Below are 72,089 nucleotides of genomic sequence, written 5' to 3'. Positions count from 1 at the left end.
AAACCTAGGCTCGGATGCCACTGTTGGGGAACGTGGTAATTTTAAAAAAAATTCCTACACACACGCAAGATCATGGTGATGCATAGCAACGAGAGGGGAGAGTGTTGTCCACGTACCCTCGTAGACCGAAAGCGGAAGCGTTATGACAACGTGGTTGATGTAGTCGTACGTCTTCACGGCCCGACCGATCAAGCACCGAAATTACGGCACCTCCGAGTTCTAGCACACGTTCAGCTCGATGACGTCCCTCGAACTCCGATCCAGCCGAGTGTCGAGGGAGAGTTCCGTCAGCACCACGGCGTGGTGACAATCTTGATGTTCTACCGTCGCAGGGCTTCGCCTAAGCACCGCTACAATATTATCGAGGTGGACAATGGTGGAGGGGGCACCGCACACGGCTAAGAGATCAAGAGATCAATTGTTGTTGTGCCTAGAGGTGCCCCCCTGCCCCCGTATATAAAGGAGCAAGGGGGAAGGGGCGCCCGGCCTAGGAGGAGGCGCGCCAAGGGGAGTCCTACTCCCACCGGGAGTAGGACTCCCTCCTTCCTTATTGGAGTAGGAGAAGGGGAAAGAGGGGGAGAGGAAGAAGGAAAAGGGGGCTGCGCCCCTTGTCCAATTCGGACCAGAGGGGGGGCGCAGGCCTCCTTCCTTTTGGCCTCTCTCCTCTATTCCCGTATGGCCCAATAAGGCCCATATACTTCCCGGCGAATTCCCGTAACTCTCCGGTACTTCGAAAAATACCCGAATCACTCGGAACCTTTCCGAAGTCCGAATATAGTCGTCCAATATATCGATCTTTACGTCTCGGTCATTTCGAGACTCCTCGTCATGTCCCCGATCTCATCCGGGATTCCGAACTCCTTCGGAACATCAAAACTCATAAACTCATAATATAACTGTCATCGAAACCTTAAGCGTGCGAACCCTATGGGTTCGAGAACAATGTAGACATGACCGAGACATGTCTCCGGCCAATAACCAATAGCGGAACCTGGATGCTCATATTGGCTCCCACATATTCTACGAAGATCTTTATCGGTCAAACCGCATAACAACATACGTTGTTCCCTTTGTCGTCGGTATGTTACTTGCCCGAGATTTGATCGTCAGTATCTTAATACCTAGTTCAATCTCATTACCGGCAAGTCTCTTTACTCGTTACGTAATACATCATCCCGCAACTAACTCATTAGTTGCAATGCTTGCAAGGCTTATAGTGATGTGCATTACCGAGTGGGCCCAGAGATACCTCTCCGACAATCGGAGTGACAAATCATAATCTCAAAATACGCCAACCCAACATGTACCTTCGGAGACACCTGTAGAGCTCCTTTATAATCACCCAGTTACGTTGTGACGTTTGGTAGCACACAAAGTGTTCCTCCGGTAAACTGGAGTTGCATAATCTCATAGTCATAGGAACATGTATAAGTCATGAGAAAAGCAGTAGCAACATACTAAACGATCAAGTGCTAAGGCTAACTGAATAGGTCAAGTCAATCACATCATTCTCCTAATGATGTGATCCCGTTAATCAAATGACAACTCTTTTGTCCATGGCTAGGAAACATAACCATTTTTGATAAACGAGCTAGTCAAGTAGAGGCATACTAGTGACACTATGTTTGTCTATGTATTCACACATGTATTATGTTTCCGGTTAATACAATTCTAGCATGAATAATAAACATTTATCATGATATAAGGAAATAAATAATAACTTTATTATTGCCTCTAGGGCATATTTCCTTCAATTGCTTGGTTGGTATGCTTGAAGTATTATTGTTTTTATGTCAAAGGATAGACTATTGCTCTGAATCACTCGTGTCGTAATATTCATGCCATGATTAGACATATGATCAAGATTATGCTAGGTAGCATTCCACATCAAAAATTATCTTTTTTATCATTTATCTACTCGAGGACGAGCAGGAATTAAGCTTGGGGATGCTGATACGTCTCCGTCGTATCTATAATTTTTGATTGTTCCATGCCAATATTATTCACTTTCATATACTTTTTGGCAATTTTTTATATTATTTTTGGGACTAACATATTGATCCAGTGCCCAGTGCCAGTTCCTGTCTGTTGCATGTTTTATGTTTCGCAGAATATCTATATCAAACGGAGTCCAAACGGGATAAAAACGGCCGGAGCTTATTTTTGGAAAATATGGAAAATTCCAGAAGAAAAATCCACGTGAGACGGTGCCCGAGGTGGTCACGAGGCAGGGGGGCGCACCCCTCCCCCCCGGGCGCGCCGCCTACCCTCGTGAGCCCACCGTAAGGCGGTTGATGCTCTTCTTTTGCCGCAAGAAAGATAATATTCGGAAAAAAATCACGGAAAAGGTTTTAGGCCAATCGGAGTTACGGATCTCCATATATACGCGAAACGGTGAAACAGAGCCAGAACAGAACGCAGAAACAGAGAGATAGATCCAATCTCGGAGGGGCTCTCGCCCCTCCCAAGCCATGGGAGCCAAGGACCAGAGGGGAAACCCTTCTCCCATCTAGGGAGAAGGTCAAGGAAGAAGAAGAAGGAGGGGGGCTCTCTCCCCCTCGCTTCCGGTGGCGCCGGAGCGCTGCCGGGGGCCATCATCATCACCGCGATCTTCACCAACACCGCGGTCATCTTCACCAACATCTCCATCACCTTCCCCCTTCTATATTCAGCGGTCCACTCTCCCGCAACCCACTGTACCCTCTACTTGAACATGGTGATTTATGCTTCATATTATTATCCAATGATGTGTTGCCATCTTATGATGTCTGAGTAGATTTTTGTTGTCCTATCGGTGGTTGATGAATTGCTATGATTGATTTAATTTGCTTGTGGTTATGTTGCTGTCCTTTGGTGCCCATCATATGAGCGCGCGCGGATCACACCATAGGGTTAGTTGTATTTTGATAGGACTATGTATTGGAGGGCAAGAGTGACAGAAGCTTCAACCTAGCATAGAAATTGATGCATACGGGATTGAAGGGGGACCAATATATCTTAATGCTATGGTTGGGTTTTACCTTAATGAATGTTAGTAGTTGCGGATGCTTGCTAATAGTTTCAATCATAAGTGTATAGAATTCCAAGTAAGGGATGACATGCTAGCCGTAGCCTCTCCCACATAATACTTGCTATCGGTCTAGTAAAGTAGTCAATTGCTTAAGGAACAATTTCGCCACACCTACCATCACTTTTCCATATTCGCTATATGTACTTTAGTTGTGTCTTTACTTAAACAACCCCTAGTTTTATTTTCGTGCTCTTTACTTTCTTGCTAGCTTACCCAAAAACACCTACAAAGTACTTCTAGTTTCATTCTTGTTCTAGGTAAAGCGAACGTCAAGCGTGCGTAGAGTTGTATCGGTGGTCGATAGAACTTTAGGGAATATTTGTTCTACCTTTAGCTCCTCGTTGGGTTCGACACTCTTACTTATCAAAAACTGTTGCGATCCCCTATATTTGTGGGTTATCAACGACGCGCCGCCAACGCCACCGGTCCGCCAGGGCGATGCCGGGCAGCGGTCCAGCAGGGGCGGCCGCGTCAAGAAGGAGAAGGCCGCCGCCGACGACGACAGCGAGGATGGTGGCAACGGCGGCGACTTCGCCGCGTTCAGCGACTTCTTCGGCCCGTAGTTGTAGTTTCGGCATTTTTTTTAATAAATTTGCTCTGTAAAATGTCGAACATGCCTAATATATACCCAGTTTGCCGAATTTTAGCCGAATTTCAGCCGAACTTTGCCGAATACTCTTTTTTTTAAACATAAACGGCGTCTGGGGGCGGCCCTGGGATCGGCGGCTAGGAACCCACTCGCCCCCAGGCCGATTTTTTGCGCCGGCTCGCCCCCAGACGGCGATTATGCGGGCACCCTGGGGGCCAACGGCTGGAGATGCTCTTAGGAACGGTGCTGAAGGGTAAATCCCATTTGACGCCTGCTGCATCGGTTAGGAACACAACGCGGGAGCTCCTATACAGCGCTGCAGGCGCCCGTTAACGATCCGGCGCCTGCAACGCTACTAGCATGGGCCGGCCCACTAGCGTGCTGCCCTAATTTTTTTTATTTTTTTCTGAAAATAAAAAATATGAAATGAAGAAAGGTTTACAGGTTTAAAGAAAAAAAGTTCATCCATTTGAAAAAATATGTTCATATCTTTAAAAAAGGTTCATAAAATTTGGAAAAGTTCATCAATTTGAAAAAAAGTTCATTCAAACTGAAAAAAAGTTCATCCAATTTCGCAAAAGTTCATCAAATTTGAAAAAAGTTCATAGAAATTGAAAAAACGTTTATGGAACTGAAAAAAAAGTTCATCCATTTTCAGGACAAAATGTTCATTAAATGCGGAAAAAGTTCATCAATCTCAAAAAAGTTCACAGAATTTTTTAAAAAAATGGTCAACCGGCGCCCAGACGGGCCGGCCCATTTACGGACACAACAGGCGCCAGTTAACAAAATGCACCTTAACTGGCGCCTGTGGCGCCAAATAGAAGATGCCACACAACGCGTTACCCCCTACAGATTTAGTTTCTTTAGATGGGCCAGGCTATATGGCTATCTTCTACCGGTTTTATTGGATGTCCACGAAGGGACATCTTCTACCAATTTTGGGGAGCTCGTAGAACCTTTCAGCCGACTTTTTTTTAATGGTTTACCTGGTTTTCTTTTCTTGTATTTTCATCTTTGCTTTTTTTTTCCTTTTATATTTTTCATTTTTCAAATTTCGTGAACATTCTAAAATTAACTAACACCTTTTTTAAAATATATATTTTTTAAAATTCCTAAAAAAATTCGAAATTCATGATTGATTTAAAATTTATGAACATTTTTTAAAATCCTTGAATATTTTTCAAATTCATGACAATTTTGTAAATTCATCAGCATTTTATAAAATTGCGGACATTTTTCAAATGCATGAACATTTTTAAACCCTTGTTTTTCTTCAAATTCGTGTACATTTTTTTAAATCCGTGGATATAATTTGATTTCACCAAAATTTCAGAAATTCACATAAAAAACATTGAACCCCACTCATATAAATGAAAACAGTGCGCATGCTAGTGAAAACAGCATTCAACACTCATAATTTTCGGTCAGCGCGTGGATATCCTGTGACGGCACAAGAAAAATATTATGTGGGCCAGCCCAAAGGCACTCGCTAGGTACGCATAGTTTGGCACGCTGGCATTAAGAGCGCCAAATAGGAGAATCCGTGGTGACTAGAGCTCAAGAGCTGGGAGCAACTAATTGATTGCGCTCATTCGGGAGCCTCCCCAAGGTTCACTTGGGGTGGGCTTAGAGCATGCCACTTGGCAGGCTCTCAACCGCAGTCACGTATCATACTCTGGGCGCTCTCTCCGAACTTTTTTCCGCATCATTTTAAATTGCTTTTAAAATCAACAAACATTTTTCAAATTCATGCACATATTTTTAAATCCATGGACATTTTTTAAATTCATTAATATTTCCCAAATTAATGAATATTTTAAAAATACATGGAAATTTTAAAGAATTGTGAACATTTCTCAAATGCATGAACATTTTTCAAACCCTTCTTTTTATTCAAATTCATGAACATTTTTTAAATCAGGGGATATATTTTGATTTCACCAAAATTTCAAAAATTCACATAAAAAACAATGAACCCCGCTCATAAAAATGAAACTAGTGTGAACGCTAGTGAAAACAGCGTTCAACACTTCTATGTTTTGGTCAGCATGTGAATATCCCATGACAAAACAAACAAAACATTATATGGGCCAAGCCAAAGACGTTCAATGGGTACGGCTAGTTTGCCAAACTAGCGCTAAGACAGGGTTGTACAGATGAACAAGCCAGACATGGCGACCATATTATAGGGAGGTAGCAAACTTGGCAAGGTTGTGAGCTTCAAAATTCAAATGTCTACATTCATCGATAAATCTACAACTTGAAAAAAAAGCACTACGCTCTTGAAGTTCTTGAATTATCGAGCCACTCGTTCCACATGTACCTTCCGTGTTCTTAATTATCGTCACCTTGCAATCTGATGCGATGTGGACATGTCTCAGCTAAAGATCTTCGGAGAGGGCGAACACTTCACAGCAAGCAAGCGGCTCTAGAGTTCGGGGATCCGTAATGCCTTCGGCCACCGCTGAAGCCCCCATACATATTTTATTTTGATCTCTAGAAAATGCATTAATCGCCCCTGTATTTGTTCCTCGCCACAGAGCCATCAACATTGATATTACCTGACCCACTAGGCGGAGGAATCCATTGCATGATCAATGTTATGGCGGTGTCTTTGTCTCACCCTAAGCGAGACAGAAGCACACATCGCCTCGGCACCTCCCCTAAATGGGCCGGGCATAGCCTGTGCATATTGCCACACATCTGCAGGTGTACATAGGTTATGTGTTTTTTTCTCATAATTTTATTATTTTTTCTTTTCTACTTTAGTTTATATTTGGTTGTGGGCGAAGTACTCTTATGCACCTACGTCATTCGGCTCTCGCGCAACCCCGCCCCTTTATGTTATGTTATGGTAGAATTTAGCTTCTTGCTGGGCTGGTTATTCAGAGCCAGCAACTGGCTGCCGGAAAATGCTTCGAAAGGCACCGGCTCCCAGTGGTGAAATTTTTGCTGAAAGCACTGCTACGTGCTGGCACTCAATCAAGTAGTAGCGCTAGCACGCCACCCAGGCTGGGATGGGCAGGCCCACCACTTCACTTTTGCACTTTCACTTAGGCCCGGGCCAAGTCAGTCGGGGGACCATGTCGGGCTCTCCCCCCCCCCCCCCCCCCCCAAACAAACTATTCGTGATTAGTAAGCGGTTCAAGGCATCGAATGAAAAATCCAGTGAACTAATGAACAGTGTATTGATCAGACAAGTACCAAGGAGCAAGAAAACGTATGCACTTTAGCAAGGGATGAGCGTGAAATCCGTTGCTTGTTTTTTCGAAATATTAGAAATAAAAATAAAAACTTCATTCATGTACAAATTTAAAAACACTCCCTGTGATTTTGAAAAATGTGAACACATTGTAGAAAGTTTGTTTGTGATAATGTTTGTACCATTCAAAAACAATGTCCGTGACATTTAGAAAAATACTCATGTGTTTCAATAATATGTTCGGGACATTTTAAAAACTTATGCAATGTAAAACAAATATGTAAGTTAAAATAATCATTTCATAAAATTCTCAAAAATGTCCATGACATTTAAAAAATGTTAGACGACTTTTAGAAAAAAAAACTTTATGCAATGTAATAAATGGTCACGTAATTTTGAAAAACTGTACCCTTCAAACAATGTTCATGACATTAAGAATGCACGGGCTATGTTGATTTTGGTGACGTGAGAACTTTGGAAGCATAGGAACGGGATTGTATTTGATGGTGATGCTCCATCGAGCACATTTGTAATTAAGCGGATTGTGGTTGAGTGTAGGACGTGGAAGGCGGCAGGCCTACTTAGAGTAGACATGGATAGATTCCTAGCGGCCATAGAGGTGGGACATTGCGCAAGTAGTTAGCTTATGTTAGTCTGAATGGAGTTGGGTTATGTAACATTATGTAACACCGACGTGGAGGGGTCTTCCAATCCCCATCCTCTTCTTTAATATATAGTACGCACACTCGTGCGTATTCGAGAAAAAAATGGCATTAAGAATAATTTCAAAATATGTTCATGACATTTTTATAAGATGTTTGTGTCATTTAAAAATATTATACGGTGTAAAGAATTTCACACAATTTTTTTAAAAAATTCATACCATTTAAAATCAACGCCTATTGGGAAAGTGTTTAGCATGTACTCAGTTTTTTTCACATCATGTATTTCAAAAAATGTTCATCATGTATTTGAAAAATCTGCAACGTGTATCATAAAATTGTTCCATGTGTATACAAAAAATGTATATCGTGTATTTTACAAATTAGACATGTATTTGAAAATTTAAAAAGGAAAAGAACAAACAAAACATATAAAGAAATTTAGAAAAACAGAGAATAAAAAAATACATTGAAGGTTCTTAATCGGGTCCATACAGATCTATAGAACCTACCAAAAACCATTTTAATGGGCCGGCCTACTAGAGTGGGTGCCGACCCAGCGCCAGGGGCGAGGCGGAGCTAACTCTCTGAATAAGCAAGAAATAGCTTCCGCGTAAATGTTACAACGATCACATCAGTCCTAAAAGATTCACATGCAAGAACAATGGGCTGGCTACGATCCAGCCCATTAGAACTTTTGTTTTATTTTCTATAAAAATGATCTGAAAGCATATGTCTTCAATAATTTCGAAAATATAGCACAAGAATCATTTTAAATGTAACAAAAATACATACCCAAAAGTAATGAAATTCATATATCTAAAAAAATGTTTGCATATTGGAAATGTGTTTATGTAGTATTTATTATTCACTAGATACGACAAACGGTTAATATATTCGAAAAACAAACCATGCATTTCAGAATATTTAATCATGTGTGTTACATTACTGGTTTATGTGTCTTAAAAAGATGTCCATGCATTCTTCAAAATGTATTTATATAACTCCCCCCCCCCCCCCGCCCCACCCACAAATAAAGAAAGCGAAAACAAGGAAACATATAACAATAAAAATAAAAAACAGAGAAAAAGGAAAAAAAAGGAAAACATAAAAGACCAAGAAAGAGAAAAGGGAAAAGGAAACACGGAAGCCATAAAATCCCAAAAACCATGAAAAAAAGGAAAACCAAAACCGCCTTATTGGTCCCGACCCATCCGCAGGGTGTCGTGGGTGTCATGTCCTTACATGTTGCGATGAGCGTAGGAAGATTAAATAATAAATTGAATCATCAAGATAATTTTATTTTTTATGATGATTTATTCTGAATTGGGAAATGTGGGGAAGACCCTAGGAGTTATGATGAAAAATACATGTATCAATGCCTGCAGAGACATGATATGCTGACCTCTACTTTTTATGCTGGTGTGCAGTATTTAAATATCAGAAAACAACTAGGTGGTCCATTTTGTAGGGGAGACGAAACCCTCGGCCGAAAGATGGTTTGGGAGATGTCTCGTGGGCTTGGTTCTCCTTCTGCGCAACCCATGAGGGGGACCTTCTAGGTCACGCGTGGGCATGGTTGGGGCCCTCCAACGGTCTTCTCTCATGGTTTCATGATCCTTCCAAAAGTAAACTAGAATTTTTCTGGATTTTTTCTTTACGAAAAATACCTACATGTAGCCACATCACACAATTATATTGTTTTCCAAAATGTACTCATACGATAGTCCTAAAAATAATTGATTTTATAAAAAAATTAAAACAAAATTCAAAATGATTAAGTACGGTTTCCAACATATCATCGGGGGTGAACTCATCACAAGTCTACTCATTTAACATTGTTATCGTCAGAGAAAAGATATACCCTTTACAATGTAATACTCTATTGAATTAGCCGCTAATAGGGAGGATCTTGATGTGTATGGGTGGCGGATGACTTACCGGTACCTAACTTCATCTTTTTCAGAAATGCTTTTGGCGAACCGATAGGTTTCGAGTGGCTAGTGAGTGTTCATCATGCTATGTTCCAATGCCTGCACGTAACGGATATCTGGATGAATCTTGGGATTGATGATATAATCCAAAGTGCTTGTGCTATCGGTGATGAGAAATTGTCGATCTTAGAGAGACTTCTTTTGGACAAATCCGCTATAGCACCTCTGTGTACAGAGATATTTCACAATGATATAATTGCTACAATCATTTAGTATATTTTGTGGAAATGCCGCCAAGTAACTCATGGCGAAACAATCCAATCTCTGGCTAGAACTGCCCATACTATTGTGGCTTTGGTCACAAATTACATAAGAGTTTAGACGAAGCTATCTTCGGGGGATTGTACGGCATGGATGGCAAAGTCCTAAGAAAGAGTACACCAACTTAACGTTGATGCATCCTTCTATGCACCAGTAGAAAATGGGCATATTGTCCCGGTTGGTGATGGCCTTTAGTCATGAACCGGGACTAAAGGGTCGGTACTAATGCCCTGGCCCTTTAGTCCCGGTTCAATCCAGAAGCGGGACAAATGGGCCTCCACGTGGCCTGTCCCCTGAGCCCAGGCAGGAGGGCCTTTTGTCCCGGTTGGTGGCACCAACCGGGACCAATAGGCATCCATGTGTCAGCATTTCTGTGGCTGGGGTTTTTGTTTTTTTTATAAGAGGGGGGGTTGGGGAGTTTTGGGGGGTTAATTTAGGTGTTTTATATATTGTGTTAGCTAGCTAATAAATAGAGAGAAGTGACATCTTTTTTGTCCGTGCTTGGTCGACGCTACGTACTATACATACGTATAGCTAGACATGCTAGCTATCTAGTAAGCAAACGAAGGAAACAGAAGATCGTCATGAACATATATGCATACAGAGAGAAGTGATATCGACCACCTCCCCTTCTCCGAGAGATTGGTCGAACAGCAAGTTCTCGTATATCTATCCGACACTACCGGCTACATATATACAATAATTATCTTTTACAAATATAATCTCCTAACATACGGACGCGTGGTCCACATAGTATTCTCTGTCTTCAGCGATCACGTGGTCAAGAAAGAATGCCGCCAATTCCTCTTGAATTGCTCGCATGCGATCTGGTGCTAGGAGTTCATCCCGCATCCGAAACATCTAATTTTAAGAAGGGGGTCAATACATATATATATATATATATATATATATATATATATATATATATATATATATATATATATATATATATATATATATGAATGAATGAAACTCAACACAAATGATGGTAATAAAATAAAATTGTGAATATTGTTATTTACGCACTTCATATTGTTTGTCAGAGTAGCCCCGCTCACAGGTCGTGTGGCGGATCGACTCGCAAATGTAGTATCCACAGTAGTCCTTCCCTTGTTCCTGCCACAACCACTTTACAAGGAATAGAGGTCAATCAAACTGATAATTAGCAAGCATGCTAAATGGTATTGATGAAACTAGCGCTTGAATCACTAGGAGGTGCGTGGAATATGTTACTATAGTACTTACTTTCGGGTGTCTAAATTGCAGCTTCTTCGGCAGTCCCGGAGCTTTCTTGGTGAATTTTTTTCCAAACCCTGCCATACAAAGAAAACAATTACTTGATATCAAAAATGAACAAAGTTGCTGATATGGTGGATAATGATCGATTTAACTTACTTCTCGAGTATTTCAGTCATGTCCGCATACTCCTTGGGATCTTTTCATTTGGAGTCTAAGACAGTTACTACTCCCTGCTCAAGCTTAATCTCTAGGAGAATATAGTGGTACCTGCGCACGCGTGCATAACTCATCAATGTTACATTACTATAACCTGGACTAATAAGGGAAACCGAATATGCCACAAGACAGTAACACTCACTTGAAGTTGTAAGGAAAGAGTATTATCTCTTTGTGTTCATTTATTTCCAACGATCGTAGCAAGTTGGCCTCGGTATTTTCGGCATGAAATTCAACCTCAGTTGCATCTATGAGATATGTGTTAATGAACCCAATATCACCCACTTGTCTTTTCTTCAATTCGGCGATCTTCAATCTGCATAATATAGTGAGGATAATTATAAATACATGCAATGAAAGAGCTGAGTTATATAGAGAGACTTAATGACAGAAGTAGTACTACTTACAGATAGTAGCAGGTGACTGTTGCTTTATCGAGGGTCAATTGATTGAAAAACTGATAGAACTTCTCAAATGGAATAGGCAACAGTTCAATTCCAACGAGGTCATGCTCCTTTTTAACTCTCACATACAAAGTACTCCTCCCCTCAGACTCTCTGCAGGTTTTCATGTACCAATCATGCAATCTTCGCATCATCGTTGATAGAGATCTTTCATCTTTGACGAGAGGCTTCCCGTACTCGTATCTTTGTATCTGCACCTCCAACAAATAATAATGTACATTGTCGGGCAGGTAATCTCCAGGATTGCAATAACCGGCACCATCCTCGGATCGACGATGTCGCTAGCAGGCACCTTGAGCCGGGGGCACGATTGCTTCGCTTGTTCGCCGAGCTGGGCAATTTGTTTCCCAGCTCATCGTTCTTTCATCCTTTGATCACTTTTAGTACTTCCCGACCTCTCCGCTTCGGCAAATGCCTTTCCAATAATGCGCTCATAGTTGCCTTTCGGCGGAGACTTGGGTGCTTTTCTCAGGGCAGCCAGAGTGCGCTTCACTTTCACCGGATCTACCTTCTCCTCCGGAGGTGGATGTCTCTTTGCTTTCAACGCTGCAAACCAGTCATCCACTTCGGTCTGCGCGATCTTCGCGTTTTCCTCCCCGGTCCTCTTGTACGGTAACTTCTCTAGAGTCTTCAGACAAGGACCGAATCTGTATTTCCTCCTGCCTTTGGCTGTACTGCTAGACGCCGGCAGAGCAGACGGAGCGGATGTCTTCTTTGCTTGCTTACGAGACGGAGGAGAAGGACTACGACGCGCCGGAGCAGCCGGAGTGGCGGCGGGTCTCTTCCGCCCTTGTTGACGAGGCGGAGAAGGAGGAGGCTGGCTGCTCGGGCGCGCCGGCGCAGGCGGAGAAGGAGGCGGAGTGCCGCCACGCGCCGGAGAAGGAGCCGGCCGAGTGCCCTGATCGTCACTCGCTGGAGGAGGAGGTGGTGGAGGAGGCGGAGTGCCCTGACTTGCCGGAGGAGGAGGAGGAGGCGGAGGCGTCCAGTTCGGAAGGTTGATGAGCTCCTTCCGCCATAGGCATGGAGTCTTGAGAGCAGACCCCAGCCGAGTCTCCCCTTCACCGGTAGGGTGGTCAAGCCGGAGGTCCTCAAATCCCTCCGTGATTTCATCCACCATCACCCTAGCATATCCTTCTGGAATCGGCCGGCAGTGAAAAGTTGAGTCGGGTTCAGTAGGATAAAGAAAGCCAACAGCCGCCTTGACCTTCAAGTTGCTCCATTCCGCCATAAGGTGGCAATTTTGAGACTCCGTGATAGCATCCACGGGATAGCTGGCAGGAGCCGTCAAGGCATGCTCCGCCTGAAGCAGCTCGGTGGAAGCCACGCTGCTTCTCCACTGAGATGGCGGGGTAGCTTCGGGGGAAGCTTCGGCAGGTCGTTTGCTCCGTTCTGCTTCTCGTTCCTCTAGCCCCATTACCCTTTCGTGCAGCGCCTACAGTTGGCTCTACTCCAGTTTCTTCCTCCTCTCCTGGGTTTTGTAACCCCCTGCGGCTGGAAACCCAGCCTTCCACGAAACGGAGCCTGGCGTGCCTCGTGTCCGTCCAGGGTGCTCAGGATTCCCGAGTGACATTGTGAGCTCGTCCTTCTCCCTGTCTGGAACGAACGTCCCTTGCTGCACTGCTTGGATATATTGCTGAAGCCTCTTGACTGGTATGTCCAATTGCTCGTCCGTCCAAATGCACTTCCCTGATAAAGGGTCCAAGGATCCGCCAGCCCCGAAGAACCAAGTCCGGCAACGGTCTGGCCAGTTCATTGTCTCTGGTTCGATCCCTTTATCAACCAGATCATTCTCAGCCTTGGCCCACTTAGGCCGGGCTATGAGGTAGCCACCTGACCCCGTGCGATGGTGAAGCTTCTTCTTCGCAGCATTTTGCTTGTTTGTCGCCGACATCTTTTTACTCTTTTCCGATGTCTTGTAGGCCACAAATGCGGGCCAGTCATCTCTGATCTTCTCATATATGCCCTTGAATTTTGGTGTCTCTTTTTTTTCGACAAACTTATTCAGGTCTTTCTTCCATTTCCTGAATAGGTCTGGCATCTTCTTAAGAGCAAAAGACTAGATTAATGGCTCTATAACTGGCTTCTCCGGATCATCCTCTGGCGGTAGGGTGAAATTTGACTTCAGCTCAGTCCAAAGATCATTTTTTTGCAGATCATTGACATAAGACACCTCAGGGTCTTTGATCTTAGGCTTATACCATTGCTGGATGCTGATCGGGATCTTGTCCCTAACCAGAACCCCGCACTGAGCAACAAATGCCTTCTTTGTATGGATGGGTTCAATCGGTTGGCCGTCGCGCGCGATTTCTATGATCTCAAACCTTTCATCCGAGCTCAACTTTTTCTTCGGTCCTCGTCTCTTTACCGAAGTTGTGCTCGATCCGGAGGGCTAGAAAAAAGAAACAAAGACGAGAGTTAATCAATATGTGTACAAACCAAAACAATGAATGCATCAATTAGCTAGTCAGCACAGGCTTAACTAATATATATACCTGGCCGGACTCAGTTCGGTGATCACCGGAGCCGTCCTCACGGTCTACTTCTTCACCCTCTCCTTCTTGCACCGGCATTGGGTCATCGGAGCCATCATGATCATAGCCAGCTGCTTCTTCACCCTCTCCTTCCAGACCATCGGTGTCGTTGAGATACATCAACGAGCAGACGGCATCACTTCCTTCTGCGATTATGTCCCTCAACAACGCTTCTTGTGCTTCGTCTCGGGGCGGGGTCTCCATAGTTTCTACAAATATTTACAACATGGCAATTATTATTCAAACATGACAGATATGGATATATTAGTGGCAAACGTAGAACTAGCTAGCCAATCACAATAAGGAATCATATTAATTAGTGGCCTCGACGCTGCTTCTCTAGGGTTTCGGGTGGCCTCGACAACGCTTCACTTGCTATTTAATTAGGGTTTCCTCTACCGCTCGGCGACCCTCGACGACCCTCGTCCCCGATAAAAAAAAGAGGAAGAAGAAGAAAAAAAAGAGGAGAAGAAAGAATAGAGGAAAAAGAGGAGAAGAACTCCTCTATTCTTTCTTCTCCTCTTTTTCCTCTATTCTTTCTTCTCCTCTTTTTTTTCTTCTTCCTCTTCTTTTTTTATCCTCTTCTTCCTCTCATCTTCGACGACCCTCGACCCCGATAACATACATCCATCGATATCATTCCATACATACATAGACATCTACATTATATATGAACAAACATCTATGTCCCACAAGTGACGTGGGCATCGACGCCCGCGGTAGGGTAGAGGGTCGTGGATCGCCGAGCGGTCGAGGATCAAGGGGTCAAGGATCGCCGAGGGGTCGGGAGGTTGCCTAGTGTCAAAGGATTCAACAAAACCATGTCTTCATCATTAGGCAAAAATAACAGATGCATGATCGTACGAAGCTCTCCAAAGTTATTTTGGAACGGAGTCCCAGATAGGATAATTCGCTTTTTGGTACAAAGTTCAGCTAGAACCTTCCAAATATCGTTATTTGGAAGGCCTTTGCTGAAATTCGTACAAAAAGGCAAATTATCCTATCCGGGACTCCATTCCAGAATAACTTTGGAGGACTTCGTACCATCATGCCATGGTTACTTCCGGCTAATGATGAAGCCATGGATTTCTTCAATACTTTGACACTATAGGAACCCTCGACCCTGAAACCCTCGACCCTTGACCCCTTAACGACCCTCGACCCTCTACCCTAGTTCCCGACCCTCGACCCCTCGGCGATCCTCGACACCCTCGTTATATCGACAACGACGCGACATACATATACATGGGAAAATAATATTATCGGGGAGGGGGTATCGGTACCCCCCTCCCCTCGTGTTGAAGTTTTTCTTCTTTCTCCTCTATTCCTTTCTTTCTTCTTCTCCTCTTCTTTTTCTTCTTATCCCTAGAGAAAGGAAAATAAGGAAAAGGAAGAAAAGAGGAAGAAGGAAGAAGGAAGAAGAAGAAGAAAAAGAATGAGAGGAAAAAGAAGAAAAAGAAGAGGAGAAGAAGAAAGGAATAGAGGAGAAGAAGAAAAATATAAAAAAATTCTATTTTTTCTTCTTCTCCTCTATTCTTTTCTTTTTTCTTCTTCTCCTCTTTTTTTTCTTCTTTTTTTTCTTCTTCTTCTTCCTTCTTCCTTCTTCCTCTTTTCTTCCTTTTCCTTATTTTACTTTTTCCTCTACACTAACCTAATTAAAATGCACTAACCTAAAATCGATATCTACTAACAACCTAAATAAAAAATTAATACATATATGAAAAAACATATATAAACAAAAAATGCTATGAACATTATATTCATACATACATATATAGCCACATCCATTCATCATATAGCTATAAACAAAAAAATTAATACATATATGAAAAAACATATATAAAAAAATTGCTATGAGCAGAGGCTCGACGGCGGCGGCTCACAACGGGGGCGGCCGGCGAGGGCGACGGCGGCGGCGACGAGGGCGTCGGCGACGGCGACGACGGGCTCGGGGCGGCGCGGGGATGGCGGGCTCGGGGCGGCGCGGGGCAGGGGTGACGGCGGGGGCGGCGACGACGTCTGGGCGGCGGGGCGACGACGGGGCGGCGCGAGGCAGGGGCGACGGCGAGGGCGTCGGCGTCGCCCGACGGCGACGACGGGCTCGGGGCGGCGACGGGGACGGCGGGATCGGGGCGGCGCGGGGCAGGGCGACGGCGGGGGCGGCGACGATGTCGGGGCAGCGCGGGCGACGACGGGGCGGCGCGAGGCGCGGGCGACGACGGGGGCGGCGACGACGTGCGCGGGCGACGACGACGGGGAGCAAGGCATCGGGGCAGAGGGCGACGTCTGCGGCGGGGATGAGGAACTGAATGAAATTTTCGCAAAGTCCTGTATATATAGAAAGCGCATTGGTCCCGGTTCGTGGCACCAACCGGGACTAATGCACCCCTTTAGTCCCGGTTGGTGCCATCAACCGGGACCAAAGGCCTCTTTTCAGGAAGCGGCGGCCTTTGGTCCCGGTTGGTGGCACCAACCGGGACTAAAGGGGCGCATTAGTCCCGGTTGGTGCCACGAACCGGGACCAATGCCCCCCTTTAGCCCCGGTTGGTGCCACCAACCGGGACCAAAGGCCTGTGCTGCCCCGAACCCAAATGTTTAGTCCCACCTCGCTAGTTGAGAGGGAGGCGCACCTGTTTATAAGGTGCGGTGCGCCTTCCCTCTCGAGCTCCTCTCTAAAGCAGGCTTTCGGGCCTAACACCGCAATCTATGCCTGTGGGCCTACTGGGCCTCCCGCGGGCCTGAATCCTGGCCCATGGTAGGGTTTCTAGTCGTATTCAGGCCGTGGGGCCCCAGTAGGTGGCACTTTTTTTTGTTTTATTTGTTGCTTTATTTTGTTTATTTTGTTTTTTGCTTTATTTTTTAATTCTTTTTTCTTTTAGTTTTAGCAAAATTATAAACTTTCTGTTAGTGCCATTAGTTTTCAAATTTGGAAAAACTTTTTTTGTTTTCTTAGTTGCTTTATTCATTTTATTTTGTTTCTATTTACAACAAAATACTTATTGTTGCTATATTTATTTATTTATTCCAGTTTTTTTGTTTTGTTTTCTGCATTATTTATTTTCTTTTGGTTTTTTGCTTTATTTTTTAATTCTTTTTGCTTTTAGTTTTAGAAAAATTATAAACTTTCTGTTAGTGCCATTAGTTTTCAAATTTGAAAACACTTTTTTGTTTTTTTGTTGCTTTATTCATTTTATTTTGTTTCTATTTACAACAAAATACTTATTGTTGCTATATTTATTTTTTTCAGTTTTTTGTTTTGTTTTCTGCATTATTTATTTTCTTTTGGTTTTTTGCTTTATTTTTTAATTCTTTTTGCTTTTAGGTCAGCAAAATTATAAACTTTTTGTTAGTGCCATTAGTTTTAGACTTTCTGTTTGTGCCATTAGTTTTCAAATTTGAATAGTTAAAATTTAAATTTTTTGAAATTCATAGTTTCGAAATGAACTCTGAAAAAGTTGGCATAGCATGTGCATGTACAAAACGGATAATGGTATCATACTCGTCTGTTACAAAGTTGGGATGGTATCATCATAATAGTTGCGGGAGAAAGTCTTCACTTTTTCTTCGCTTGTGTCATTTGCTTATTGCGCCGTAACCATGGATAATCTTCATCGTTTATCAGGATGCTTGGGTCAGCCTTGACTTTGAGGGGAGGAATTTCATGAAACTTTTCATACTCTTCAGACATGTCTGTCTTGCCCTCCACTCCCAGGATGTCCCTTTTTCCTGAAAGAACTATGTGGCGCTTTGGCTCATCGTATGATGTATTCGCTTCCTTATCTTTTCTTTTCCTCGGTCTGGTAGACATGTCCTTCACATAGATAACTTGTGCCACATCATTGGCTAGGATGAACGGTTCGTCAGTGTACCCAAAATTTTTCAGACCACTGTTGTCATTCCGTACTGTGGGTCTACCTGTACCCCGCCTCCTGACAGATTGACCCACTTGTACTTAAACAAAGGGACCTTAAAATCTACTCCGTAGTCAAGTTCCCATATGTCTACTATGTAACCATAATATGTGTCCTTTCCCCTGTCGGTTGCTGCATCAAAGCGGACACCGCTGTTTTGGTTGGTGCTCTTTTGATCTTGGTCAATTGTGTAAAATGTATTCCCGTTTATCTCGTATCCTTTCCAAATCATTACAGTCGAAGATGGTCCCATGGACAACAAGTACAGCTCATCACAAACAGTGCTGTCACCTCTGAGATGTGTTTTCAACCAACTGCTGAAAGTCCTGATGTGTTCACATGTAATCCAGTCGTCGCACTGCTCCGGGTGTTTGGAGCGCAGACTGTTCTTGTGTTCATCGACATACGAGGTCACCAAGGTAGAGTTCTGTAGAACTGTGTAGTGTGCTTGAGACCAGGAATATCCGTACCTGCATATTAGTGAGTCCCTTCCAAGCGTGCCTTTTCCAGTCAGTCTCCCCTCATACCGTGATTTAGGGAGACCTATCTTCTTAAGGCCAGGAATGAAGTCAACACAAAACCCGATGACATCCTCTGTTTGATGGCCCATGGAGATGCTTCCTTCTGGCCTAGCGCGGTTACGAACATATTTCTTTAGGACTTCCATGAACCTCTCAAAGGGGTACATATTGTGTAGAAATACGGGCCCCAGAATGACAATCTCGTCGAATAGATGAACTAGGACGTGCGTCATGATATTGAAGAAGGATGGTGGGAACACCAGCTCGAAACTGACAAGACATTGCGCCACATCACTCCTTAGCGTTGGTACGATTTCTGGATCGATCACCTTCTGAGATATTGCATTGAGGAATGCACATAGCTTCACAATGGCTAATCGGACGTTTTCTGGTAGAAGCCCCCTCAATGCAACCGGAAGCAGTTGCGTCATAATCACGTGGCAGTCATGAGACTTTAGGTTCTGGAACTTTTTCTCTGGCATATTTATTATTCCCTTTATATTCGACGAGAAGCCAGTCGGGACCTTCATACTGAGCAGGCATTCAAAGAAGATTTCTTTCTCTTCTTTCGTAAGAGTGTAGCTGGTAGGACCTTCATACTGCTTCGGAGGCATGCCCTCTTTTTCATGCAAGCGTTGTAGGTCCACCCGTGCCTCAGGTGTATATTTTGTCTTCCCATACATGCCCAAGAAGCCTAGCAGGTTCACGCAAAGGTTCTACGTCACGTGCATCACGTCGATCGAAGAGCGGACCTCTAGGTCTTTCCAGTAGGGTAGGTCCCAAAATATAGATTTCTTCTTCCACATGGGTGCGTGATTCTCAGTGTCATTCGGAACAGCTAGTCCGCCGGGACCCTTTCCAAAGATTACGTGTAAATCATTGACCATAGCAAGTACGTGATCACCGGTACGCATGGCGGGCTTCTTCCGGTGATCTGCCTCGCCTTTGAAATGCTTGCCTTTCTTTCGACATTGATGGTTGGTCGGAAGAAATTGACGATGGCCCAGGTACACATTCTTCCTGCAGCTTCCCAGGTATATACTATCGGTGTCAAGTAAACAGTGCGTGCATGCGTGGTATCCCTTGTTTGTCTGTCCTGAAAGGTTACTGAGAGCGGGCCAATCGTTGATGGTCACGAACAGCAACGCCTTTAGGTCAAATTCCTCCTTTTTGTGCTCATCCCACATACGTACACCGTTTCCATACCACAGTTGTAAAAGTTCTTCAACTAATGGCCTTAGGTACACATCAATGTCGTTGCCGGGTTGCTTAGGGCCTTGGATGAGAACTGGCATCATAATGAACTTCCGCTTCATGCACATCCAAGGAGGAAGGTTATACATACATAGAGTCACGGGCCAGGTGCTGTGATTGCTGCTCTACTCCCGAAAGGATTAATGCCATCCGCGCTTAAAGAAAACCATACATTCCTTGGGTCCTTTGCAAACTCATCCCAGTACTTTCTCTCGATTTTTCTCCACTGCGACCCGTCAGCGGGTGCTCTCAACTTCCCGTCTTTCTTACGGTCCTCACTGTGCCATCGCATCAACTTGGCATGCTCTCCGTTTCTGAACAGACGTTTCAACCGTGGTATTATAGGAGCATACCACATCACCTTCGCAGGAACCCTCTTCCTGTGAGGCTCGCCGTCAACATCACCAGGGTCATCTCGTCTGATCTTATACCGCAATGCACCGCATACCGGGCATGCGTTCAGATCCTTGTATGCATCGCGGTAGAGGATGCAGTCATTAGAGCATGCATGTATCTTCTCCACCTCCAATCCTAGAGGGCATACGACCTTCTTTGCTGCGTATGTACTGTCGGGCAATTCGTTATCCTTTGGAAGCTTCTTCTTCATTATTTTCAGTAGCTTCTCAAATCCTTTATCAGGCACAGCATTCTCTGCTTTCCATTGCAGCAATTCCAGTATGGTACCGAGCTTTGTGTTGCCATCTTCGCAATTGGGGTACAACCCTTTTTTGTGATCCTCTAACATGCGATCGAACTTCAGCTTCTCCTTTTGACTTTCGCATTGCGTCCTTGCATCGACAATGACCCGGCGGAGATCATCATCATCGGGCGCATTGTCTGGTTCCTCTTGATCTTCAGCAGCTTCGCCCGTTGCAGCACCATCGTGCACATCGTCTGGTTCTTCTTGATGTTCAGTAGCATCACCGTATTCAGGGGGCACATAGTTGTCATCGTACTCTTCTTCTTCGCCGTCTTCCATCATAACCCATATTTCTTCGTGCCTCGTCCAAACATTATAGTGTGGCATAAAACCCTTGTAAAGTAGGTGGGAGTGAAGGATTTTCCGGTCAGGATAAGACTTCGTATTCCCACATATAGGGCATGGACAACACATAAAACCATTCTGCTTGTTTGCCTCAGCCACTCCGAGAAAATCATGCACGCCCTTAGTGTACTCGGAGGTGTGTCTGTCACCGTACATCCATTGCCGGTTCATCTACGTGCATTATATATAATTAAGTGTGTCAAAAATCATTACAGAACATCATGAATAGATAATTAAGACCAAATTAATAGAAGTTCATCATCACATAAAAACCAAAGTACATACATAGTTCTCATCTAACAACATAAAGCTCTGCAGAGCATCTAAATTAATTAAACCATACATTGAAACTATGTAAAACATTTCAACGCGAAAACAAATGCGATCATAATCGCAACCAAGGTAACAACTGATCCAACGACATAATGATACCAAGCCTCGGTATGAATGTCATATTTTCTAATCTTTTTAATCTTCAAGCGCATTGCATCCATGTTCATCTTCTGATCATCGACGACATCCGCAACATGCAACTCCAATATCATCTTCTCCTCCTCAAGTTTTTTTATTTTTTCCTTCAAGAAATTGTTTTCTTCTTCAACTAAATTTAACCTCTCGACAATAGGGTCGGTTGGAATTTCTGGTTCAACAACCTCCTAGATAAATAAAATCTATGTCACGTTGGTCGGCATAATTTTCATAAACAATAAATGAACCAATAGTTATGAAAAGATAATATATACCACATCCGAATCATAGACAGGACGAGGGCCGACGGGGGCGGATACCAAAACCATCGCACTATATAAGATGCAATAATAAAAGTAAGAAAATAATACAAGTATCTATCTAAACATACAAGTAAGAATAGTTTTCCTTTCAGAAAGAAGATAAGAACAAGAGGCTCACCACGGTGGTGCCGGCGATGAGATCGGTGCGGGTGATCGACGACGGTGAAGACGGGGACGGGGCGTGACGGACCGCTAAACCTAGACAAATATTGAGGAAAATGGAGCTTGGCGGTCGAGCTTGGAGTGGAGAAACCTTAAGTAGTGTGGCTCGGGCATTCCATCGAACACCTTGTGTGCATAGGAGGTGAGCTAGAGCACCACCAAGCCCTCTCCCCCTCAGCCAGAAAAAACAGAGCAGTGTGCTCTGCTCTTGCGCGAGGGGGTATATATAGGCACCACCATTGGTCCCGGTTGGTGGCATGAACCGGGACTAAAGGGTTGCCTTTGGTCCCGGTTCATGCCACCAACCGGGACCAATGGTGGTGGGCCAGAAGCGAGGCCCATTTGTCCCGGTTCGTCCCACCAACCGGGATCAATGGCCCACGTGGCCCGGCCGGCCCCCTGGGCTCACGAACCGGGCCAAATAGCCTCATTGGCCCCCTAGGCTAGTGCCGGAGGAACGTGCGCAATTATCATAGATGATCGTAGTCGTTTTGTCATAACGGGAAGTAGCGATATTCCATTTATCAATGATGTCGCGATGGCTGAGGCTTGTGCTCTCCTTAATGGCTTAATTCTTAAACAAAATTGGTTGCACAGAGGTCGTTGAGATCATGCAACAAGATTGTAACTCCATTGGACCGACTGCGGCAATTTACAAAGAGTGCTCTTTTTATGTCACAATTTTGATCAGATGGTCGTTATTCATTTTTAGAGCAGTTCATGTTCTAGCAAGTCCATTTAATTGCGGGTCAAGGTGGATGCCCAAGACTATACCTGGAATATGGATCCATCATGTTTTCTTGTTCATATAATTGCGGGTCAGGGCGGATGCAATAGGGTGTAGGGCAGGGCCCATGGGGGGACCATGGTGGGAGATTTTGGCCAAGTCCATATCTATACCTACTATTATTATAGGGAATAGGTATTTTAGGTCCGGTTTAGTCCTTTTTGTTTGGTTTGAGTGCATGCTAAAATTTTGTACTGTTAGCTCGTGCAGAGGCTAAGGGATTTGGGCCAGGTACTTGTATGTTGATGGGCTTTCATAGAGACCGTGAAAAATAATTGGGTCAAAATAAATCAATATTGTTGGAATTGAACACAGGACCCTTAGGGCCGATTAAATCACAGACGAGGAACTTTTCTTTCTTTTTTTCTTTTTGATTTGAAGGGTATGTTATCAAAAAAGAAAGGCAGAGGTAAATACTTCGAAGAGCTCTTCATTGCACTTTGCACAACGCTTAGCTGTTGTGTGTAGTCGTCTCTATACGATTGTTGGAGGCATGCGATGGCTAGGGATTGCGGCGAGGTAGCCGCTGTCTCGTGCTGCCGCTTCCGATGTGGGTTGCTGGTGGTTGTCCGGCTGCCCGGCAGAGGTAGGCGATGCCTATGTGGACGCACGAAGAGGCTGCGGCTGGGTTGCGCAGGGCAGACGGTCAGTGGAGGAGCAGTACCAGAGATAACTGGACCGGAGGAGAGACAGAGGGAGGAGGAGAGACAGAGGGAGGGAGGAGGAAATTGTGTTTTCTGATGTGTGGGGTCCAACACAAACATCTGTTAGTGTTCACAACTATTATGTCAGTTTTGTTGATGCCTATAGTCGTTTCAAATGGCTTTATCTTCTTAAGCACAAATCTTATGTGTTTGATATATTCATTCAGTTTCAATTGTATGTTGAACGTCTCCTCAAGCATAAAATTATCCATGTCCAGTCAGATTGGGGGGCGAATATCACAACCTCAACACTTTCTTTAATAAGCTTGGGATCTCCCATCGTTTGTCATGCCCACATACACATCAGCAGAATGGCGATGTTGAACGCAAACATCGCCATAGTTGAAACTGGCCTCACACTTCTTGCTCATGCTTCTGTACCTTTTCACTTTTGGAGTGATTCTTTTGCCACCGTGTGTTTTCTCATTAACAGATTACCTACGCATGTTCTTAATATAAAAACTCCAATTGAGCTTCTCTTGGATGAAACTCCTGACTACACCTTTTTTCAAGGTATTAGGGTGTGCTTGCTGGCCTCATCTTCGTTCTTATAATGATCACAAACTTGAGTTTCGCTCCAAAAAGTGTGTGTTCTTGGGGTATAGTTCTCTCCATAAAGGCTACAAGTGTCTCCATGTCCCAACTAATCGAGTCTACATATCTCGAGATGTTGTTTTCAATGAGAATGTATTCCCTTTTTCTCCCATGCCTCAGTCATCCACCACATCACCATCTATGCATTCATCTCTTCTTATGCCTGGCCAATTTGAAGATGTTGCATATTCGCCTGTGTTATTACCTACTCATGGTGCAGGAACTGGACGTGGAGCTCGCCTGGAACTTCTCCCCGACGGACCTACTACGCCGCCCATGGCGCACGTCGATCGGCCGGTACATGTGCATGCACCGCCTCCCGTCCTCGACCCCTCCTCGGGAGCCTCGTCTACCACTGGGTCGGAGCCTGCGTCGGCTACTATGGCTGGGTCGGAGCCCGTGATGGAGCGGCCTACTTCGCCGCTTCCTCACCTGGCCTCCCCTCCATCGTCACCTCCGCCATCTGCGCGGGCGTCACTGCCGCCCACTTCGCCTGGGCTTGCAGTGACTCACACGCCGCCTGGGCCCATGCCGCCCAGTCCGCCGTCTCCCGGGCCGCTGTCACCCGGTCCCTCTTCGCCGGACTTTCCTGGACCGACCTCGCCTGCTCCGGACGCCCCTCCTGCTTCGGTGGTCATTGCTCTGCGGCGTCCACATGTGCAGTCGCAGCGGCATCGTCTGTCCCAAGGAGCGCACCGATGGCACGGTCACATACCTTGCTGCTTGTCTGGCTCATGCTGTGGATGATCCAACCGCCGAACCACGCAATTATCAAGCCGCTATGAGTACCCCACACTGGAGGGCTGCTATGGAACAAGAATATCATGCTCTTATGCAGAATAACACCTGGACACTTGTTCCACCTCCGTCTCGTGTCAACATCTCGATTCGAAGTGGGTTTTCAAGGTGAAGAAACATGCAGATGGTTCCGTTGAGCGCTACAAAGCGCGTCTTGTGGCTAAGGGCTTTAAACAGCGTCAGGGACTGGACTATGAGGATACATTCAACCCCGTTATCAAGCCTACCACTATTCGGTGTGTGTGTGTGTGTGTGTGTGTGTGTGATGGGAGGCGAGAGGACTCAATTGGTTTTGCTCTTTTGAAGGGAGAGAAAAGTCTCCATAGGTTGCTTGGTTTACCGCTCTACCTAGCATTATGCATGTGTGTAGATAAATAAGGAAGTTGGGGTGAACTTCTTAGATATATAGGATTTGTGGAAATGCCGCCAGGTAACTCACGGCGAAGCAATCCAAACTCTGGCTAGAACTGCCCATACTATTGTGGCTTTGGTCACAAATTACATAAGAGTTTGGACGAAGCTTTCTTCAGGGGATTGTCCGGCATGGATGGCAAAGTCCTAAGAAAGACTACACCAACTTAGCGTTGACGCGTCCAGAAAAACGAGACCGCTCGGAACCCCTGGCTCCTCAGCGATTTGGGATTCCTGGCCGTCCGATCTCTTTGCTTGATTGACTTCCGGCCGTCCGATCGAGCGGTGGAGTGGCGTCGGCCGTCGGATCGAATCCCGCCCCTCTGTAGCAATCCTGTAGCACGCTCGAAGCCCGCCCGACCCCGCCCCGTCTGCCTGGCCGCAGCTCGCTGATCTATGGGGTCCCGTCTGGTGGGCCCCGATCGTTAGCGAGCGGGTGTGCGGGTGCGCCTGTGTACGTCCCGTGCCGCGCGCGCCGGCGGATATATCCCGTGCCACCGCTGAGGACCGCCAGCAACAGGCACTCGATGCGGCGCCCCCATCACTCCTCGTTGTACGTCTGGTGCAGGTTCTCCCCCGTCGCTCGGCCCGACCTTGACGCCATGGAGCAAGTAGCAGGTTGCTGCTTTTTTTTGGTAAAAAAACCCATGTTTTTTGTTTACGTTTGTTCTAGCTTGCTATTGATTGGGTCCATGTGCTTAAAGCAGTTGTAGTTTACATATGAAGATGCAATCTTGATTTTCATGTACGAGAAAGAACACTACCTAGAACTGGCATGTCTCTTTCATGAGATGTTTATATGTAATATTCCATTCCACTAACATGAATTTAACTGACTTGCCCTTCTAATTATTGTGTACCAGAAATTGCATCTTGGATATATAAGTCAATTAACCTTGAGGAAAAAATTGTGCGTGTTGCAATTGGATAATATGTGCCGGATGTATCGTCAGGTGACCAACTTGAATTGTTTTTACTGCTGTTGCATATGTGATGAAATTTCTTCTTCTACTATGTGCTAGCCTGCAATACATAATATGCACAAGTATCAGCATTGGTTCGTGTTATACTATGTGATCTACATGCTTTCCCTTTTGTAGGCATGTAACCGATAAATTCTTGTCTTCCACTCCCTTATCTCCTTCTGATTCTTGGTTTGATGTACCCTACTATCATGCTTCTTGGGTCAATTTACTTATATTTTGGAGCTCTTGCTTTGTTTACCTCTTTGTTAAGTTCTACGTCTTCCAGATATATTGGTTAAAACCCTTCTGATTATTGCTCTTACTCTACATCTACAGGTGTTCCTCTCTCTCTCTCGTTGGGATGGAGAAGAAGGGCATGGGGATGTTAGTGACCAGAGATGAGCCTGCCCAGATTGACTTCTCCACAGAGGTACACCACCACGCCCCACTCATTCCTCTTTCCGAGCGTCCGCACACAAGGTGTTCAATGTTTTGATGTGATCTTGGGATGAAGTCGGTTACCTTTTCTCAGTTAATTTCTGATGGTGGGTCGTGCAGGCTTGATGTACATATCCATGGTAGAGGGGAAGATGCTTCCTGAATCCTTCAATTTGTAAGTACCCCCTGCTGCTTCTGTTTGATATGCTTCAAGTTTGGAAGATTGACAAAATGTGGCCAGCTTGCTCCTTGCTCCAAGGCTTTAAGATTGGAAGATGCAAAAAGCTTATCAGTAATTTATTCAGTTGTTTTACTGTTGCATAGTGGTTTATACACAAGGCAGATCATCTTTATCTCAATATTCACACAAACTCTGAAAACCAATCTTATCTGTTGTTTTTTGTGGTATGTATAGTGGTTTGCTTCCTTTGTCAGATCTATTTTGTTTTCATCCTGCCTTGCATAATTATTGTTTCCCTTTTGGTTTGTCTTTTCTATTGTGTACTTGCGGTGCCTATGTCCAGTTTGTTTGTATTGCCTGCTGTATCTTGTGCTAGATCAGCTTGTTATGACCATGCACTCTCAGAGCTGTTAATGAAAAAAAATTGGTATTGCAAGCATCGTTCTGTGCAAGAAAAGAGTCTGTGTGTTGTGATTCAGTTCCTTATCCTGCCAATCTATCATCTCGGGATACTTATTTTCTTTTGTGTTCCAGGTCCTGTTGCTATTACGCCGGCCCGCCGCCTCGTGTGCTGCCTTTCTTCTTGCCAAGGTTCTACCTTTCTCCTTTGACTTTCTGTTGTTTAGCTCATTTCATATACAACATTTTACTTGCTCTAACTGTTTGTTCTGTACGTTGTTTTCTGTTTTCATTATTATTTCTTTTCATGCCTGCCATCCTTCTAACTTATTTTGTGCCTGGATTCTGGAAACGACCAAGGACAAGAAACTCAAGCGAAAGATTTCTTCAGTCAATCCTGCCCTGTTATTCTAATGAAACATGATAAAGGTTGGTACTAATGGGCAAATCCAGCCTTTTTGTTTCATTTGTCTACTGTTCTTGCTTACTGTATAGGGTGTATCCCAGAATTTTAAAAAATATGCCTCTTGAATCAAAATGTTACAAATGGTGTAAAAAATACTCTTATCAAAAGTTCCCAACGGTTGAGTGGCAGCAACGTGTATGGTAGCGAATGGTTGCAACATTTGAGCAAGTAGCTGGTTTTGGATATTTTGCAACAGTAATTAGGAGTTGATGACTGATGTCAGTAATTTTTTCTTAGCTACCAGTTTGAAGGATGTTATCTTGCTTTGCTGTATATCCTAGCCTTTTGTCACTCTGATGTGTATAGTTAATACTAATAATCTCAGAGCAATGTCAAGCTTCTCATTGATCTGGTCTGGACCATGGTTCATATATCTATGGTTGTACTTCGGATGATCTGGAAGAAACTTGATTAAGATTTGTGTGATCAAGTTTATGTGTTTCCTGCTATGCAGTGTCCCTGGCAAGAGGACCGAGTGTGGGCGGGTGGGCATTGGCAAGACGGGCGTTCAGGCGCAACCCCGGTGCCCACTGAGTACTGCCTCGGCTACAACCTCCCACGGTGAGCTCCATCTTCCTCCTGCTCATCTGCTTCGGCTACTGTATTGGACATGGCCATGGCTATATTGATGTGGTGCTCGTCTGGTTGATGCTCTATGCCCTACTCATGCATTGGTCCCTACTTGAGCTCTGTAGTTGTGGATGCATGCTATTCTAGGGTTTGCAGGCTGCTGTACTTGTTGAGTTGCTATCATAGGAGCTCCTGTGATGATCTGGTTTACATGTGGATGCCCTGGTCGTATAGCCATGCTTCTGGATTTGCTAAACTGATAAGTGGCGTGCGTGCTAGGGCGATGATGATTAACGGCTGAAATAAGTGTGCCTTTGAGCAATCGAGGTACCTGTGGGTATCAAGTTGGATCCTCCCTCTTGTCTCTAGAATCCTTTTTGATCATGTGATACTTGTTGTTCTGTCCTTGGATGGTCATTCTTGTTGAGTGATAACCAGGGTAGCTCCACTGTATGAACAGATTGATCTAGCGATTAGAGATGACGGGGGTAGGTTATATGATCGAGGAAAGCCGAATCTGAGCCCACTTCCATCCAGAAAAACGAGACCGCTCGGAACCCCTGGCTCCTCAGCGATTTGCGATTCTTGGCCGTCCGATCGAGTTTCTTGATTGATTTCCGGCCGTCGGATCAACCCCTGGAGCGACCTCATCCGTCGAATCGAAACCCGCACCCCTATAGCATGCTCGAATCCCGCACGACCCCGCCCCGTCTGCCTGGCCGCAGCTCGCTGATCTGTGGGGTCCCGTCTGGTGGGCCCCGATCGTCAGCGAGCGGGTGTGCGGGTGCGCCTGTATACGTCCCGTGCCGCGCGCGCCGGCGGAAATATCCCGTGCCATCGCACGGGAATACTGCCCCCCGCCAAGGGCTTTTTCGACTTTGCGCGTCCAGGCCTCGTGCGTGGTGGGCTGTTGTTGGCCCGTGTGGCTATGGGGTGGGGGTCGTGGCTGTGTTCATGTGGTGCTCATCTGGTTGTTGTTCTATGCCCTACTCTTGCATCGGTTCCTACTTGAGCTTTGTAGTTGTGGATCCATGCTATTCTAGGGGTTTGCAGGCTGCTGTTCATGTTCAGTTGCTATCGTAGGAGCTCTTGTGGTGCCCTGGTTTACATTTGGGTGCCCTGTTCCTATAGCTATGCTCCTGGATTTGCTAAATTGATCAGTGGCGTTCGTGCTAGGGCGATGATGATTAACCTGTGGGTATCAAGTTGGATCCTCCCCCTTGTCTCTAGAATCCTTTTTGATCATGTGATACTTGTTGCTGTCCTTGGATGGTCATTCTTGTTGAGTGATAACCAGGACAACTCTACTGTATAAATAGATTGATCTGGTGATAAGAGATGATGGGGGTAGGTTATATGGTCGACGAAAGGCGAATCTGAGCCCACTGTGCAATAAAACTGCAGCTACCTCCCCTACTGTGTGTGATATTGAAGGCAAAAAAGAACTTTTCATGTCTTGCTACTTTAAAATTCCAAAAGGTTCATTCTTCCTTTGCTGGTTACTTAACCATGATTTTTTTTGCTTTGGTTCTGGTTGAGATACTAAAGGTTGTTTATATATGAAAAGAACAGACACTTATAGTTTTGCATGCCTCAACTGTAGTTTAGGATCCCGTGTTGTAGTGCTTTGCCTAATTAAGAATAACTCTAATCAATAATAGTGGTTCTTTCCTTCTGACTTGAACTGAGAGAGGGCCATTGATTCTTTATCTTAAGGTGACCCCATTTTTTCTATGCCTCATGCTCATGCTGCTCCATGTTCCCTTTTAAAAATCCCGGCTGGCATGCCTCGCCTCCACCTCCCGTGGCCCTAACTCAGGGTTTGATTGGCGAGCTCGCTGCCGTCGGCCTTGGACGAGGAGATTCGGCACACACACAAGGAGCTCCGCCTCTGCTGCCTCTGCACGCCCCAGGTATAGCAGATCCCCATCCCTGCCTTTTCTAATTTCCTCATTAATAATTTGTAGTGGTTGTAGTATTGGGGAGACAGTGGATTAGTATGATATCATTTTTTTAATCCTGAAGGGAGCTTGTGCCGTTGAATGCTATAAAGAACATGATCAATTGGTTTCACAAGGAGATGAATTTGGACTGGTTTAGGAAAAGAAAATATTTTGTATGTATGCATTGGTAATTGTTCCTCAAAAAGATGCTGGTTAAACTAAGTCATGTTTTGTATCTTGGTCTGTACCCTGCTTGATATCCTAATATTGAACGTGAACTTCAGATATGGAGTATTGGTTCTCCTGATCCTAACTTCACATTAGATGGCCACTCAAAAGGCGTGAATTGTGCTGATTACTTCATGTAGTTTTCTTTGCTAGTTTTGTATACGCCAAGGGCAGTCATTACTATTATCTGGTGGTTAGGTTGTCCATCTTGCAGGTAGGTATACTGCATGTTCTGTTGTGTTATTTTCCTTGCATGTATTTGTTTATCTCCTACTATATGTGTGTCTGTTTCTTCCACTTGTGCTGGTCTTTTCTTGGTTCTTCCTTTGGATTGTTGTGGCTTCCTTTGTTTTCTGTCAGTTTGTGCCTTTGTTTAGGTCAGTTGCCAGGCTGCTTTATATGTGTTCTATAAAAACTCAGCTTAGGATGTCGCTGCAGTATTGGATCATCATAACAAGTTGGAATCTACTAATCAGGATCAACCAAAATGGATAGTCCCATTAACTACATGCCATTTCTAGCTCAAAAAGTAATTTGTAGATTAATTCAACGGCAGTGTTCTTTAGTATGCAGGTTAGTCATCATTTATAAGAACATTTTTTGCATGTGTGGAAAAGAAAAGCTCGTGATGAGAACGAGCGGTGCCCTGGCCGGATGTGTGGTGATATTGCTGCTGTTGTGTGCATGCCTTTGGGAAGTACTGATTGCCGATGACCTACAGGTCCATCCCCCCTTGCCGAATGGAAGTGGCCTGAAAGCCACTTGGCTGAAATCATGTGTCTTGAGATATGCCAATGCCATGATAATTAATATGCCTGTAGCAGATCTTTTTTTTCATTGAAATGTTTACCTGTGATATTGAGCATAGTATGTTAGTTAATAATGCACTGTATAGACATTTGAAGGACTCGAAGGGGCAGAAAGCTAAAACCCAAGTATAAACCATTAGGTGCTTTAGAAATTTCCTTTTCTGTAGTACCTAGAAAATATTTTCCCCATTTTAGAGAACACCATTACTATCTAAACACTAAAAAAAAATCTGGAATTAATGAACCGAAAGGTTATTTATCCAAAGATCTCAGCTGGACATTTAACTTTGCCGCATTATTTTGATTTATGTTCCATGCAACTTTTGACCATCTACCTATTTAATCTCGGATTCTCAGCATTTTTTTATACCAGTTATGCCTTATGTCAGATTGATTTGAGCTAAATTGTTTATGAATGTACAACTTACGTTGGCTGAAGCGTAATATTAATGTATTTATATCCGTGTGCATACATGCATGATTAGCTAAATATACTTTGTTTAGGCCTTATTGGCCCTCAATTTTGTTGTCCATTATGTTTTGTTCACTCATTTCAGTTCATACGTAGTCCATATTGAATATATATTCTTTGCCCATACTAGAACTGGTCTGTGTAAGCAGTACACTTTTATGCCACTGCCATTGTGATTAAAGCATGCACTGCTTCCTCTCTGAATTACTATTACAACTACATGCATGTTGATGTGCCTTTGCATGAAAAGAAGATTGGAAACATGATTTCCAGGTCAGGATGGTTAAGCAAGGGCTTGGGTACTTGTGCAGATGACATGTTTTGAGTCTGCAATATGTGGCTAATGGTCTATCTCTGAGCATTACTCCTGTCCAAGTTGATGCCAACTGGGCTCTCTAAAATGTCAGCAATGAAGCTGAAAACCTCGATCACATGTCTCTGATGGCAACTGACGTAGTGCACTACATAGGTATCTACCCTTATGATGCAGAGTCTAACTGCTCTGAGGTGATGATTTCCCTGGTTATTACTCACTCGGCGATGTTCTCAACCACAATGGTGTTGTTGCCTCGACCACGAGTTCCTCAACTTACGTGACTGATGAGCTGGGGCGCGAAGATCAGGGCTCGTATGGTTTGCTTACGGACCCTACCGTTGTATTGCACTGGGGTAGAATGCCTCTATGAAGGTGTTTTGAACCTCTATGAATGCTTCTTTTTATGCTGTACATTATCTGTTGTCGGTAATGCAGATGAGTACTCTAAACAGGTACTATCCGGCAGACTGTGCCTGTCCAAAATTGTTGTTATGTGGTTATTGTAAGATATAGTAAATGTTAATTGTTAGATTCAATATGATGCTAATTCCCCTATGCCTGACACTTGATTATGTTGTGTATAGTTGATCCTTGCACGCACTTGGAATATAAAATTAGATCGGTTGATACATGAAGAACTCTTCTCTATGATGAACTGTCATGCATGCATCACTCTGGGTAATTTTTGAAACAAATTGTGATACACTAATTCAGTACCACTTGGCTAAAACGATAGAGAAATTAGAACCATGTCATGCTAGGCTCGGCCGTATGTGACGCCCCTTATGTATTACTTTATATAAATGACTGTTGTAATCTTAATCTATTCAACTATGTTGCTTTTGGTTTATTCCTTTGTGCCGAGCTTGCTTACTTTATTTGAACAATTTACGAGGTCAAATATTTGATGAATTGCATTTCGCGCCGAACAATGCACATTATATTGTTTGGATTTCGCGGCTCAAATGATTATTCATATTTGGTTGCCTGTTGTTTGGCGGGCAACGCATGGCAAGCCGCGCCACTAAAGCATTGATTCCTACTAACTTGGCATTACGGGCTTGATCAAAACATGCCACACCACCAAAGCATCGATTCCTACTAACTTGCATTACGAGCTTGATCAAAACGTCGGGACTGGTACCCTCGCGCCAAGGCGCGATCCCGATCTAGTCCTTCTATGATGGCTGGTGCCGGAGGAACGTGCGCAATTATCATAGATGATCGTAGTCGTTTTGTCACAACGGAAAGTAGCAGCTTTCCATTTATCGATGATGCTGCGATTGCTGGGACTCGTTCTCTCCTTAAGAGCAAGTACAATAGTCCTATTTAGCAGGCTGCAACGGAGTCCACATCAGTAAAAATCTGAGCTGGAGAGAAAAAAAAGAAAGGAGAGAGAAGGAGCGGGCTCTTCGTGAAGTGCCAGGCTAAGACACAGAACACGAGAGCCTTCCGCCCGCTTGCAGCCCGATGCAAGCGCTAGCACCGCCGCTTCAGATCCCGTGCATCTCCCTTGCACAAAATTGGTTGCACGGAGGTCGTTGAGATCATGGGACATGATTGTAACTCCATTGGACCGGCTGTGGAAATTTACAAAGAGTGCTCTTTTTATGTCACAGTTTTGATCAGATGATCGTTATTCATTGTTAGAGATATTCATGTTCTAGCAAGTCCATTTAATTGCGGGTCAGGGTGGATGCCCAAGACTACCTGGAGTATGGATCCATCATGTTTTCTTGTTCATGTAATTGCGGGTCAGGACGAAATTACTAGTTGAGGAGTACTTGTTGCGAAGATCACTCCAACCTCCTCAGGTTGCGACAAGTGGCACGCTGCATATGCGTCACTTGTCGCAACTTGGGAGTTTTCTATTTTTTCGAAGATCTGTTTATTTAAAATGTTTTATCTCTTAAACCGTACGTCCAAATCTCGAACCGCTATCACAATTGGATTCCTCGCGCTGAGATCTTCAAAACTAGATCTCATATTGATAGGTTTTGACGAACTTTTTTTCATGAAAAAAACCGGACGAGAAAACCGAACCGGGAGCACGGGTTTTTTCCCTTTCCGAAACAGGCATGCCCGTGTCTCTCATAAAATCGCAACCGTGCCTCTCGCGGGAGCAAAACCGTGACTCTCGCTGACGGAAAAAAAAGAAAAGAAAACACATTTTTTTCCATTTCTGAGGAGGCACTGTCGTGACTCTCGCGAAAGCACAACCGTGCCTCTCGTGGAAGCAAAACCGTGACTCTGGCGAAAAAACGCATTTTTTTCGTTTCCGAGAGGCACGGCCGTGACTCTCGCGAAAGCACAACCGTGCCTCTCGCGGAAGCAAAACCGTGACTCTCACGAAACGAAAAAAAACAGAAAAACGCATTTTTTTGTTTCCGAGAGGCACGGGCGTAACTCTCGTTAAAGCAAAACCGTGCCTCTCGTGAAAAAAAAAAAACGTGTTTTTTTGTGCAATTTTTTTTTGTTTTTTGAAAAAAAAAATCGATCGAAAAGCTAAGGAAGACCGGTGGAAAACCAAAACGTCGAAAAAAACCGTTAAAAAAACTGAAAACGCGTGTGGAAAAATAAAAAAACAAAATCCGAAGGAAGTGCCCAGAGCGCGACACGTGGCAAATGGCTGAGAGCGTGCCAAGTGGCGCTGATCGTTGCGAGGCTCCCGAAGGAGCGCTCGTTAATTAGTTGCTCTCGGGTCAGGGCAGATGCAATAGGGTGTAGGGTGGGGCCCATGGTGAGACCGGGCTGGGCCCCACCCTAAGATTTTGGCCAAGCCCATATAGCTATCAAGAAAATAAATAAGTAGAAAAAAGCCCAGCGAAACTCACAATTGGCCCACCCTAATAAATTGTGCTAGATCCACCACTGTTGCGGGTGATGTAGCTCTATTTACAAACATAATATAATCTGTCTCAAAAAAACATAATATAATCTGCCATTAAAGCTTTTCATAAGAAAAAAAAAACATACATGTATATCTCTCAGACCGACGTCTAGGCTTCAAGCGGCTTCGGCCTCCAGGATTCGCTTGATCTGCAGGCGCGCATCGCGCTTGAGCCGGTCCGGGAAGATGACATCAAACTGAATTCTGAGGCTTCCCCGACGGCCGGGCTCGCGGGCGATGGGCATGCCCTCCATCGGCACCACGAGCTCATAGCCGGGGCGAACCATGGGGGGCTTCCTCCTCCTGGCCGCCGCCCACGTCCACCGCCAGTTCTCGGCCGTCGAGGGTGGGGAGCACGATCACCGTGCCCAGGGCCTCCGCGAGGGTGAGACGGACATCCGTGACCAGGTCCTTCCCGTCGCGGCGGTACATGTGGTGTGGCCTTTCGTCGATGGCAAACACCAGGTCGGCGGGGAGCTGGTTCCACTGTTGGTTGCCCTTGCCAGGGAACGTGATCTTGGTGCCCTTCTTCCACCCCGGCTTCACCTCGATCGATAGAACCTCGGACTCCGTCTTCGTCCTCCTATGAGACACGTACCATAATATTTTGGTAACATTAAAAATATGACGTCAGATTTTTAAGCATGTCAAATCGACTGTTTTTATGACAATTTATGTTGTCAAGTGGCAATTTCTTCAAGCGAACGCTGCATTTTTTCACAGAAAATCCTTGTTTGCCCGAAATTGCCATGTGTCCTTGAAGAATTTGCCACCCTCCCACAAGGTAATTTGCACAAAAACGTTCGATTTGCATTGGTAAAAAATCTGATGTTTCATTTGAGCGAAATCCAAAAAATTAGACAAAACTAATTTGATCAGCATCCAAACAGAACATCTTGTGTATTTACCCGCTGGAGTCGACGACATTCCTGGAGATCTTCATATTTTTGGTGACGCCCGTGTAGAGCTCCTCCAGCGTGCACGCCAGTTTGGTCTCCACCGGCGGGGGTGGCGCCCCGACGCCCTGATCTCCGGCGCCGTGAGGCCGGCCCACGCCGCCGCCGTCCCACGCCGTCCGCTGTCTGCCGCGCACGTTATTGCAGTACGTGAAGGGCGTGCTTCCGAAGAACTCGGCGAAGATGTCGTCGGCGGGCTGCTGTGGCGGGCCCTTGAGCCCCTCCTCCCCATGCTGGTCGTACACTGCCCTCTTACTGGCGTCGCTGAGAACCTGATCACGCAAAGCAAAATGATCAAGCATTATACGCAGATTCCATTCATCGTTGAGAATGCATGGATAAAAGCGTACGTTGTAGGCTTGGGTGATGTCCTTGAACTTGGCCTCGGAGTCCTTGTCGCCGGTGGGATTCTTGTCCGGGTGCCACCGCATGGCCAACTGCCGGTAGGCCCTGCGGAGGTCGTCGTCGGTCGCGCTCCGGTCGACATTCAGGATCTCGTAGTAGTCCACCGATCCCATCGTGAACCGTAATGAAGATGCATGACAAGAACGAGTAGTTCTCCGGGTCCCCGATCGATAACAAAGATAATTCTTGTGTATGTATGTATTTATTTATTGGGGATTTTGGGTGTATGGCGATTGACAGTTGTTTGGTTGCACGGATTACCAGATGAAATGGGAGATGAACGAGACCAGTGCTATCATGAAAGATCGCCAAAGGAAAACGAGGCTCCGGAGCTTCAAGGTACACAACATTTGATCGATCTGACCAGAGAACTCAACCAAACATTCTAACAAAAAATGCTCGCACGAGAGATCAATCAAGGAAGAGGAGGCTCACATTTGATTGCTCTGATGAAAAACACAACCAAACAAGATTGAATTGGAGAAGGTGGTGTTGTTTAATTGCTTACAATTAGAGATCTTTTGGTGGCTAGAGGAGAATGCGAATCGGGAGCATTTCCGTCCATATGTTTCTCCCTGCTCTATTTGGAGGGTGTCAAAGAATAGGAGAAGAAAAGCTCTTACTAGAAAACATCATGCGTGCTAGTCCTTCACGTGCTTGTCATAACCCTAGATCGAGGGGATCACGAAAAGAAAAGGGAACAGGAATATAGATGAAAACTTGGGGAAGAGGGATATGGCAGAGACGTACGGGAAAAAAAGGATGTTCATGTCAATGTGTTGATGAGTTCAACGATCGGCCCAGGTTTTTTTTAATATTACCGAAAATGGGTTTCCCCCGCTTTGTATTCCAAAACAAACTACCATTGTACACATCGCAATGTTGGGATGAGCAGTACATCAAGCCCAAAAGAAAAAGAAGAAGAAACAAATGCCAACAGCGGCAACTCGACAAAGTGCGGAAGACCCGCGATGACCGCTGCGCCCTTCGGAAACAAACCACCACAACCCGAAGCTCCGATCTACTGCGGACTACGCAGCACCTCCAAGAAGGGATGCGATGCTAACGACGTTGCTGCCCAGACAAGTCCTAGGGTTTCCCCCAGTACGCGGAGGGAGGTGGGGGATGACTACTACCGACACCCTTCAAGAAGGAATAGTGGCACCCGTCGGGGTTGCCGCATCGGAGCCGGACGAACCGGCAAGGATTTCTCCCGCACTCCAAACCTGACCGCCCAACCGGAGCCGACCAGCCAAACCACCGCCCAACACCATGTGCCATCACGGTTGCGCCGCCACCCACGCCGTCTCACTGCAAGCACCAACATGAGGCCAAGAAGACCGGAGAGAAGAGCCAAGCGATGGGAGCAGCAGCACCAAGGCCGAGCGGGAGGGAACCACCTCCACCGCCGTCGTGCAAGAGGCCCGCGCCTCCAGCATTGTCGTAGTAGCCGTCTGGACACGGCAGCAGGGCATACCAAGCCACCCCTGGCCCGACCAGGCCCGAAACGGGCCCGCTAAGCCCTGCCCGCCACGCTGCAGCAGGCTGGTGTCGGCGCCGCCAGCACCCAGCCGTTCTCCCCCGCCTCCCGGGAGCCACACCGTAGACCCACCCCGCCGCCGGCCCGCCCAGGCCCATATGGGGACCGAAGGGCCCAGATCTGGGCCGAGCGCCGCTGCCAGGCCACGCCATTACACCACCCCGCCGCCAACGACGGCGCCTTCGCCCAGCCGCCCGCCCATGCCACGTCGGGGAACGCCGCTAGCCAGATCGCCACCGCCTAGGAGCACCTCCCGGTGCAGCTCCGCCCCGCGCCGGAGAGCCACCGGGAGGGGAAGGTCGGGCCGCCGCCACTGGCGTCCCCGGGGCCTGGCCGGCCACGGGCGCCGGCGACGGCGGCGGGGAGGAAGGGGAGAGGGGGGGGGTGGAAGAGGAGGAGGTCGCCGCGGGGGCGACACGGTCGTGAGAGGAGAGGGGGTAGCGAGAGGTTGTTATTAATTTGCATGCCCTCAAAATATGTCCTTATGGAATTATACATGTGTCTATGTATGAAAATGCTTACTTGTTTGGCATGGAATTATGAGTAATGCTATATGTAAGGGCGGATTTTTACAGATACTACGGGGAGAAAGATTTAGAGGCTGATTGGTTAGGGGTGAACCCTGCCTTGAAATTGGGAGGAGGGGGAGGGGGACTAGGTAAGGGAATATTCTCTCTCCCTGTAGCAGTCCCATAATAAGGGCCCGTTCTTTTGGGTGATTCTATCAGAATCACCCCTCTCCTCAACTTCTTCTAGAATCATCACTCCATATGTTTTTTACAATCCTAGCTAATTAGACCTTAACTAGATAGAATTGTAAAAAAAATATGAAGTGGCGATTCTGGGAGAAGCTGAGGAGGGGGGGGGGGTGATTCTGGGAGAATCGCCGAAAAGAACTGGCCCTAAACCATAGGTGTACTCGGGCCTTTTTTGAGCCTTTGCATGCTCAAGGAAACTGGTTGATTACCAGTGAAATATAATATGCTCTGTATACTAGAAAGACTACCTATGTATGTTGATGATTGAAAGAAGCTAGATTGTATAATTAGATTATAATCATGGTTTTAAAAGCATGCTATAGCGTTTAGAAGAGGTCCTGCGTTAAGGGACTTCAAAAAAGTTCTTGCCTAGTGACTAAGGATCCCGGGTCTAGAGCTCGATGGGAAAAAATACATTTAATTCATAATAAAAAAGTAAAGCTATAAATCTACAGATCTAGAGCCTTTAAGCTCATTCTGCCTGTATTGAGGAAAGCTTAGCCGCCATTTCTGGCTGACCCTTAGATGTATCTAATTTTTCATAATTTTATTGCCATTGGCCTCCAAAATCTCTAAGTTTTAATGTAGTTAGAACCCGACAATTGGTATTTAGAGCTTGGTCCAGTCATCGGCGACGAGTTTGATTCGGACACGAGGAGTTGGGTTTCCCATAAAATCCTTCTCTTCGACCCTTGATCCCGGCGGTGATTCACTCGGGTGCATATTTGGCTTGATAAATGTCTCTAGCTATGACCTTCTTATGTCTCCCTGAGTATTGTTTCAATCAGAGAAAAAAGTATGTACGACTGCTAAAAACACGCATGCTTGTGAGAAAAGATTTTTGCCTCCTGGGACCAGAATTTTAAAAAAACTGAAAGTCAAAATATTAATTATTTAAAATATCTGAAAATAAATACACAGGTACTTGGGGATTCGGTTGCGATAGTATTTCAATAAGATTTGATTGTGTGAATTATAAATATTTAGATTAATAACACATGAAACAAAATTCAATTTACATATGACTTATTATATTTCACTACCAGAAACTGAAATTTTTCTGTGGGCTAATATTTTTCCTATCGGGCCCGTAGAGAACACACAGAAAAATTCCTATCCCTGAGAGAAATAAGGAACATATATGGCACGCGGCACCCACCTCCAAAAACGCTACTGTGGCGCGAATTCTTCGCCACTTCCCGTGGGGAAGCCTATTTTCACGCATGTTGTCCCGCTGCTCCGTCCCCTGAAAATTTTGATTGTGTATAACTATAAAATATTGTTTAAATATAAGGGGATAACATAGAATGAAAAAAAAAAACTCATGCACGGTTGCATGTGGTGGTGGGTGTTTTCTCTTACATGGTTGCATGATGAAGTGAGACTTACCCCGTTCATAATTGTATGATAACGTGGTCTGTTTGCTTCTCATGATAAATAAATTAGTTGGGATCACTGGCAAAGGTACTAGTTAGATTGCTGGGATTTTGAAAGAAACATCAACTAATGAGGACAATCTCTAATTATAATAGAGAAAAAAAATGATAACGTGTTAGTATAGACAATCTTCCTTTAATTTAATATCCATACACGTAAAAAAAAGAGAAACAAGATTGAGAGTGCTGGCTGTGGGGTTCGAATCCACGCGCAGCTTGACTGCAGAAGATCTGAAGTCTTCCCCCTTAACCACTCGGGCAAACCAGCTGATTTTATATTTAAATCATTAGCCATCCACATGGCCAATAATTTTCTGTTTCCATGTTTCGAACGAATAAACATTCAGAGTGTATTAGCTCAGGGCAATTCCAAACGCAAATCACCTAATCATTCTTAAATGTTTGAATCGGGTTGTCCGAACATTTTTTTTTGGTCATCCAGCACGGGTCATCAAATTTGTTTGGACCGGTCCGGATGTCTGAAATCTTATAAATCGGAACCAAATATATAAGAGGTTTGGGGGCGTCCGGACCTCTGTCAGGTCGGATTTTGTCACGCCCGGCCCACCCAAAAACCACAACTGGAGCCTGCGCATTTGGACATTTTCATCATTGTTTCGACGCCAAAGTCTGCCCTTTCCCACTGCCTCCGCCCCGATTGTCACCGCCCCGGACTATTCATGCGCGTTCTACCTTCACGTTCGAGGCGCCGCAGGAGGACCCAAGGACATGATCGTTATCCCGACAGAGCCAGATAACCAGAGTGTGGTGGTCGTTCGCAAGGTCATGTCCGCGGAAAGAAACGCCCGACACAACAAGGCGATGAGAAAGCGGGAGGTGCATCGGCACCCATCCATGACGGAACTCATCCGGCGCGCCACCACTCTGGTGCAGCCTGGGCAATCGACAGCATGGTCGTCCCAGTTGAAGCCACCCTACTACTACGCCTCCCATCACCTTGGTCCGACTGACACGCAACAATTTATGCAGCACTCAGCATCCTTAGGACATCGAGTCTTGTTCATCGTCGACCTCAATACTGACTATGTCGCCGAGTCGGACTCATCCGGGCTTATTCGGTCATGGATGTTCATTGTGGAACATTCATCTGGTCTGGTAGCCGCAAAGTCGGTGCCCGGCCATTGTTCACCGCAATGCCTCATCCAAGCACGAAAATGGAGGATGATGAGGCGATGATGAACATTATCCACAATGGAGGCATCTATGAAAACAGACAAGTGGATGGCTCCTAGGCAAAGGAACATCCACATTTGGACTCCTAGTAGACGTGCACCCAGCAGACATGCACCCAACAGTCGGACAGCCAGCAGCCTGACATGGATCCGGACGAGTAGTCGTTGTCGGGAGGTGACCCAAACATGAACAGAGCAGCGTTTTGGCAATGTGTGCGTGTTTGTGTGTGTGTGTGTGGGGGGGGGGGGGGGGGGGGGGGGGGGTTCACGAGCAAAAGCATTACAATACCTACCGCAAGGAAGTGATCCATCAACGCAATGTGAAGTAGCTCACCCATCAGTGATACAACATTCAAGAAGGCGTCAACAGGTTTTTGTTGTTTCTACAATCAAGTGAAACCCCAGCGGGCATGTGAAGCGCCAATCCAAGAGCTTATAAGTTTTGTGGCTTGTTGCTCTATGTGTTCATCATTTGGTCGATTTATGGCTTATTGGCTTGTTGCAACTTGTTGATCATCCATTGTCTTCCTTTGCAAGCATGTACGGGTTTGCACACTATATGACAATATGGAGTAGAAGCACTTCACATATATGCATTGTTGGTTAAAGTTGAATGGGAAAAGCAAGTAACTCGCGTCTATTGCCAAGTTCGTCAAGACCACCATGCTCAATGAAGATGAAGGTGACGATCCAACTTTGCCACACGAGATGGGCTTGCTTCAGCCAAGAAGGTGATTACCAACCAGAGAGGAAGTAAAGGAGGAGGATAAGCTAGAAGGGGCATCGGCCAAGGTCACAGAGAAATTTAAGGTCATCATGCCGAAGGAGGCAAGTGTCGCGCACAGGGCCGTCGACAAGGGTGGCCAAGGTGGGCGACCGCACAGGGCCCCTGAAAATCTGGGGGGCCCAGATCACACTAATCTAACGCTAATTATGTGGCACTTCCTGCATGGTCTTAGGATATGTACAATGGTTCTATCTTAGCAATACCACGTAGAATAAATGATGAGGTGGAGGAGAGAGAAATCATAAGAAAAGGGTTGTCTTCGGGCATGTACAATGGTTGATAAGGTAGTTTTATCTTAAGTCTTGCATGTAATTTAGAGATGACAAAACATTTTGCCTACGATAGGTCGTCTCTTAGCCTTATCTTCAATAACTAGTCATTCCTAAAAACGTGGTGAGACATATTGTTCTAATAGATCATCTATTGTCCTCTCTTAAATAAGATAAGACAAGCCTTTTCTTATGAGTTCCCTCTCCTCCACCTCATCATTTATCCTACATGGCACTGTTAAGATAGCACCATTGTACATGCCCTTCTCTTATTTAAGTGAAGACAAGAGATGATCTCTTAGCACAATATGTCTCACCATATTTTAGGAATAGCTAGTTATTGAAGATAAGGCCAATAGATGACCCACTGTAGACATATTTTTTTGACATATCTAAATTACATGCAAGATTTAAGATAAAACTATTTTATCAACCATTATACATGCCCAGTGGCCAGCTACTTGTTTCCTTCTCTGCGCACAATCCCACAGTCTGCTTGATTATCTCCCGTGCATGCATGGGATTTCTTTTTCTTCTCACGACAGCAGTTTTTCCGGGCATAACAGCCAAATCCATACGCCATTTATATCCGGATCTGATGGCTGGCATGTAATTGCATGCACGAAGATTAGGTAGGAAAGGAAATCATCATGGAGGAAAGGAGATCCCTCTATCCGTGGGAATTTTTTCACTGTAGACTTCAAGTGGAAACAACTCACTAGCAAATTAGGGGTGGTTATATCCCCAATAAGATTTGCTAGGCCTATGACAAGAAGTCAAAAGAAAAAAGAAGAGGGTACGGCTGCCATGGATCCTGGCAGACCCCCCAGAGTGAAAAATAAGCCTGAGCGATATAAATGAAAGGCATCTTTTGGAATTGTAGGGGGGCAAGTAAGAAAGGCATGTCTACTTGCCTCACGGACATAATATGTGCCAATGAGGTAGATTTTATTGGGTTACAAGAGACTATGAAGGGATCTTATAAATACTCCTTTTTTAGGAAGATAGACCCATATTAGAAATTTCATTGGGAATGGGTTCCCTCGAGGGGGAAGTCGGGAGGTATTCTGTGTGGCATCAATAAAGATAAATTTGATGTTCTCGGATCTAAACAGGGACAATACATCCTGCAAATGGACTTGTTTGATAAAAACAAGAAATGTAGTTGGTCTCTTCTAATAGTATATGGTGCTGCTCATGATGAGCATAAACCTGAATTCATCGCAGAATTATCCTCATTGTGTCATAATATCAAAAGACCATATTTGGTGGGGGGGGACTTCAATATTATTCGCCACAACAACAACAACAACAACAAAGCCTTTAGTCCCAAACAAGTTGGGGTAGGCTAGAGGTGAAACCCATAAGATCTCGCAACCAACTCATGGCTCTGGCACATGGATAGCAAGCTTCCACGCACCCCTGTCCATAGCTAGCTCTTTGTCGATACTCCAATCCTTCAGGTCTCTCTTAACGGGCTCCTCCCATGTCAAAATCGGTCGACCCCGCCCTCTCTTGACATTCTCCGCACGCTTTAGCCGTTCGCTATGCACTGGAGCTTCTGGAGGCCTGCACTGAATATGCCCAAACCATCTCAAACGATGTTGGACAAGCTTCTCCTCAATTGGTGCTACCCCAACTCTATCTCGTATATCATCATTTCGGACTCGATCCTTCCTCGTGTGGCCACACATCCATCTCAACATACGCATCTCCACCACACCTAACTGTTGAACATGTCGCCTTTTAGTCGACCAACACTCCGCACCATACAACATTGCGGGTCGAACCGCCGTCCTGTAGAACTTGCCTTTTATCTTCTGTGGCACTAATATTATTCGCCACAGTGGTGAGAAAAACAAAAAAACACCCCTATCTCATTTTTCAGATGTTTTTAACTCTGTTATCCACCTGCTTGGTTTAAGAGAAATTCACATGGCTGGGGGGTGCTATACGTGGTCCAATAAGCAGGAAAACCCAACCCTTGAAAAATTGGATAGAGTGCTGATGTCTCCGGAGTGGGAAGACTTATTTCCCCTCGCTTCGGTGAGCAAGCTAGTTAAGGAATTATCTGACCACAATCCCCTACTATTGGATGGTGGGGTTGCCTCATCTAGAGCACCAGGGAATAGGTGCTTCAAATTTGATAATGCTTGGATTAATAATCCAGAGTTTCTTCCCTTAGTGGCTGATATTTGGGCTAGGCCAGTGTATACTATTAACCCCATTGATGTCCTAAACATTAAACTGAAGAGGTGCAAGAAATTCTTCAAAGGTTGGGGGTCCAATGTGTTTGGGCATAATAAGATCAAGAAGAGACTTATCAAACTTGAGTTGCAAGAGTTGGAGGCGATTGAAGAGTCCACTGGGTTGTGCGGGGAGGCTTACACTAGGAAGCTCGATATCCTAGTAGAGCTCAACGAGATGTATGTAGAAGAAGAGCTTCATTGGCACCAATTCTCTAACGAGAGATGGTTGTTGAAAGGAGATAATAACATTGACTTTTTTCATAAAGTAGCTAATGGGGGTCGCAGGAAAAACTCCATGAAATCTCTTGAGTACGGATCTGTGACTATAGAAGGGACCAAAAACTTGTTGTCCCATGCCACAGAGTATTATAAAACCCTTTTTGGGCCGGCTCCGGGTAACCTTTGCCATATCGATGCAGACTTATGGTCTCAGGAAGAGAGGATGACATATGCTGATAATGAAGACTTAACTCGACCTTTTTCTCTTGAGGAGATTAAAAAAGCCCTTTTTGATATGAGATCCAACCGTGCCCCTGGTTCGGATGATATACCTGTTGAGTTCTATCAACATTGCTGAGAGGTGGTTTGATGAGGACATCTCTGCCACAGTTGCACCCACCGCGACATCAGTTATTCCATCTGGACCTATGACTAGAGCACGAGCGAGACAGATAAATGACCAGGTACTATCGCTCCTTTGTACATATGATTTAACTAATGAGAATATTATATTACACTCATGTTTGGATTTACTTGTACTCAGGAACGAAGGTGTTGGAGAGATAAGGAGGAAAAACCGCATGCAGATGGAAGATGAAAAATGTTGCACGTTGATTCCACAAGCAGCAACACTATTGACATGCAAGAAGGTACCTAGCCACGTACGTGCTAAAGTGCAAAAGGAGGAGAAGGAGTATTAGGCTTCCTGGACCGGAGAAGGCCACGTCCGCGTGCAGCCCACACCGTCAACAGCTAAACAAGGAAATAAACTACATGTGGGCCGGCTCATGATTCTGATTTCTTTCAAGTCGTAGCCGACCAGGATTCGTCTACGCGCAGGCGGCCGTACTCTAATAAATAGTTAGCTACTGTTAGGTTTAGATCTCGGGTTTTATTGTATTGTTTAGCCATCGCTACAATTTCGCATCTACGAGACGTGTAGGACTACCGCCTTGTCAGATCCACAGTGGAACCCCAACTTTTCATCTAGTTCGTGTGCCCAGTTTATTATCCGCAATTTCAGTTGCAATTCACCTTTGTTCTTGCCGGTTCTTCGGTTGCTTGCAGGAACTTGAACCTTGTTGTTCAGGTTGATCGTGCCTACGGCAAGGTCAATAACCATCGGAGATTGGTTTAGCGATTGTCGAGGCGTATCGTCGGGTACGGTATAGCCGGATCGTCAAGGTCAAAATCCACCAAATCGATAATTATCCCCACTCTCATCGAAAGATCGGGCCGCCGACACATCATGGTTGCCCAGGATCTTTTCCGTCTTTTCGAGTGGTTTTATGAAGGCAAGTTGGACGTGCAATGTCTAAACTACGGCATTATAACTCTTTTACCCAAATCGGCAGATGCTACAAAAATCGAGCAATATAGGCCAATTTGCTTACTTCGTTGCCCCTATAAACTCATCACCAAAGCTACGGATATTAGAGTGAGCAAATATGCCTATAAGCTGTTTAGTGTCCAGCAAAATGCTTTTATTAAAGGGAGACACATTGTTGATGGTATTATCTCCCTGCAAGAAGTGTTGCATTATACTCATATCAAAAAGCAAGTGGGTGTGATCCTTAAACTTGATTTTGAAAAGGCCTATGACAAAGTTAATTGGGATTTTTTGCTTGACTGCCATGAGAAGCGTGGGTTTAACTCTAAGTGGTGTGGGTGGGTCTCTCAAATCCTTAAGAACGGCACGGTGAGTGTCAAGATTAACGATGAGATCGGCCCTTATATACAAAGTGCTAAGGGGGTACGGCAGGGTGACCCTCATTCCCCCTTTCTATTCAATATGGCGGCTGAATGTCTGACTAAAATGGTGCTTTCAGCACAAAAAACGGCCTCATTAAGGGTTTGGCGGCTGACCTTATTGACGGAGGTGTTGGTATCCTCCAATATGCGGATGATACGGTGGTATGTTTTGAACATGACATTGATAAAGCTATCAATGTCAAACTTTTGCTTTACCTATTTGAGCTCATGTCAGGATTGAAAATCAATTTTGACAAGAGTGAGATTTTTACTATCGGAGGGGATAACGAGACTGACTTAGTATATGCGGACATGTTTAATTGTCAAGTGGGCACACTGCCCATGAGATATTTGGGTGTCCCTGTTACATATTCTACCCTTAAGAACATAGAATTGGATTTCCTGGAAGGTAAGATGATTAAAAAACTGGATGCCTGGATTGCTTATGCAACATCATCAGGAGCCAAACTTACTCTGTTGGGGTCCAGCCTGGATGGGATTCCATCTTATCTTATGTCGATGTTTCTTTTCAATAAAACTTTTATTGAAAAAATGAATAAACATCGCAGACGATTTTTCTGGAGGAAAAAGAACAAGAAACATGGATACCATATGGTGAAGTGGGATAGAGTATGTCGTTCTAAGAAGATTGGGTGTTTGGGGATCAAGGATCTTCATAAGCAGAACATTAGTCTACTTGTTAAATGGTGGTGGAAGCTTGAAACAGGTGATGGCCTGTGGCAGCGGATTGTGAGGGCCAGATACTTTAGAAACAAAACAGTAGCTAATATACGGACCCGTTTCTCGGGTTCTCCGTGTTGGAAAGCTATCATGAAAGTCAAAGACACATACATGGCTGGAAGGAAAGTTAATATCAATAGTGGTAACCTGGCAAGAGTCTGGCACGATCCTTGGGTGGATGATACAGTTCTATGTGAGCGCTTCCCAGATCTATTTAGTATTTGCCATGACCAAGAATGCACTGTTGCCTCCTGGGTTGCAAAGGACTATAATCTAGGTTTTAGACGTAGATTGTTTGGAGAGTTGAATGACCAATGGGCTTGGATGGTTGAGAAAGCCAGGCAGCTGGCTTTGACTAGCCCTCCGGATACTATCTCATGGAAATATAATAGTAAAGGAAAATTTACAACTAAGTCCGTTTATGAATGGCTAGAAAAGAACCTATCTGGCCTCAATTATAAGTGGGTGTGGAAGGCCCCTATCCCACTAAAAATTAAAATTTTCTTATGGCAGCTTTTTCAAAATGTTGTGCTTACAAGAGACAATATGCGGGCTAGGCAGTGGCCTGGGGATCCTACTTATTCTTTTTGTACAAATATTGAAACAACGAACCATCTGTTCTTTAATTGCCCACTTGCCCGCATAGTTTGGGGCGTACTGGGAATGACGGGTGGAGCATCTTGCTGCCCCCGATCGCTGTGGCAAAGTTGGGCGTGGCTGTATAGGTTTTTTCCAGGAGGGGAAAAGTTTTATATGATGATTATCGCTGCTGTTTGCTGGGGGATCTGGATCCTTCGAAATAAAGTCACTTTTGATAAACATATTGCTCGCACTCCGTTGGAGGCTGTTTTCACTGCATGCTCTTTTATGTTATATTGGGCAGGTTTACTTAAAGAAGATGACAAGGTGAAGTTCCAGACGGGTGTGAAGAGATTGGCTCAGGCGGCTGCTACATTGGCGGATAGATCATTTCCTCATGGCAGACTCCGTCTCGGCGACAACGACGGGATCCAGATCGGCTAGCTGAGCTCCATTGGTGTTTTCTGATTTGGCTTACCACTGGGGTCTGATGCCCGCTGGTTATGGCGTCTTTTGGTAGTATTTTGCCGCGGCAAAACCTGTTAGCCAGTAGTTTTATCGTGAACTCGTTTTCAGTTGGGCAGTTGCTTGTGAGTGCCATCAGGTTTTCGCCCCACGGCGGATGGTCCGCTCTAGGATCATCATGCAGTGGGTTTCCTGTTGGTGCACCAGCTCGCTCTTCCCCTTTCAGTCTCCTTTTGCATTTCTCAGTTCGGTCTAGTTCCCCTTGTGGGTTGTGGTTAGTCGGCAAAAACTTGGATACTGACTGATGTATTTCCGTTGATTGAGAAATTAATGGAAAGGGGTGAGAGCCCGGTTGGAAAAAAAATAGGGAATAAAAAAACCAAATGCAAAAAAAATGCACTTGCTATTTTACCCAACAAAAATATACACTTACTATTTTGAAATTAATAAAAAGTTAATGCACCTTTTTTGAAGGAATAAAAGTTAATGCTCCCAATAAACTAAAATAAAGGAAGTATGGTTTTTTTTAAATTTGGGGCCTTGTTTTATATTTGTTGTTCGTATCACACAAATGTGTAGCCGTAAGTACTCTGGTGCGATATGATTCATGTGATTGGTTGCTCAGCAGTGCATGCAAGCGCAGATCATAGAGTATTATCGTCTTGGATGACATAAGAATTAGTCAGCCATAGGAGAAACCTTTTTTTTCGCACCGGGGCCCCAAATTCCTGGAGATGGCCCTAGTCGCGCACAATGACGTGAAGGAGAGAAAGAAGGCAACAATATTTGGCAGCTTCATAGAGATGCAAGAAAAGAAACTCAAGCTCCAAGAGAAGAAGTTTGAGATCAAGGCCGCTTTAGAGGATTCCAAATTTGTTGTTCGTGAAGACGTTGGACTTAGATCTCGATGCGCGAAGATTGTCCTAGCTTACTTTGTGGGCTTGTTTAAGCGCTTCATGCAAGTGGAGGGTGTCGGACCAGCCAAAGAGTGAGGTATTTGCCACGGACAGCCAAGCTGGGGTCCGAAGAAGGAGGTCTTTGGCATGGACAACCAGACTGACAACTTTTGAAATCGATTGGATGTAAAAGCTTATTGAACATCCGATGCCTTTTGGCTATGATTACATATGTTTGCGATTATTAAAGATATGCTTAAATTAGTATTGATCTACATATGCAAGTCAAATGGAGGAGGCCGAACCAGGGGCGGACATTTGGGGACTGTGGTTGGACGGCCTCCGCCTCTATCCGCGTTCGCAGAAATGTCCGGACATGTCTCCGAACATATGGTGAAGTCCATTTCTGTGAACCACCTTGGAGTTTCTTTTAGTTAGGTCCTCAATTTTCCCCATCTCTAAAAATATATACATTTAGGACCCTGTTAAGTGTCACATGTCGGCTACGAGCACATGTCATCTACGAACCTTTTAGAAGATTAGTTTAGTTACGCAAGGATGGAAACTTTAGTTGGCAAGCATGTCAACTTTCATGCTTCAATTTATTTTTGACAGAAACTTGTCGCGTGTGACTGAAATTTGCTATCCCTGCGTGACTGAAATTACCATCGAAAAACATCAGGGCGGAATGCCACACATCATTTTTGTGTGGTGGGTTGAGACGAGTGTTTGTGATCCTCTCCATCGAGTATTTTTTTTCTTTCTTGAGGTGTTCCTCTTCAATCATAGAAAAGAAGATAAATTATTGATAGTGGTCTTCTAAAAAAAAGAGAAATAAATTGACAATAGCCATTTAATAAAAAAAATAGAGAAACAGAAAGATTAAAAGAAAATTCGGCGGAGTGCTGGCTGTGGGGTTCGAACCCACGCGCAGCTTGACTGCAGAAGATCTTAAGTCTTCCCCCTTAACCACTCGGGCAAACCAGCTCCTTGTGATATATTTCAAATCCCATCTATATATATCTTATTGTATTTCACCAGCATAGTACATTTGTTGACATGTTTCATTCTTTTATCCATAACATAAAAAAAAAAAGCATGGTTGCCATCTACAGTACATGATACGTTCCAGGTAAAGCTTAGCTAACATATGTCTAAAAAACCGTGCCATTCATATTATTAAAAACCTTCACGTCACAAAACACTTATGTTCCATTTACCCGGTTTCTCCGCCAAATAATTGGACGATTCCTTTTCTCCCTATATAAATTGTAGAACACCTCTCTACTTGGACAATTCCCCAGAAAAATTATGCAAGCAAAGATAAACTGTTCTACAGTCTTTCTCTCAAAAGAAAGAAGTTCCGTTACATGACTAGAGTCTTTCTTCCACTACGGCGGTCGTCAGCTGCCGGCTGCTCCACTCCAGCACGATGGTCTCCCTGTGCTGCACCGGCTTCGGGTTCGAACTCGAGGAGGACGCCTCTACGAAGCACGACCTCGCCGCTGCCGCCGACTTCTTGCACCTGCTCATCCTCACGCTCCTCATCATCTTCCCCTCCGGAACCTTTGAAAACAGCGGCAAAACATGTCAGCGCATAGATCCTCTCCTCTCTGAATCTATCCGAGTAGCTTGCTTTGGGGGAATCTTTTGGGGTGTAGTAGTTCTCACGTTCGGGGTGTCGTAGCCTCCCTCGGACGCGTCGCAGAGATCCAGCGCCAGCTTCCTTAGGAGCGGCAGCTGTGATGGGGAGCAAATTAGTGATGGGTTGCAGTGGTGCAAAGGCTTAAAATAGATTGGAGAAGGCAGATGGACGTAGGTACCTACCTCTCTGATAGCATCTGTTATAATGGTTCTTCCAATACCTCTACCCTGCAGTTTTCATTTTCAAGATTCAGAAGAAAAAAGAACTCTTTACACTTTGAACTACTTTAAGCTGGTTAGGAGGATATTCGAATCTTTGAGGGTAAAATTCTTGTTTCTTCCGCTGGATTATTAGTTGTAATGGCTCGATTGAACTTAGGTATAGAGTTTTTCATACTCACGGTGTGCCTAAGCAAGACTTCTTCCAAAGCTTTACAATCTAAAATAGAATCAACCCCATCAAGTGTTATCTGACCACATTCCTGCATATATCAACAAACATGAGGTCCATAAGAGACAGGATTTAGCAGAGAAATCCACAGTTTCGGTGTCCAAATAAAAACTATAGATATAAAGTACCCCCATACAGATATAAGTAGGCATGTAAATTTGGAACCTTGAGTGTACCCTCCGACCCTCTTTAGTTCAACCAAATGAACTGTATTTTCAGAATTCACTTCGTTTTTGAAACTTCAGTTCAATTGGTTGAGCTAAGTAGGGTCAGAGGGTACCCTAAAGGTTCCAGATTCGAACCCTTGGATATAATTTTACGCACATGTGCCATGTAATATCCACAGTTAGTTCATGCCCACCTCAAGTTGTAAACATGCCAAGTTTGGCCACCCAGAAGAGATTATCTCTTGAGAGTCTGTGGGTCAGGAAAAACTCGAATCATCGAAATAACAAATGGATTCATATAATGAACTTGAAGTAAACTTACTGGAGTCAAGGAGTTTGCAACCAGACAGCAAAAGTTCAACTAAATTGCAATTCTGTGTAAGAATTGTCAGATCATCATTTGTGATCCATGGAGTAACCCACTGGAGCCGTAATATTCTTAATGCTGGTGCCATTGTTTGAAAGCTAAATGAAGTCAAACTGCCGAGGCAATAGTGCAGGCATAGCACCTGAAGATTTGTTGACGATTCCAATAGATTTCTTACAACTCTGTCAGAGATTACCTGGATGCAGATCATACAATCATTATACAGTGAAAGGAACAAGTAGTTATATTATTTAATAGTACAGAGGAGGGCACACCTGAAACCTAAGAACCAAAGACTCGAGAAACGGGCAGATCTCAGGAAGAGCATGCAGGATATTCTCTGGTAATGTTGTGCCAAGGCCAACTGTCATCCGCCTTACTTTACTAAAAGAAGGAATGAGGTCATCAACTCGAACAGGGCAAAATGCCCAGCCCATTTCTACATCCTCTAAATAGCACGTACTGGTTATCTCCTGAAGAAACCTGCCATACTTGTTACCGCTCGTGGATTGTACCTCACCCTGTTCAAACAGTAGGTTACGGCATCCAGCTGTTTTCAAGCAGCTCAAATTAGAGTTTCTTCGTATAACTGGTGCAAATGAGACCATAGAAACCTGTAAGTTTTGTCCCAGGAAAAAAACATAAGAACCAGGTATTATCATATTAGTGTGCACAGTGATGGTTCTGCCATGCCATAACAATAAAAGAACTGATTAACAGTGAACTAGCACTGCACTTTCAAAGTTTGCCCTTTGCAGCCATCAGAGCAACACACTTTATATAGTCCTGCCATTCAAATATAAAAGCACAAAAGTTTATCATCAAAATCCTATGTTCAAAGGGTCTACAGTTTGTTATGTGTTCTTGATAAAAAATATTTGGAAAATCTGTAATATTGTTGGTCTATAGTTCCAAGCTCAATATTTGTTCAATCAACTAAACAGTGTTTCGTTCATAAGAAGATTACAATATTTATTAGGAAAATGACATTCTTTAAAAAAAATCAGGAGAAGAGTCTAACATATATAGCATGGCAAGTACATTGAACATAAAATATAATTTAAAAAAATCATACCACAGTCTCCGAAATATCAAGATACTCAAGTGAAGAGCCAACGAAGTTGCAGAGAGCACCATCTGCAAGTGATGTCTCCCTTAAGCATAAGGACTTCACAATATTCATATTACTCACTAGCTGGGACATAGCAGCACAACTAATACCTATAAATAGAAGAACTCACATTACCCAGATTAATCATGCCAAGTTATGGCTCAGTTGCAACAGAACCTTGGATAAGGAACAAAAGGTATGATATTTAAATATTTAATTACCTTCACAGCCTTCCAGATGCAATTCTTGCAACCTAAATGCCATAACATGAGCATGTTCATCCTTATGGTAAGAAAAGCCATCTGAAGGATCCAATGAGCATAGGGTTTGAATTGAATGATTTCCAAACGATGTATAAGAAAGAATCATCGAGTGCATTTTTCTACAATTCAACAGTAGTGTAGATATACCATCGTCTGTCAACAGGGTGCAATGTTTAATGTTTATATAACACAGGGAACTTTTCAGCATGGATATCTCCAGCAAGTTCATATCTGTACACAAAGACAGACACAAAATAAAAAGAAACCCAGTTACAAGGTCGCAAATAAAATATGCATACTTTTAAATCACAGAAAATTTCCCATACCAGTAATATCATTTCGGCCTTCCAGTATCAATTTTGATATATTTGAGAAAACTGGGTTTACTGAGGTCCCATATAATCCACTTTGCATGTAATAGCTAGATAGATTTTGATTCACGTCACGCCGTACTTCAGATCTAGAAGATATAATCGAGTACTTGGATAGTATAACGCTTGTATCAATACTCAAATTGATTTCATTAATCCATGGACATCTCAGTAACAAATACTGCAAATCTTCAAACTGAAAGAGTAAACAATAGGAAGCTATGAATGTCCTCAATTCTGGAAATGCCCACTTCATCCATAAAATTGCTGCACCAAAATGTACATTTGGACATTTGGAGAGATCCACAATGCGTACATTTCTAAATGACAAGGTTTTAGCCTTCTTCACCAGCCCATTGTAATGGTTCAAACATCCATCGTTAACATCGCTCACTATAGTTCTCTTAAATACAGCATCTAGATCAGTGGGGAGCGCCGATATGTATAGGAATTGCGTAGTTAACTGGGGACATCCCGAAAGTACTATTTTCTGCAAAACAAAGTCCTCATCTTCAAAAGTAGTGTATAATATCCGGAAAAGGGAGAACCAAAGTAAAATTCAGAATGCAGCACAAGATTATTCCAACTGCCATATCGAATCACATGAAGCTTCTAAGAAGATTTATATTCAACCTAAAGCTTTTCAAAAGTGCCATATAATGGATAGAACATATACAACAGTCGTTCGAAGATGAAAATTTATGAAGAGGTTGTACCCAGTTTGGATATGGTTACTCAGTTGGGAACGTAGTATTATAATTTTGCGAAGCAAGAAGAGGAAAATAGTCATTTTAAAAGACCACAATTTCTAGATGTTTCAAATTTAATACAGCAACAATAGTGCACAGAAGTGGGAATGAGGAAAACCTTGGAGTATTCTGTTAATCGAATACGGTAACTATCCAAGTTGTCATCGGTAACTGTATACAGTAGAGTTTGCAAACTGTCCTTAAGCAGATTAAGAATCATACATGCAGCATTGTTCCCAAATTCAAAGCAGTTTCTCTTTGTACCTAAAGTGGGGTTGAAGAGTCAGAACATAATGCATGAAAGAGAGGTGTGGGGATTGCAATATAGAGAAAGATAAAATATGAAATTGCATAAAACAAGTGCTCCAAACCAAGGAGGCATACCTGCTGCAAATCCTAAAGGTAAAAGGCATACCCTAACCTGCAAAAGAAAATTATATACGTTAATGAACATGGCCAGACATCTGCAACCAAATTGTACTACAAATGTGTGTGCATAGTCAATAAATATGCCAATGTGGCAGCAAGCTTTGATGCCACAAGTCAGGTAATACTCATGTTGCAGAAAGGTGCACCTTGCTAAGAAGGGAGAGTTGGTTATCTGCTGAGTTGGAGACTGATTGTTCACAGGATTGCCTACTTGCGGAAATCCAAGATAAAATTGCTTCACACAATTGCTTTTCACTGGAAATGGTCAGGAAATCCATTTTTCAGCACAGAGAGGAAAGCATAGCAATCTGGCCACAGAAAAAACATTGAAAATACATAAAAACAGACCTATCCACAGTCAGGTGTGGGGATTCAATGGTGGAGCACAGCAGATCATAAGGTATATGAACAAATGACCTACTGGAGATAACTTGTACCTGCATGACATTCGTACAACAGTAATTACAAGTGAGCAACATCTCATGCCAGAGCGATAACTGTTGAAGAACATAATGGGCCTGTTTTTACAAAGAATTCTCATATGCACTTCCAATCAACTAGTAATCCTCACTTCTAGTCAATAGGTAAGTCGGCCTCACATTAATTAAACAACATAATTTCTGACAAACTGGGATGTCTTCTCAAAAACAGCGTCGGATAAAGCAAAGACATGGTAGGTCATATGTTTACCATTAAAAAAAGCAACAAAGTAGAACAAATGCCCGATGTTAAGAGCGAGTAGCTGTTTTTTGAAAAGAAAAGGGAATAGCTTATTTAACTATGCATGGTGCAAAGGGTGTTTCGTCTCTGTCCAAAATCATGTAGAATCATAAGCGCAGACGCAATGCTACAATTAAGAAAGACCGCCATCAAGTGTGACCTAAAGCAACCCTTTGCCAAGCTGCCCCCTGCCTAGAAGTAGATGGAACTGCATATAGACAGATATATGCATTTCCTCCCTAATGACTTCAATTAAAAAGTGGGATCATCCTTTTTTTAGAAGTCAATTAGAGATAATGAGTCATCAACACTGAAATCCACAACGGTTCAGTAATCATAAACTGCTAGCGGAAGCGGTAATGTATGAACAGAAAGGCACACAACACTGAAACAGAGTATAGTTGTACCTACAAAATTCTGAGCTAGATATCCTGGGCATACGTCTTCAACAAAAGTAACCCCTACAACCACATAAAAAGTAGAAAATCATATGAGCAAAATTTTTTTTTGCAAGAAAACTATTACGAAAACATTACACTCACCATGCTTTTGAGCGAAGAACCAGGCCTCGATTATGAAATCCAACGGTACCACCATGGAGGGATTTCGAGATCTCACGGTTCTGAACCACCTTTCACAGTCCACTAGAAGGCTCTCGACAGCGAGAAACAGAGCACCCTGAGCGGACAAAACAACATCACACTCCCACATCAGAAGCTAAGCACCACAGCAGGACCATACGCAAACATAACTGAAGCCCAAAGTAAGCAAAATGCACCATCCAAATGACCAGCACTCAAGCTAATTGGTAGCATTAGTACATGAAAGCTGCATTCAAGGCTCAAAAGAAGAACTCCGAACATGCTGATTTCACTAGGATAAGCTACTGACAAGAACAAGGGAGTTGCTGATTTCACTTTCACTAGGATTAGACGGCCTCCACGCAGAAGATGATCAGGGTACCTCCAGCAGCGGCAGGAAGTTGTGATGCGAGATCGCGAAGCTCCCGGGAGGCTCGAAGAGGTACCGGAGTACCTGCACGGCGGCACCGAGGTCGCAGCTGATCCGCACGTAGCCGCTGCCCGATTCGCTGCAGCCACAGAAATCGAGCTGACTCGCTTAGTCGCTTGCTCGGGAGATGAATCATTAGCTCGGGAGCTGGGTGTTCGCTGACCTGAAGCTGCCGCCGAGGAGGGCGCGGAAGTAGGAGGAGCTCTCGATGAGCCTGCTCCGGTCGGCGCGGACCGCGAGGACTGTCGGGGACGGGAGGGGGCCGGCGAGGGCGGAGACGGGGATGGGGGGAGGTGGGGGCGCGGAGGATGGGGATGCTGCCGCGTCGGTGATCTCCAGGACCACCGTGTCGGCGGCGGCGGCGGCGGCGCCATCTTCCCCGTCGCCGGCGGCGGACATGCGTGGCTGGATACGGGCCGCTTGTTTCGAGTACGGCGGATTTGAGTGCGGATGAGAGAAGTCCACCCTTGGTAAATATGGGCCGGGCCGGGCCGGCCATGACGCGGCGCAAGCCCAACTACGATCAGTCCCAAGGCTATTTTTTTTCTGTACTAGCTTTTTTTTAGCGAAAAGGGCCCAACGGCATAAATGAGGAAATGCTAAAACTCTAACGTCAAATTTTTAGGCATGGGAAATCAAACATTTTTCATGGCAATTTATGTTGATGTGTGGATGGCAAATCCTTGGGGTGCCGGGGCCTGTCTGTTTATGCTTTTCATGGCAATTTATGTTTTCTGTACTACATGTTAGTATAAATAAGTTCTTCAGAACACGATAGAAAAATCACATTGAAATACTTGGGGTGCCTAGGCCCTGTATGTTTATGTTTTCATGGCTATTTATGTTTTTTGTACTCCCTCTCTTTCAGTTTACAGGGCGTGCGCGTATCCCTAGGTCGTCAATTTGACCAACCTAATACAAGTCATATATTACAAAAAATATACCAATATAAATGTTCTATTTTCAAACTGTATAATTTATGTGTTATATAGTTTATATTAAAGTGATAAAATTGACAACCTAAATATACGTGCAGGACTTGTAAACTGAAACGGAGGGAATACTAGATATTACTATAAATATGTTTTTCGAAACACACTAGAAAATTTACATTGAGATCCTTGGGGTGCCGAAGCCATGTCAGTTTTAGCTTCAACAGGCCTCAAATCAGTGTTGGATTACTTCGCTTGCAAAGTTGCAGTGGTTGTACTTGCAACGTTTGCCGAACACCCCAGTTGCAGGATTAGCTGCATATTTACTCTCAAACCTATATATGCCAAAGGAGATAGTATATACTCCCTCCGTCCCATAATATAAGATCGTTTTGTATACTAATATATAGCTACAGCAAGAGGCATTTATTATTCTATTTTATTTTCATAAAAGAGAGGCCACCTTTTCCGATTTCTATTAAAGAAACCAGGGTTCAAAACTTACTGTGTCAAATACATAAACTGCTCAAACCAAATAAGGAAGGGCAGACCCAAACTAATTAACTTGCGGAAGCTCGAGCTAAAGCACAGATCAACATCAAGACCTGGGGGGATAGCATAAAGAGAACAATATAAGACTCCAGCTTCATTACAGCAGAAGAGGAAACAGCTAGTCTGTCCACATGAGACATCTACATATCTGAGCTACAACTTACAACCAGACTGTTCTTGGCATGTCAATGAATGTAGCTAACTGAAAGCGCGGCAATATACATACTTCATAGAAACATGGTTCCTACTCCAGGTACCCTGGATGTGCGGAAACAGCTCTACAAAGGAGCCACACACAATCAACAACAGAAGAAATCTCAGAATACGACCCGTCCATATAATCGAATTGAACCTCCTGCTGCTCCTTGGTAGATTCCCAGGGTGATGTTGTCCATATCAACAGCACACTTCTCTCAGCGGAAGCCATTTCTCCATGTCTTGGGCTTCAGAAGGCTAGGCTCTGTTTCACAAATGATGTCACGGAAAACTGGTAAGTACTGTATATTAATGCAGCATCAAAGTTTACACTGAAAAAATGTGCACTGAAGAGATGAATAATTTACATACAATTGATATTTACTCCAGTTTGGGGTTGTAGTACTAGTCATGCGGTTATCATTATCTTTGGTGTGTGCTATTACAGTTATCTAAGCACTTGATTAAATATGCTCTCTGCTCTAGTGTACTCCGTAGTAGTTAGTGTAAGTGTGCATGAATCAGGACCCACTTAATTATGTAGTAGTAACTAGCTAGAGCAAACAGATCCAGCTCGAGTAGTAGTATATGTGGAAGGATGTCTGAATTTGTTGCTGAGATGTGACAAATCAATAGAGAAGCAAACTGGCGCGTGCGTACCTTGATGACGGGCATCTAGAAATTTTGACACAAGGCAGCTTAGCCGTTGCTGCAGGCATGCAGGGAGACTCTTTACGCCAGGGCAGTTTTTAACGGTAAAATATTGGAGGGATGAGTATGCTTGCGGCCCGTCTGGTAGGGATGACAGGGTTTTGCATCGTGCAATGTGAAGGACCTCCAATAATGGCATCTCTCCTGATTGAAATTCTACTGATCTCAACTCACCGCACCCATTAAATATTATTTCCTTGAGGGACGGCGGAAGATCGAGGACCCCTGTTAAGCTGTCACACTCCCGAATGTCTATTTCTTCTAAACATGGAAATATAATATGCTCCTCCCTGGAACTGGCTGATGGCCCTTGAATACTCAATGGCACTGACTCTCCTGCTGCGGCCTACTGCTGAATATGAACTTGAGCTTGCTGCAACAAGTAATTCTCATTTTCCTCAGGGATGCAGGGACTTTGAAGATCTCAACCATGCTTTTACAACCATATATATTGAGATACTCGAGACGAGGCAGGAGCTCACTCGAGGATTCTGATGCTGTTGATGGCTCAGCTACAGGAGCTTGTGCATATCCAACCAGTTGTTCGCAGGATATAATCTTTAGACTCCTCAAAGATACCAAGCTTCGGAACTCTTTCTCTGGCCGGTGAACAAGCGCAGCAGAATCTTTAATGCATAAGCGCTGAATCTGCACAAAACATGCACATAGCTCAGTTACACCCAACCTAAAGCCAATTAACTCCATATTTGCCAGAGGGAAATCATCACGATTCCATTTTTCCATGACGCCCACCACCTGTGTCAGACTATGGTCAGCTGCCACAGAGGTTGTTTCTGAGTCATCATGCCTTCGCAGTGTCAGATTGGTCAGTGAAGTCATATGTGTAGGTACCCACAGGAACATTTCTTCCTCACTTCCCTGCATCTTGAACACACTGAGCTTTGGTGATTTAGCTTTTGTTGACAGCTTTGGACAAACATTTTCTTGTCCTGACAACGCTGTCGTCTTTTCACAGCCTATAACAGACAACTTCTCAAGCTGAGGAAACATTATCTCATCTGCTTGAGATCCATTGACTGGTCCCCATCTCTCAAAGCTCGTTAATCTCTCAATATGAGAACCTTCAATGCAGGAAATGCTGAGGGTGCCATACCATAATCCCCACCAAACGGTGCTTCCGGTAATGCGGTCAGCAGAGGGCAGTTCTGGATTGTAAGTTCCTCAAGCCTAGGAAATACAATGTGTCCTCTTTGAGTTCCTTCGATTGCCTCCCATCTTCCAAAGCTTTCCAAGTCATCCAAGTAGAGCACTTTCAATGATGGAAATGCTGACCGTGCCATTGTACCATAAGATTCTCCAAGCAGTGTTGCTTCTGGTAATGCTGTCAGCTTTCCACAGCCAGCAATAGATAACTTCTCAAGCTGAGGAAATGTCATCTCTTCTCCTTGTTCCTCGTTATTTATGTCCCACCAGCTCTCCAGACATTCCAGAGATTTTAGTGTAAACTCCTTCAGATTTGGAAAAGTGAAGGGTCTATCACAACTGAATAATCGTTGCAGTTTTTTACAATGAGAAAGATGGATCTCAACCATGTTTCGCCACAAAGCCATCCATGTCGGAAAGGTGGTGCCTCCGGTAGGATTCTATCCTTACAGCTTGCAGACCATCATGAGGTTTGAGACCCTCGAGCACTCTTGCATCATTGATGCAACCAACAGTCCATTTTAATGTGAGTTCTCGGAGTTCCTTTTTCTTTCCGAGATTTGCCGCTTTTGCATCTTCTTCGGTCACATTCTCTAGCTGATGTAGGTCCAGCTGATAACTGTTGCAACTCTCCAACACTGCTGCGCTCAGAGCCAATCGGACCTGCTACAAAACATGTAAGTGTCCGTAGGGAAATGAGTTTTCGGAGGTCACTAGGCATTTCCTCATCTCTGGACAACCATGAGTGTAGAGGTGACGGAGGGCAGTCATATACTTCATTTGTCTTGGAAGCCAACGAAGCTCGCGGCAGCAAGATATGTTCAATGTTTGCAGGTTGTATAGAATGCTTATATCTTCAGGAAGTGATGCGATACCACTTCTTGAGAGATCAAGGTACCTCAGGTGATGCAGATGCTTTGATTTCAAGGGAAATGATCTGCTCCATGTACAGAGCCGTAATGCCTTCAAAGAGCTGTATTTTGATAAATGCTGCAATGGATCTTCCATATAACAATCACACAGAAGTGTCTGCATAGCTGGAGATCTTTTCGCCATAGAATCATTCAAAATAGTTTCTGGTTCTTCACAAGACAAAAGTAAGTGGCGAGCTGTATCTGAAAGCCACTCAGTCTGACTTGGTTCCTCGGGTGCATGAGCACATTCTTTTTCCATTGTCGACAGTGCAACATCATGCATAAGATCGTGAATTTTACATGTATGTTGGGAATAACTATCCCCGATGTGCATAGTTCCGTGGAATGAAACTTGGACTTGCTTCACATCCACAAAGAATGACCTTGAGGCTAGCTCACTGAAAATCCGCTTGCCAATGGTTTCAGGACTAACTTCATTTTGGTGCTGAATAAACCCATGTGCGATCCACAGTTGGATCAGCTTGTCCACATCAATCTTGTAATCTTTGGGAAACATAGCACAGAAAGCAAAGCACTGCTTCATCTGCGACGACAAGTCATTGTAGCTGAGCTTGAGTATTGGTAAAATTCCAGATTCCTCAGTGCAAACATTGCTTCTGCTTGATATAGCTTTCCATTCTTCCTCGCTGCTCTTTGTATGCAGCACAGAGTCCAGTGCTGTTGCTGCCAAAGGAGAGCCACATCATCTCTTGACAATTTCACCAACCATATTAACTAGCACGACAGGCCTTTCTTCATCTTTCTGCAATCTGAATGCTCTCGTCTCGATAATTTCCTGTATGAAATTATCCTCCAAAGGTGCGAGATTATAGGCTTTAACTGTACCCATTATTTTTGCAACTCCTTCATCACGAGTAGTTGTCAGAACCACACTACCCTTGGCACCATGTGTTAGACGGGCCTTGAGCTTTTCCCACTTATCACTCTCTCGGTTCCACACGTCATCTAATACAAGGAGGAATCTGCGTCCACTTAGTACATCTTGCACTTGGCCTTTGTTGGGACTTGCTGCTTCAGCAATTTTTTTAGCCAGAGAATCAACATCGAAGTTGTCAGAGACACAAACCCAGATCAGCAACTCGAAATGCTTCTGAATTTCAGGTTCATTGTAAATGAGCTGCGCTAAGGTGGTCTTGCCTAGCCCCCCTATTCCAACAATGGGAACAACCATGAGACTTTCATTGCTGACTTGACCAAGTAGTATATCAACAATATTTGAAGTATCTTGGTCTCTTGATCTGCTGATGATTTTCTTTGGATCGAAGATAACAGGATCTGTCTGCCTCCACTGCATGGATGCTGGTACTTGCTGCTGATATTTAAACCCAAAGGCATTCATCTCAGCCACAAGAACCTCAATGGCCTGCACAATGCTGCAGAGCTTCTTCCCCATTTTGTCACGGAATGCAAAACGGTTGTGGGTGGGGAAGAGTTTTACTACCTCGAAGCCGAGCTTGCTGTAGTGCCCATTCTTCTTGGCTTCGCGGCGGAGCGCCTCATACTTGAACTCGTCGAAGATCTCGTTCGCCTCATAAGCCACCCTCTTGACCTCCTCAAGCCAAGCCTTGGCCCCTTCTCTGTGGGACGCCGCCTGCTCAGCATCGGCGACGACGTCCAGGATGGCCAGCAGCTTGCGTTTGAGGATCCTGTGCTGCTGCTCCATACCCTCCATCACCTTGTACTGGTCCAGCAGGTAGCCGGACGCCTTCTCCTTCACAATAGACAGCAGTGGCCCAACTACCATGGTGGCCACCAGCTCTGCCATTGGTGTGCTCAGAGCTCGCGACACACGCAGAGCACAGGGAAATACAATTGCAGTCCAGGGTGGGGAAGAGAATGGTGGTGTGAGCAAGCCAAGCTTGCAGATACTTGCTTCTGAACAAAGGAAGCCAGTGCAAGTATTGACTTCATGGGGGACAAGTACATGCGTTTGGTTGCTTCCAACGATTACCACAATATAAATTAGCGGTTGTACTTCTTCCAAGGAGTAAAGTTTGATCTGCACTCCTCGAAATATTCACAAGTCAACTGTCGAATCTTGCAACAGCTCAGCACTCGGTATTCTTTCTAGACAATTAGCAGAGCCAAATTAGAAATAAACTAGTCACTGCAGCTGGCAGTACCTCAGCACAGGGCATTGTTTCTTTGTTGAGGTATAATAACAGGGACAGCTAACTGAGCCTTCTGACATGGCACGTTAATAGCTGAGGCATCTTTATTTCTTATATTGATGATGCCCCGGTAGTTGCTGTAGGAATGCATGCTACTTACCGATGGATTTCTGCAGGCAAACCAAAGAAATGGCTATCAAGTACCAACTCAGCTTGCCAACCTCCCCTAACTTACCAAATTTTGGGCTTGCCAAATGTTGGCATACCAAATTTTGGCTCTCAACCCAAGCATGCCCCCAAAAACAAACTTGAAATAACACACTAGCTGTGTGTTCTTTTCTGTTTCTTCAAGGCTTGTTGAGCTGTGCCCTCAGCATTAACCCTTTGACTACCTGTCTGTCTGGACCTTGTGTGTGTGTGTGTGTGTCTGAACCTTGTTGGATGTTTGGCTTGGGCATTTGCTTTATAATATAAAGCGGGGCGAAAGCCTTTTTCGGTAATAACACACTAGTTAACTTTATCCATTGGTTCTGTTAGAATATTTTTCTTTGCTAGCTGTGTACTCTAAGTAGTAAATAGCTAAAAAGGCTAGACTCAAGTTATGGCATGATCCTTGATAGTTCAGATTATTGGATGAGAAGTACACTTACAACAATACAAAAAAGGTTCAGATCCATGGTATGACTGTTTTTCAGGTCTTGAGTCTATTTGGAGAACCTCCTTATATGCATACAACAGGATCTTGTCAGGAACCGGACAAGGGTTTTGAGTGAACTAGACTCTTTCTCACACGAATTCAGAGATGAATTTGGGGAAATTTCAGCTAGGGTTTATATCGCAGAAAGAGGAAAGTAGCAAGCACGCCACCGGCGGCTAGGGTTTATACCCGATTACAATAACAGCATGTCCAAAACTGAGAGCGAGGGGTGGCTTTATAGCCATTACAGAGAGAAAAGCAGAACAGAAAGTGAAAACAGAGCACATGGCGTGTCGGGCGATGAACAACGTCACTCGGGGCGATGATAGCCGTTGGATGAAGGATCCACGACTCTGATGACAAGCCAGTGGCGAACCGTTATCTTCACTGGAGAGCCACTGGATGGCAGATCGATGGTTGATATTGCTTCCGGCACGCAGAAACAGGGGAAATCTTCAGAGATACAGTCACTGGCCTGACAATTCCCCCCCGTTGAGACAAAGCTTGTCCTCAAGCTTGGAAGGAAGGAAAAACCTTCTGTATGAAGGCCGAGTCCTCCCAAGTGGTTGCTTCTTTAGGCATGTTGACCCACTTGATCAACCATCGGACGACTGGAATGTTGATATTGCCTTGAGGCCTGGGAATTAGCTTTCTGTCCAGTATTGCTTTCGATTCCATTTTTATCACTCCATCAGCATCCACCAAGGGCAAGTTCTCGGAAGGAACCACTTTTGGGCCAATGTGCCTTTTGAGCTGGCTGACATGGAAGGTATTGTGCAGGAGACAGCCTTCAGGTAGAAGGAGTTGGTAAGCAGCTCTGCCCACTCGTTGCAAAATTCTGAATGGACCATAGAACTTGGAGTGCAATTTGAGGTGTCGATGCAGACTCAATGATGTGTGTCTATATGGTTGCAGTTTCAAGTAAACCATATCCCCCTCCTCAAAGGACCTTTCATGTCTGTTTTTGTCAGCATAATGCTTCATTCTTTGTTGTGCCTTGGACAAATTTTGCTTGATCACTTCCAGTGCTAGTTCCCTGTTCTGCAGTAAATCTTCACTGTCCTCAGAAATGGAGTCAGGTAGTGCAGATTCGGCTACCATGGGTGGAGGAAATCCATACAAGGCTTGAAAGGGGGTCATTTGCAGTGAAGTATGGAAACTTGTATTGTACCACCACTCAGCTAGGGCTAGCCAGCCATGCCACTTTCTTGGCTGTTGGAAACACATGCATCTCAAGTAGTTTTCCAAACATTGGTTCACCCTTTCTGTTTGGCCATCAGTTTATGGATGGTAGCTAGTGCTCATGTGCAGTTTGATGTTGAGGGATTTGAACAATTGGTGCCACAATTTGCTGGTGAAAATCTTGTCCCTGTCAGTGACTATGACCAATGGCATTCCATGTAGTTTGAACACTATATCAGAAAAAGCTCTGGCTATAGATTGGACAGTTATGGGGTGTTTCATAGCAATGAAGTGAGAGTATTTTGTGAACCTGTCAACAACAACCAGAATAAGGTCCTTGTTCTCAGAAGTTGGTAATCCTTCCACAAAGTCCATACTAATGTGGGCCCAAGAAAAATCAGGGACTGGCAGGGGCTCAAGCAGGCCAGGGTAAGGAGTGTGCTCAGCTTTGTTTAGTTGGCACACAGGGCACTGTTTGATGAAGTTAATAACATCTTGTTTGAGTCCATGCCAGTGGAATACCAAGTGTACTCTGTGATATGTTGCTCTTTCTCCTGAGTGGCCTCCTAATTCAGAGTCATGGAATGTTTTTAGTATGTCCTGTCTCAGGGAAGTTGCAGTTCCAATGACAATTTTGTTTTTGTATCTCAAGATACCATTCTTGTAGGTGTAACCAGTGGAGTTATCTTTGCTTGTGGCACACTCAGCTATGAGATCTTTGACCTTTTGATCTGCAACATAGCTTTTGAGGACTTCAGATATCCATTTTGGAGTAGTAAAACTAGTGGAGAGGAGGGAGATCATGTGCTTCACTCTTGATAGGGCATCAGCAACTCTATTTTCTTTGTCCTTTTTGTACTCCATTGTAAAATTGTAACCCAACAACTTTAGCAAAAGCTTATGTTGTATTCCCTCAGTTAGCTTTTGCTCTTGAATGTATTTCAGGCTCTCCTGGTCAGTTCTGATAATCAGAGAAGTTGCCAGGAAGTAATGTTTCCATTTTTTACAGCCTCAATAATTGCTAGAGCTTCTTTGTCATAGGTGGACCAAGTTGCTGCTTTGGGTCCTATGGATTTACTGAAATAAGCCAGGGGTCTTCCCTCTTGCATTAGTACAGCTCCCAGACCATATCCACTTGCATCAGCCTCTAGGATAAATGGTTTGGAGAAATCTGGCAATGCCAGAACAGGAGCTTGTGTTAGCTTTTCTTTAATAGCTGAAAATGCTGCTTGTTGCTCTTGCTGCCAGGAAAAGGATCCTTTCTTCAGACAGTCAAAAAGGGGCCTGCAAATTATGCCATATCCCTGAATAAATCGCCTATAATAACCACTCAGGCCCAAAAAACTTCTGAGTTCAGTGACTTTTGTGGGAGCTGGCCACTCCTTTATAGCAGCAATTTTTGTGGGGTCTATTGCCACACCTTCCTTGTTAATAACATGACCCAGATATTCTATCTCAGACTGTCCAAAAGAACATTTGTCCAGTTTGGCATATAAGTGATTTTCTTGCAACACTTGGAATACTTTCTTCAGGTGTAGTTTGTGCTCTTCCATGGTCAAACTGAACACTAGAATGTCATCAAAGAACATTACTACAAATTCAAAAGGGCCAAACAAAAAGTTCATAAGAGCCTGGAAGGAAGGGGGTCCATTTGTTAGCCCAAAAGACATTACTAGGAATTCAAAGTGCCCTTGCAATGTAGAGAAAGTTGTTTTGTGGATGTCTTCCTCAGCCATTCTTATCTGATGGTATCCACTTCTGAGATCTATCTTAGAGAAAATTGTTGCTCCTTTTAACTGGTCTAGAAGATCTTCTATTATGGGAATGGGATATTTGTTTTTGATGGTGATAGCATTCAGTTTTCTGTAATCAATACAGAGTCTCCAAGTTCCATCCTTCTTTTTGACCAGGAGTACAGGAGAAGAGAAGGGGCTAGTGCTAGGCCTAATCAGCCCAGCTTTGAGGAGCTCGGCAATGATTTTCTCTAGAGCTCCTTTCTGGTGGTGAGGTACTCTGTAAGGTCTCTGATTCACAACTTTTGCTCCTTCTACTAGTGGAATTCTGTGGTCACAAGCTCTGCTTGGAGGCAATCCAGTAGCTGCACTGAATAATTTGTCATACTGCTGAATAAGTTCTTGGAGCTCCATAGGGATGGGGTGATTAGCAGCATTTGTTACAGTGTGACAGGTAGACAGGAGGAAAAATCCACAGACAGCTTGATCCATCAATTTTTCTGCATCATCTGTTATTTCCACAGGGGAAGATAATGGCACAGTTTCATCCACAAAAGTGGCTTGAGTAGTTGGTGTTGCATTAATTCTCATTTCCATCTTAATGAAGTCCATCAGCACAGGGCTGTATTTTCTTAACCAATCCACTCCCAAGATGATATCATATCCCTTCAGTTTTAAGACTCTGAAGGTGTCCTGTAGCGGTATGCCTTGTATTTCATAGGGGCAGTTGTGAGAAGTGAACTCACTCCACAGAACTCCTCCACTAGCTACTAGCACTTTGATCTTTGGGTTTGGAGTAGGTGCAATAGGTAGTTTTGCAGCTATGCCAGGAGACACAAATGTGGAGGTGCTACCACTGTCCACAAGTGCAGTAGCCATTGTTTTGCCCATCTGAACAGTTAAGATAAAAGTGTTCTTAACTGCACCAATGCCCATAGCAGCATGCATAGAGACTTGGAGCACATAATTATCAGGAGGTGGTGCAACTTGGTCTAGCTTAGGATCTTCAAAATCTGTGACATAGATGATTTCTGCATTTTCTTCTTCCTGTGCTTGCAATGCTTGTACTTGTGCTTTTTGGCTCATTCTACACACTTGTCTGTGGCCAGGCACCCAAGGTTCTCTGCATTTGTAGCAGACTTGGTTTTGCTTTGCTTGTTGTATGATTGTGTTTCTGTTTTGTATTGGAGCAGCAAGGGGTGGTTTTGCTTGGCCAAATACCACTTGTCTTTTTGGTTGAGGGATATAAGACTTGGGTTGAGCAGGAGCCCCAGCCTTTTCCATTCTCCTAGCATACCACACTGCTGTCTGCATATCTGTTGGTTTAAAACACTCCACATGGCTTCTGATGTAAGGTTGCAGCCCAGAAAGAAAACTGGTTACACAATAGTCATTGGGTATAGCAGGGTTTTCTCTTCTCATGCAATTCACCAGCTATTCAAACTACTCCACATACACAGCTACAGTTGAGGTTTGGGAAATAGCATGGAAAGAATTGACAATGTCACAAGCAGAGTCTATAGAAAACCTATCTGCAAGATAAGAGCAGAATCTATGCCATGGCACATTGTGGGGGGAAAATCCCGTTCCTCTCCACCATTGTATAGCCGGACCTTGCAAATAAGAGACTGCTAATTCGGTTCTGTGCTCTAATGGAGTCCTTGCAGCAGCAAAGTACTGTTCTATGTTCTGAATCCATGACTCTGGGTCAGTACCACTGAATTCAGAAATGTTCAGTTTGGCTGTTTTTACTGTGAGCACATTCCTTCTTTCCTCGAATGGGGAGTGAGGTCTTTTATTTCTGTCTCCTCCATCTGGCCACTCCTCCTGTGCATGATCGTCCACCTGAACTGGTTGATGCTGGGGAGGTGGGACTTGAGGTGCTACAGCTCCGGTGTTGGCAAAATTGGGGTGACGATATGGCACTTTCGGTGTACCATCCAAATTGAGCTCTTTTCCTGTATTATCTCTCAATGTTGTTGTCCCTATGGAGGGCGCCTCCTTTTCCACCATAGCTACTGAGGGTGGTGTATTCGCAATCAGTTGTTTGGGCCTGCCCGGCGCAATGATTGGAGAATGGACCTGCGGATGCTTGGGCTGTACGCTCCCTTGTGTTGACTGCTCATCAGGGATCGCGGCTGGTTCAGGAAGAAGTAACAAGCGCTTAAAGTTGTCTTGGATCTTGTCGAAATTCTGCTGCATTGTGACAAAGTTCTTGTTGACCATGGACTGGAAGTCCTGGAATTCTTTCTTGTCCTCCTCCCGGTAGCGCTGTAGGGTCTTGATATCCAGTTCCAGTGACTGGAGCTGCAGGACACCTATGTCACAAGACTCGTCCGGCAGGGACATGGTTTCCTCCTTAATTCCAGAAAGGGGTGGGAAGGGAGGGATTTAGCCAACGAGCTTATGTTCTACCGCCACCAACTCCGACTCCTACGCCCCCACCAAGAAGCACCGCCCGATTTCAGCTGTTGGGATTTTACCGCAGGAGAATTGCTCTCCGGCAACCAGAACTGACTTCAGACTGCCTCCAAATTTTGCCACTCCGGCCGCCTCCTACACCGCCGCCTGATCAGGAACTTGCAGAGGGATTTTAGGGCCGATGTGCCAACCTCTACACGCCAGATCCAACGCCTCCGAGAACCGATTGGGCCTCTGATACCAATTGTCAGGAACCGGACAAGGGTTTTGAGCGAACTAGACTCTTTCTCACACAAATTCAGAGATGAATTTGGGGAAATTTCAGCTAGGGTTTATATTGCAGAAAGAGGAAAGTAGCAAGCATGCCACCGACGGCTAGGGTTTATACCCAATTACAATAACAACATGTCCAAAACTGAAAGCGAGGGGTGGCTCTATAGCCATTACAGAGAGAAAAGCAGAACAGAAAGTGAAAACAGAGCACATGGCGTGTCGGGCGATGAACAGCGTCACTCGGGGCGATGATAGCCGTTGGATGAAGGATCCACGACTCTGATGACAAGCCAGTGGCGAACCGTTATCTTCACTGGAGAGCCACTGGATGGCAGATCGATGGTTGAGATTGCTTCCGGCACGCAGAAACAGGGGAAATCTTCAGAGATACAGTCACTGGCCTGACAGATCTGGCTCAATACAACTGATTATTCAATATGGTCCACCTAAAACCAGAACACGGGCCAGAACAAAAAAGGAGAACATTCAGAGATGACAAATTATATTTTATCAGTCTAAAAGGAAGCATATGAGAAAACTGTACACAAAATAGATGATGACATATAGTTAGTCTGACCACCGCAGACACAGACACCTGCGCTCTGAAGTGCAACTGGGCTATCAACCGGTCCTCGATATTTATCCGTGGATAACCCTATGCATTTTTGGTTCATAATAATCAGAAAAGGTAATATATGAGCGCAATTGAGTAGGTAATTCATCCGCAGACACAAAAGTCCCTGTCTTTTCTTGAAATCAACCCGCCGTCCGGATTTAAGTCACACCCGAAAGGTTTTTTTACATTTTTTGAAACCCCCCTGATGTTTTAGGTAATTCATCCGCGGATCATATTTAAATCAAACAAATGCTTTTTAAAATCATCCATATCTTTTAAACCGTAACTCCGATTTGAACATGTTATATATGAAATTTCATTAGAAAAATATGTAGAATATGAATATGAGATTATTTTTACCTGTTAAGTATTTTTAAATATTATTTTGGAATATATTTGAGTCAAACCAAATGATTTTCTAAATTATTTGTATCTTTTAAATCGTAACTTTGATTTTAACATATTATATATATGAAATTTTATTAGAAAAATGTGTGGAATCTAAATACGATGTTAATTTTACCTGTTAAATATTTTTAAAGTATTGTAATGGAAGCAAACTTATATTTTATAGCGCAAGATCCATTTTTTTCCATACCGGCGGCGATCCAGATTGCAAATAAACACCCCACTATAACCATATAGGAAAAAGAAAACATCAATAACTACACATGCATACCTCTGAAAAATGTCGCAGGAGAAAATAACAGATTTCTCATCGCGAGAGTGAGAGAAAGTGAGCGAGAGAGAGAGAGGGAGAGGGAGGAGAGAGGGGGAGAGAGAGAGAGACGCCTTAGGATTAACCATATTCAACACATGTTTTTTGTTGTTTTGTGTCAACACCGAGGCCATCGCAGGCGAGGGTGAGAAGGAGGATAACCGCAACACAAATATGATGCCTCGCAAAAATAAAAGAGATGGACCTGTTGTGGTCTTGAGTGATGGTTGTTGAGTTAAGAGCGTGTGTTATGTTTTCTTTCCCGTTGCAATGCACAAGCTCTTTCGCTAGTTGTGGTATAATTGCAATACAATTTTCGGATGTCGCTAAACTCCGCGTGCACTGGGAGTTAGATTAACCTGAAGATACCAACAGAATCGAAGTAAACAAATCTGTTGACTTAACTATCAGGTTACAAGCCAGAAAATTTCCTGAATCTGGTTCAAGAACCTTCTCAAGATCTATTCGACGGAGTCCGGCAGCACAATGCTGTAAGCAAATGGAGTTTACAAGTAACCTAAGTGTGACTGCAGGGATCTACAGTAGTCTGCAGGAAGGAAGAAGGAGAGGCATAATAAACCGTGGGACGGAGCAGGGATGGGGCTGCTCCGGTGAATGGCTGGTGGTGGGCATCGGTCGAGACGCCTCCGTGCCCATCCACGCGCGCCGCAGAGAAACGCATCGGTGGTGTAGTCACGGCAGCGGAGGAGGTGGATCCTCGCCACGGTGGACGCCGACAGGAGGAGGTCCAGGTGGTTGAAGAGGCGGACAGGCTCCTACAGACTGGTGGGTGATGGATGGGGACGAATGTGGCGGCGCCGCCGTTGAGCGCCTCGGCCCGACGGTGTGTTTCAGTGTCAGCACGGGAATCTCACGGCAGAGGATTCTTCCCCTTCTTTTTGGGCACAAAGAGCTCAACATGGTGAAGCGGTTGGATCTCTATGGCGCGGTTGAAAATAGAAGAATGGTACTCCCTTTGTCCCATTATATAAGAGCATTTTTTATACTGCACTAGTGTCCAAAGCGTTCTTATATTACGAGACGGAGAGAATATATGAGAAGAATCTCTTGGAGTTGAGGATTTATTCTTTTAGTGAAAATATCTCACCAGTATGGTGAAGGATTTCGTTGCAAATAAAACTTTGGATGATTATGAGTTCAGATACTTCTCGATATGGGTTAGGTGTCAAATATCCCGTTGGGAATGATGAACAGAGAGACATGAGAACTGACTCGATGGGCGATGCGTAAATTCCTAAAAGTGAAGGTTGACACGAAGGGGGTATGGCAATGGGGGACTTCATGAGAATAAAGGCTAAATTTAATGTTCGTGAGCCACTTATGACTGGTACAATTGCATATATCAATTTCAAGGTATGAGATTGCTAACTGGACCTGTTGCCCTCGAAAGGGAGAAAGTTTACATGGAGTAATA

At 44.4% G+C, this 72,089-nt stretch overlaps 1 protein-coding gene, 1 non-coding gene and 2 pseudogenes across 8 annotated transcripts; all 4 read right to left on the bottom strand.

Annotated features, from left to right (window-relative positions):
- Nucleotides 1-35,002: 35,002 nt before the first annotated feature.
- LOC123059609 (dnaJ homolog subfamily B member 1-like) lies at nucleotides 35,003-36,920 on the bottom strand (annotated as a pseudogene).
- Nucleotides 36,921-50,034: 13,114 nt separating this feature from the next.
- On the bottom strand, nucleotides 50,035-50,118 carry TRNAL-UAA (transfer RNA leucine (anticodon UAA)). Its single transcript has one exon. It is a non-coding gene; the product is annotated as a tRNA-Leu (tRNA).
- Nucleotides 50,119-50,280: 162 nt separating this feature from the next.
- Nucleotides 50,281-56,854, bottom strand: LOC123063629 (BTB/POZ domain-containing protein FBL11). 7 transcript variants are annotated; one of them, XM_044487504.1, is made up of 19 exons: nucleotides 56,578-56,854; nucleotides 56,367-56,493; nucleotides 55,946-56,081; nucleotides 55,815-55,864; nucleotides 55,032-55,120; nucleotides 54,830-54,938; nucleotides 54,639-54,675; nucleotides 54,373-54,518; nucleotides 53,461-53,995; nucleotides 53,282-53,365; nucleotides 53,093-53,173; nucleotides 52,836-52,981; nucleotides 52,036-52,374; nucleotides 51,716-51,956; nucleotides 51,588-51,643; nucleotides 51,177-51,257; nucleotides 50,959-51,003; nucleotides 50,803-50,871; nucleotides 50,281-50,697 (listed from the first exon to the last, which is right to left on the bottom strand). In XM_044487504.1, the coding sequence occupies exons 1-19, from the start codon at nucleotides 56,811-56,813 to the stop codon at nucleotides 50,506-50,508; spliced, it is 2,799 nt and encodes a 932-aa protein (XP_044343439.1). In that variant the 5' UTR covers nucleotides 56,814-56,854; the 3' UTR covers nucleotides 50,281-50,505. The 7 variants fall into 7 exon arrangements, 5 of the variants coding, with proteins under 5 accessions (XP_044343439.1, XP_044343441.1, XP_044343440.1 ...); XM_044487506.1 differs by having other exon boundaries at nucleotides 52,836-52,897; XM_044487505.1 differs by having other exon boundaries at nucleotides 53,093-53,365; nucleotides 53,461-53,701; nucleotides 53,822-53,995.
- A 1,073-nt stretch (nucleotides 56,855-57,927) lies between these two features.
- LOC123063627 (disease resistance protein RGA2-like) lies at nucleotides 57,928-62,668 on the bottom strand (annotated as a pseudogene).
- Between the last annotated feature and the right edge of the window lie 9,421 nt (nucleotides 62,669-72,089).

The sequence above is a fragment of the Triticum aestivum genome, chromosome 3A (assembly GCF_018294505.1).
Source record: "Triticum aestivum cultivar Chinese Spring chromosome 3A, IWGSC CS RefSeq v2.1, whole genome shotgun sequence".
Taxonomy (NCBI): domain Eukaryota; kingdom Viridiplantae; phylum Streptophyta; class Magnoliopsida; order Poales; family Poaceae; genus Triticum; species Triticum aestivum.
The sequence above is the reverse complement of the archived record's forward strand: the minus strand, read 5'-3'. Positions and strand labels throughout refer to the sequence as shown.

Bases quoted from the DNA above. Each gene is read 5' to 3' on its own strand.
- LOC123063629 (XM_044487502.1), bottom strand. From the start codon at position 56,813: ATGTCCGCCGCCGGCGACGGGGAAGATGGCGCCGCCGCCGCCGCCGCC. The intron at 53,996-54,372 runs GTTTTCCTCATT...TTTGTTTTGCAG, and splicing joins GATTAACAGAATACTCCAAG to AAAATAGTACTTTCGGGATG. The intron at 51,957-52,035 runs GTGTGCCCTCCT...ATCTGCATCCAG, and splicing joins CTTTGGTTCTTAGGTTTCAG to GTAATCTCTGACAGAGTTGT.